Consider the following 72,089-nt stretch of genomic DNA (forward strand, 5'->3'; position numbering starts at 1 on the left):
ACACCTGGAGCGACCTAAAGAACAGGTCAGCCAAAGCAGAGACCCGCGCTCGCGTCTGGAGAATAAGGGCCGATCTTCCGAACGCAGACGAAAAAGCGTCACCAGGGCGGGAATGGCGGATGCCCCGTGAGACCGACTTATGCTTGATGCGTGGTCAAACTTTTGGCATTGATCCCCGAGAAGTCGAAGCCCTCCGGTGCGGCAGAGCCCTTCACCACGTGCCACTCCGTCTTCTCGAAGCATCAGCCCGCAGCATCAACCTCCATCTTCGAGACCTCGGAATGAGCATGCCTTTGCGAAACGCAAAAGTGCAGTCGCCTTTCAAGCTGGCCGAGATGGACGCCATGATCTTCCCCTAACAGGTCACGATTACACAATCGTCACCCTGCTAGTCACCATCGAGTCCCATGGACTCCGGGTTGATGATATCATCAAACAAAACGCCATCAAAGAAAGACTTGGGCGTAATCGCACCAAAAGATCAACAAGCCGCGACACGCCGGCACGCCTCTGCACTAATGCACGCCATACCTGCACGCGCATGTCCCCGCTGCCCCTAGGCTAGAGCGATGGATGCGACCGCGTCCTCCTGGCCCATGTTGAGCTATGCCTCTCATCTGCTTGGATCCTCATCTACGTGTTGATCACACAATCATGTGGAGAGAGACGGAAAAGCGAGAGAGAGCACTTTCAATTGTGAGAACGTTCTCTATAATCACAAAGGCTTCGCGACGGCGAAGCCCTGGGAGATTAATTTTCCTCAAACACCCGGCGGAAACAACTAAAAGTTCACCGCCCGGGGCCTCCCGAGCGATAAACTTGGGGGGCTAATGTTGTCGGTCGTTTTCGGAAAATCCGAGACGCCAAGAAGACACGCCGTTCAAAGGGCCGATGATCAGTCCGGAGGTCTTGAAAAGCGGCAAGCCTTCTGTCACGAGTTGACTGGCGAGTCCTCGTACCAAACTCTCACACTCCTCGAGTCGAGCCTTGAGTCGTTCTCCTCGAGTCGAGCCTCGAGTCATTCTCCTCGAGTCGAGCCTCGAGTCGTTCCTCGAGTCGAGCCTCGAGTCGAGCCTCGAGTCGTTCTCCTCGAGTCGAGCCTCGAGTCATTCCTCAAGTCGAGCCTCGAGTCGTTCTTCGAGACGAGCCTCGAGTCGTTCTCCTCGAGTCGTTCCTCGTGTCGAGCCTCGAGTCGCTCCTCGAGTCGAGCCTCAAGTCGTCCTCCTCGAGCCAAGCCTCCAGTCGTCCTCCTCGAGCTGAGCCTCGAGTCATCCTCCTCGAGTCAAGCCTCGAGTCGTCCTCCGCAAGTCGAGCCTCGAGTTGCTCCTCAAATCGAGTCACTCTCGTCAAATAGAAACTTTCATATTTCGCGTGACAAGCGTGGTATCCAAAGACCCCTAAAGGCCCACAAGAGTCCGACGAGACGAGGCATGCGTCGCGCGCGCAGCACGCCGCGCCGGCCGGCCACACAGCAAGCCGCGCGCCGCGCGAAGACACGCCCGCGCCACGCGCCCATGTGCCGCGCATCCCGCGCCGCGCATCCCGCACCGCGCATCCCGCGCTGCACATCTCGCGCCGCGCCAGATGACCCGCGCGCCGCGCCCCCTGCGCCGCGCGCCGTGCGCCTCCACTTGACGGTGCGCGCGCCCCTAGTCCCATATGGATGAAAAAGGGACCTTCTAAGGCCCTCAAACACCTATAAATACCCCTCTCATTGAGAGGAAAGCCATCCCATTCATTCTCAAGGAACTTGAGACTTCTCTCTGCTTCTCTGGATGCCATCCTTGGCCTGAAGCGAATTCTCCTCGATTTCTCGTTATCAGAGATTCTGAAGCGCTTTCCGGGGATTCCCGAGTGCCGCCTCTCTTGATCGAACGATTAATCTTGAGCCAACGAGCGCTCTAACGGTTTTCGACTGAAAATCGCCTACGCGTCTAGCACCCTAGACGCGTCCACCATTTCTGACAAGAAATCGCCTACGTGTCCGGAATCTCCGCCACAACAAGAAACTCTTGACTTAGAGTCTTCCACGTCTCCAAAAGAGAGAAAACACACATTCTCTCTCGCATACGCGATCTCCGAAGTTCTGAGACGTCGCCGAGGACTCATACGCGCCTCGTCTCCTTCGTTGAGCACGTCTCTCCACCAAGGCTCCGTGCCTCACACTGCGTTACATACGCTTGAACTACGTTATGACCTGATCCCACACATGGGTACGTAGGCAGCCGACACCCAAGGCACGGTCACTCCTCCTCCTCACCCCCTACCTCTCCCGAGAGGCGGGTTAATCGGAGAAAACCTAGCTCGAGACTATCGAGTTCACACTCTTGGCCCGGGTGCGATCTCTTGGTCCGGCCTTCGATCGAACCGCCCGAGATATATAATAGTTGTTCATTTTTGTGCGACAACACATTCTGATGTATGTGGTCCGCTCAGTACACAGGCACAGGAAGGATATGAATACTTCGTTACCTTTACCGATGATTACTCAAGATACAGTTTTGTCTACTTGCCCAAACACAAATCCAAGATCTTTGACGTATTTAAGGTTTTTCGGGCTTTAGTGGAAAAGCAAAATGGCAAACAGATCAAAACCCTTCGATCCGATCGAGGTGGTGAGTATATGTCTAGAGAGTTCGATGACTTTCTTAAAGAAGAAGGTATCGCTTCTCAGCTTACAACACTGGCACACCTCAACAAAACGGAGTGGCAGAGAGAAGGAACCGAACTCTGATGGAGATGGTTAGATCAATGATGAGTTACTCATCACTCCCTCTTTCCTTTTGGGGATATGCCCTCGAAACAACAGCTTACATTATGAAACAAGTTCCGTCTAAAACGGATCCTGGTACTCCTTATGAATGATGGACTGGCCGTAAAGTGAATCTAGGCCACATCCGAATTTGGGGTTGCCCTGCACATAAGCTAAGGCAAAAGACTAGCAAGTTGGCTAGGAGGTTAGAATTGTGTCTGTTTGTTAGATATCTGAAGGAAACAAAAGGTTTCACATTCTATAGTCCCAAGGTCGATACGACTTTCATTAGCACGAACGCTCGTTTCCTTGAGGAGGACTTTATGAAAGATGTGAAACCTAGAAGCAAAATTGTGCTTGGAAAAAGTTGGGTGAGGATGCTTCTACCTCATCTGTAAGAACTGTTCTTAACCCACCTGAAACACAAGCTAACTCATCAGAACCTCGTCAAGTAGTACTTCGACGTAGTGTGAGGGTTTCTCAAAAACCTGACAGGTACATGTCTTACGGAGATACTCTTGTAGCCGTCTCTAACATGGATGACCCTGTTTCATATAGTCATGCAATGGCTGGTTCTGAATCAAACCTTTGGCTTGACGCCATGAAAGTTGAAATGCACTCGATGTATGTCAACATAGTCTGGAAAGTTGTAGACCTTCCCGAAAGGATTAAACCCATAGGGTTTAAATGGATATACAAGAAGAAAAGGGATCCGGATGGGAATGTTGAGACGCTCAAAGCATGACTAGTGGCTAAGGGTTATACCCAAAAGGAAGGTATTGACTATGAGGATACCTTCTGGCTAGTCGCAATGCTTAAATCCATCCGCATACTTCTATCCATAGCAATGTTTGAATTGATCTAGGGTTTAAGAAAATGTTTAACGCTTCGTTAAGCGGCGGAATTTTAAAAATTTTCTTTTTCAAGTAAAACAGTTTTTACTAACCTAGACAAAGTGCAAGCACATGTAAATAAAACTAATATGAGCATAATAAAATTTACTAACCTCTTTAGAAGCTTGAACGTTGATGAGCCTTCGGAAGGTTGAAAACGTTCGTCTCCCTCGCAGCACGTCTCTCTTTCTTTCCTCGGCAACTCGAGCAACCACGAAAGTTTCTATCCCTAAATCACTCGAAATAAAAGGAATTAGTGAGTGGGCACTTTTAAACACTACGACTTAAGAATGAGTCTTGAAGTCGTAGAGCTAAACTCTAGGTCAAATGAGGACCTAGGTGCCAAAACAATAAAACAAAATTGAATAGAGAGAGAGAGAGAGAGGATCGGCCAAGCTAGAGAGAGAAGCTCTCAAATCTCTAGAACTTGGGATGAATGAAATGTGTGGAATGAGGCTCCTATTTATAGGAGAGGTCCCACCTTCAATTAAGGTAGTTTCCTCTTCTATAGAATATCACATATTCATGAGCCAATTTCCCTTTTCCTTCATTGAGTCACACGGCCAACATAGGCTTCAATAATCCTTGGATTTGTTTCCTATTTTGTTCCTATCTTGGCCAAATATCCTCATGCATGCATGGGAAATTTGTTTCCTCTTTTTCTTTTGGAAAGTATCTTGATACATTTATGCACAAAATATTCTCTCTATCTCTTGGGTAGTAGGCGCCCATTTCAATTCTAGAAGGAGCTTCTAGAAGCTTCTTCATTTGTTCATGACAACATGAAAAAGGCCCATTAAGAATTTTCAATAAAATTCTTATGAAATGAAATTAATCCACAAGGCCCAATGATCAAGTCATGGCCGAGTATTACTAAGTCATCAAATGACCTTGTCAAAAAATTTATTGACATTCATTTCATGCTATGTCTCAAAAGACAAAAAATACCCTTTTGACAATTTTCGTTTTTGTTTTGACTTAGCCTCCAGTTTAACTATTCCTAATCGATGCGATTCGTGACAGTGACCTCATGGATCCAAATGAACAAAGCTTGAGCTAAAATACTTGGACTCAAAAGTTCACAAACCTTTTCCAAGTTTAGCTTAATGTCAACTGACTCCACTATAGAGTTGACACTGAAATCTCTCGGTTCAAATGAATTTATTTTCTACTCAAGAATTCAACCTAATTGTAATGAGTGGATCCACAGAACATTATCATGTTTACCCTTCATGAATATCATCAGCTATTCGGGATTTACAAAATTACCATTTTACCCTTCTAGCTGTTATTTCCTCAACTCCTTTGTCGCTTGTGAATAAGTTAGAAACAATGTATTGAGGAGGAGCTAACAAGTCACATTGTTTCATCCAAAAGAGTCAGGACTCAATTTGGACACTGGCCAGTTCATTTATTCACACTACAAGGAACAAAGCATGAGGTGATATACATTGTGTTTCAGCAATCTTGTACATGAATTCCATATCTATGAGATCTTCACAAAGTTACTCATGACATTCTCACAACTTAGTACTTCACCAATAGGCCTTGTTCGGAATCACATAGTGAGTCCGAACTCTGACTTTCTCAAATGAGAATACTAAGGTGTGAAATGACATGTCTCATTTCAGGATTAAGGTAAGCACGATGCAATTCATACGTAGTGACTTCGAGACATAAGAGGTTAAAAGGTTTGTTCTTATCTTGTCTCTAGAAGTGCACTGGTCAATTCAGTACCTTCGGAAGATACCTAGAAGAACTATAGAGTCTCCAACTCTCAATGCCACATAACCAGACATCATAGATTCTCCTAACAATCATACTGAGGTCAATAGTCCTTTGACCCTTAGATTGCGAATGTATCGTTTTAAGCAAACTACGAAGAGTTTGTTCATGCAAATCTACATTTGTCTCTTCGTAAGTTGTTTAGTTTGTTTATGGACTAAAGACTAATGTTTTATCATAAAGCTTCAAACAGACACGGAAGAATGAATGAACGTTTCAACTTTTTATTAATGAATAAGCAATTACAAGCAAGAGTCTTCATGAGACTTTATTACATCAAATGTACAATATAAAGATTACAACTCTTCTTGTGGGCACCATTGACAACAAGCTACAGCTCTCGACTATGAGATCTTGCAAATGGATGTTAAGACTGCCGTCCTGAATGGCAATCTTGACGAGCGCATTTATATGGCTCAACCAGACGGTTTCGTGGAAGAAGGCCAAGAGACCAAGGTTTGTGAGTTGCTCAAGTCCATTTATGGATTAAAGCAAGCATCTAGGTCATGGAATATTAGATTCGATGAAACTGTCAAGAGCTTCAGTTTTGAGCAGTCAAAAGATGAGCCGTGTGTTTACAAGTTGAAACACGAAGGAAAAGTTGTGTTTCTGGTACTGTATGTCGATGATATATTACTCATAGGTAATGATGTGGGTAAATTATATGAGGTTAAGATCTGGCTAGCAAAGCAATTCGATATGAAGGATCTAGGAGAAGCTGCATACATTCTGGGGATCCAAATCTTTCGAGATCGGAAGAACCGGCCTTTGTCGCTCTCTAAAGCATCTTATATTGATAAGGTGATGGATCGCTTCTCGATGCAAGACTCCAAGAAGTGCCAAACACTCTTTAGGCATGGAGTCTCACTCTCTAAGGACCAGTCTCCCAAGACTGCACAAGAAATTTAGAACATGAGAAAGATTCCTTACGCCTCAGCCGTATGAAGTCTCATGTATGCTATGCTTTGTACTAGACAAGATATCTGCTTTGCAGTTCGCGTAGTAAGCCGTTTTCAGTCAAACCCTGGACCCGAGCACTGGATTGCTGCTAAGCACGGGATATACCGACTCTGATTTTCAGGCGGATAAGGATTCCATGAAATCCACTTCAGGATCTGTGTTCATCCAAAATGGTGGATCTGTTGTTTGGAGGAGTATCAAGCAATCTTGCATTGTTGACTCCATAATGGAATCAAAATATGTGGCTGCTTGTGAAGCATCCAAAGAGGCTGTATGGCATAGAAAATTCCTCAAGTATTTCGAAGTCGTTCTAAAAGCGAACGAGCCGATGCCATTTTATTGTGATAACCGTGGGGCTGTCGCTAACTCAAAGGAACCTCGAAGCCATAAACGCTCTAAGCATATTGAGAGGAAATACCATTTGATTCGAGAGATCGTGTAGCGCGGAGATGAGGAGGTGAAGAAGATCTCAACGGTGGACAACCTGGCAGATCCATTCACCATGGCTCTAACCATCAAAGTCTTCGACCAACATCGAGAGGGATTGAGTAGTAGTGGGAGCTTGTTGGCTTTGATTCCCACAAGAAGAGTAGTAGTGTTGCTTATATGCATTTGATGTAATAAAGTCTCACAAAGACTATTGTCTCACGAAGAATCTTGCTTGTAACTGCTGAATAATTAATAAAGAGTTGAAACTTTCATTCATTCTTCCTTGTTTGTTTGATGCTTTATGATAAACCTTAGTCTTTAATCTTTAAACAAACCTAACAACAAATGAAGAATCAAATACAGATTTTCATGAACAAACTCTTCATGGTTTGCTTAAAACAGTATATTCACAATCTAAGGATCAAATGTCTATTGATCTCAATATGATTGTTAGGAGAACCTATGATGTCTGGTTATCAAACCTAGAGAGTTAGAGACTCTATAGTTCTTCATGGATTTAACCTCTTCTGTCTCAAAGTCACTATATATGAATTGCATTATGCTTACCTCAATCCTGAAATGAGACATGTCACTTCATAGCTTACATACTCTCATTTGAGAAAGTCATAGTTCTAGATTCACTATGTGATACAGACAAGACCTATTGATGAAGAACTAAGTTATGAATATGTCATGAACAACTTTGTGAAGATCTCATAGATATGGAATTCATGTACAAGATTGTGGAAATGCAATGTATATCACCTCATGCTTTGTTTCATGGAATGTGGATAAATGAACTGGCTAGTGTCCAAATTGAGTCATGACTCTTTTGGATGAATCAATGTGACTTGTTAGCACCTTGTCAATACATTGTTTCTAACTTATTCAGAAGTGACAAATGAGTTGAGGAAATAACAACGAGAAGAGTAAAATGGTAATTTTATAAATCTCATCTAGTTGATGATATTCATGAAGGGTAAACATGGATAATATTCAATGGATCCACTCATCACAATTAAGTAGAATTTTGAGTAGAAAACATATTCATTTGAACCGATAGATTTTCATTGTCAACTCTTTAATGGAGTCAATTGACATTAAGCTAGAACTTGAAAAAGGTTTGTGAACTTTTGTGTCCAAGTATGCTAGCTCAAGCTTTGTTCATTTGAATCCATGAGGTCACTACCACAAGTCATTAGAGTAGGATTTGTCAAACTAGTAGCTAAGTCAAAACAAGTTCAAGTGTTGAACTAGACGAATTTTACGAAGATTGTCTAAAGGGTACTTTTGTCGATTAGGACATAAGATTGTATAAATGTCAAAATAAGATTTTGAACATTATCATATGATGATAATGTGAATTAATTCACACGGCCAAGATTGGATTTGGGCTTTGAGGATTGAATTTCATTTTATGAAATTTTATGTGAAAATTCTACATGGGCTTTTCTTGTATTGTCATGAACAAATAAAGAAACATCTAGAAGCATATTCTAGATGACAATTTTTGTGGCCTCCATCAAAAGAAAGAGAAAAATTATTTTGTGCATTGATGTATGACGATACTTGCCAAAAAAGGAAAAGAGGAAACAAATTTATAGCACATGCTAGTACACGGCCAAGGGAAGAAAAAGGGAAACGAATTTCCAGCCTTGGTATTATTATGATAGGAATGGGAAACAAATATTGCGCTCATGAATATGTGATATTTAGCCATAATCAAAAAGAGAAAATTTCATCTTTTGCATTGTTTCAAGGCAACTCCTTCTCCTCTAAATACTACACCTCATTCACAATGTTGAAACAAGTTTTGGTGAACCTTTCTCTCTCTTGTTTGACCATGTACCCTCTCTCTCCCTCTCTTCTTCTTGCTCTTTTGTTTAGGCACCTAGGTCCTCATTAGACCTAGCGTTTTGTTTTAGCTCTTTGGCTCTAAGACTAGTTCTCAGGTCATTGTGCTTAATAGTGCCCACACACTAAATCCTTTCCAAACTCGAAGACTCTAGTGGTAGAAACTATCGTGGTTACTCGGATTCAAGAAGACATGAAGGGGACAAGCTAAGTGGGGAGACAAGCGATTCAACCAATCACAAGCTTCTCAACATTCAAGATTCAACCGAGGTTGGTACCGAGTGGAAACTCATTATAGTTTTATTTTAGATTACATGTTCATGCACTTTGTCTAGGAAGTAAAACTATTTTACATGTTTTAAAGAACTTTTTATATTCCGCCGCTTACAAGAAGCGATAAATTATTCTTAATCCTAGATCTATTCCAAGAATTAGTCGCTAGAAAAATATCATCCACATATAAAACATGGAAGAATATCTTACCACTACTACAAATGTTGGATTATACAACCCACTTTCTACAACGCTTAACATAAGCGTTGTAGAAACTAGGGATTCTACAACGCTTAACATAAGCGTTGTAGAAACATAGTGTTTCTACAACGCTTATGGCTAAGCGTTGTAGAATCTCAGTGTTTCTACAACGCTTATGGATAAGCGTTGTAGGATATGATAGTTTCTACAACGCTTAAAGCTAAGCGTTGTAGAAGTACATAAATTTCAGATTTTCCACAACGTTTAAACTATCCATTGTAGAATCCTCGCCGCGACACAACGTGATTTATGCCTCGGCGAGAACTTTCTACAACGCTTTGTAAAAGCGTTGTAGAAGGACGGGTCTCGCCGCGGCACAATTTAAACATCGCCGCGGCGACTCATTCTACAACGCTTGTTACAAGCGTTGTAGATTCATGTCGCCGCAGCGATAACTATTTCTCGCCGCGGCGAGATAATTTCGCCGCGGCTAGAAATATCCTCTGCCGCGGCGAGGTGGATACCGTGGCCAAGCAGTTTTTTAAGAAACTGTCTCGCCGCGGCGAGGGAGGAATCTCGCCGCGGCGACCCGTTCCTACAACGGATATTATAACCATTGTAGGAACGTCTCGCCGCGGCGAGAATTTTTAGGTTTTCACTATAAAAGGCCGTTTTTAGTTTTTTTTCTCATTTTTTCCAATACCCACACACGAGACAACCATTTTCGGCCGCTTCTCTCCAGTTTTTTTCTTTCAAAATCTCTCGCCACGTCCTCGCCGCCCCAAAATATCGCCGTCGCCTTGTCCTCGCCCCCAACTCTCTCTCGCCTTGTCCTCGCCGTCACTTTTCTCTCGCCGAGTCCTCGTCGTGCTTCCTCTCGCGCCTCTCTCTCTCTCTCTCTCTCTTGCCGCGTCATTGTAAGGTATGATTTTAAAAGTTTTTTAAGGTGTATATTGATTTAATTTGGTGTTGTTGATATGGATTTCTTGTTGTTTACCCAAATTGCATATAGTTTGATTTTTTGAATTCACAAATTTAGGGTTTTGTTTGATTTTCTCTTATTAGAACAAGAAATTAGGGTTTGGGTTAGTGGAATTTGAATGAGTGAATTTAGGTTAGTGGAATTTGAATGAGTGAATTTGAATGAGAATTTGAGTTAAATTGAAATGTCCGGATTGTGTTTGACATATTGTTACATAGGTTAGTGGTTAAAATGGTTATGTATATTAATGTTGAGATTGAATTGTTTATGAATTGGTGATTGATCGAATTGTTCATGAATTTGTGATTGGTCGAATTGTTTATGAATTATTTGTGATTGTTGGAATTGTTTATGATTATGTTTTGTAGGAGCTTGAAAATGCCTCGAACTAAAAACACGGCCTCCAAGGCTCCGAGCTCTTCTAGAGGTCAGAGTAAAGTAAAAAGCAAGCGACCTCGTCAACAGTCTCCCGAAGAGGAATACAACTCGAGTATCTTTACTAGCAAGGTGGCAGAGGAACGCTACGACAAAATCTTGCCGCGTAACATTATCCATGAGAGAGGATTCAATGTAAGCAATACGTCGGATATAGGAAAGCAAATCCGCAACAGCATAGTTGGTCATGATTGGGGGAGGTATTGTGCTGTACCCGAGTTCGATTCGAACGTCAACTTCGTGTATGAATTCTACGCAAACTTGCCGGACTCCCAAGGTGATGTTGTGACGGTCCGTGGGAAACGGGTCGATATGAGTATCGAAGCTATCAACGATCTTCTTGGGACCCCAGATGTGCCTTTCGAGAATGAGGGCTATCGAGAATGGCTAAGAAGTTGCAGCCATGAGGAGATGTCACGGGTGTTGTGCATTCCGGGAGAGGATTGGGTCACTGAAAAAGGAAAAAGGGTACTCAAGCGTGACCAACTCACCAGGATCGCTAAAGCGTGGATTTACTTTGTTTGCGCTCATCTCTATCCAATCAAGCACTTCACCACTCTCGACGAGGATCGTATCCAGGTGTTGTTCTGCATTGTTAAAGGCCTTTCCATTAACGTCGGTCGACTCATCTATAATTGGATGAAGAAACTCGACTATACTAATGAACGACACGGTTTGCCATATCTGGCGATCATTACCGGCCTTTGTATAAATGCGGGGGTACCACGCTCGAAAAGGGATACGATACACAGTTCAATGGGGCCTATTACGGATTCCATTATCGAGCGGTACAAGATTAGGGAGGATCCACAAGCGGAGGAAGAGGAAGAAGCGGAGGAAGAGGGTGAAGAGGGGGAAGCGGAGCCCCTATTGCGCTTACCAGCGCCTCCGGTAATCGACCCCACCACCATCGACTACATTGCTCATTGCTCCAACTATCTCGTCGGCGGGTTCCAACACACGCAACAGTACATGCACCAACAAGCGGAGTATGGCGCCTCTCACATCAATCAGTTGAACGATCTCTACTCTCGGTGGGTAAGAGAATCAGGTGTTATTTCCTCCATATCCTCAGTACTTCGACTATCCGTACGCACCACCACAGTGGCCACCGCATATGGCACCTCCTCAATATCCGGCGAACCCACCACCACCACCACCGAATGACGAGTAAATTTCAAGAACCAACAACACCAACTCTTCCATATAAATTTCAAACTCTTTTTAAATTTAAGTTTCAGTTTAAGACTCGCTTGGTGTGTTTTATTTGTGTGTTTGAGACTCGTTTGGTTTGTTTTATTTGTGTGTTTGAGACTCGTTTGGTTTGTTTTATTTATTGTAGAAATTTTAATTGAATGATCATTTTTAGTTGGAGAATTGGTTAAACATTGTAAAAAAGTGAATGAGTACCTGGTAGAGTGCTTCTTCGCCGCGGCTAGGTACCTTTCTCGCCGCGGCGTGACTATTCTCGCCGCGGCACAGTATATTTTCCGCCGCGGCGAGTGATCTACGCCGCGGCTAAAATATCACCTCGCCGCGGCGAGAGTTTGATTTTTTTTATACCGAGAGTCTGTATTTTTTAAGAACTTGTCTCGCCGCGGCGAGTTGATATTCCCGCCGCGGCGTAATGACCTCGCCGCGGCATGGAATATACGTTGCCGTGGCGAGGTTTCTACAACGCTTTATTTAAGCGTTGTAGAAGTGTCCTCGCCGCGGCAGGATTTGTATTTCGCCGCGGCGAGAAATTGATTTTTTTATACCGAGAGTCTTTGTTTTTTAAGAACTTGTCTCGCCGCGGCGAGTTGATATTCCCGCCGCGGCGTAATGACCTCGCCGCGGCATGGAATATACGTTGCCGCGGCGAGGTTTCTACAACAGTTTAGTTCGGCCAGGCGAGGCGAGCTGATGAGCTCGGCCGGGCGAGGCGAGCTGATGAGCTCGGCCGGGCGAGGCGAGCTGATGAGCTCGGCCAGGCGAGGCGAGCTGGTGAGCTCGGCCGGGCGAGGCGAGCTGACGAGCTCGGCCAGGCGAGGCGAGCTGGTGAGCTCGGCCGGGCGAGGCGAACTGACGAGCTCGACAGGGCGAGGCGAGCTGACGAGCTCGGCCAGGCGAGGCGAGTCAAGACATTGTCTCGCCGCGGCGAGGTAATATTCCCGCCGCGGCGGGATACCCTCGCCGCGGCATGTAATATACGTTGCCGCGGCGAGGGTTCTACAACGCCTGTTTAAGCGTTGTAGAAGGGTCCTCGCCGCGGCAGGATTTATATGTCGCCGCGGCGAGATTTTCATTTTTTTATACCGAGAGTTTGTGTTTTTTAAGATCTAGTCTCGCCGCGGCGAGGTAATATTCCCGCCGCGGCGTGATATCCTCGCCGCGGCATGGAATATACGTTGCCGTGGCGAGGTTTCTACAACGCTTGTTTAAGCGTTGTAGAAGGGTCCTCGCCGCGGCAGGATTTGTATTTCGCCGCGGCGAGATGATCCTGCCACGGCGAGAGTTGTACTCAGCCGCGGCGATGTCGGAGAAATGTAATGTTAATGTAAATGACATTGTATAGAGAAATTTTGAATGGAAAATAACGTTGTCTACAGGAGAATAACATCAAATCCAAAATGAAAATACATTATCTAAATGTTCAATATTAAACAAAAATAGGATCTATATCCTTACGAAGTAGATGTGAAACATCGTCATTATCAAGATCATCCAACTCTTGATCAATTGGCGGTAATCCTGATGTGAACGGAGGAATGCTAGACATGTCTTCGTCTTCTTCTTCGTTACCGTTTCTCGCTTTCATATGAACCACTAACGATAACTCAGGATTTGCTGGATCCGAAACATAAAACACTTGACTTGCTTGCGAAGCCAAAATAAATGAATCATTCTCGTAGTCAATCCGTCTAAAGTCGACAATTGTAACTCCGTCATTATCAACTTTAACGTGATTATTGTCTGCCCATTTGCACTGGAATAATGCGACTCGCAACCCGCAATAATCAAGTTCCCAAATATCTTCAATGTATCCGTAATACTTCATAAAAGCATGTTTTGGATTCTTATCTTTTGCCGACGAAACATGTAAAGCTTCCGCAAACAATGTAACACCACTATTTTGTACGGGATGCTTATTGTCTCGTTCCTTTGTGTAAAATGTAAAACCATTAACAGACCAAGCAGTGTACCTTGTAACCATTGAGGAAGGCCCGCCAGATAGTTTACTCAACGTAGATGAATGTCCTGCCTCTTTAAATATGCGTTTTCCAAGCCAGTTTTGAAACAAACGGTTGTGCTCTTCTTGCAACCATTTTTCATTTCTACCCTTCTTTGGATTATTCACTCTCAACTCATTCAAATGAATATCAACAAATGGCTTGACCTCGGAAACGTTGTGTAGCACATGGAGACTTGCTTGCTCCCATTCTTTTCGGTTGACGATCGAATAAGTACCTATAATGATACAAATACTTAAAAATAATGTTCATATATAATTTAAATAAACAAATAAAGTGTTAAAAAAATACCTTTAGATAGAGGTTTTGAATCAAAATTGGTATTCTTGGGTAACCCAATTTCGTCTGTTTTAGCTAAATACTCAGAACAAAACTCAACCGACTCTTCTGCTATGTAATTTTCAACTATGCTTCCTTCCGGCCTATTGTAGTTCTTCACGTAGCTTTTCAACACTTTCATATAACGTTCGATTGGATACATCCACCGTAAAAATACGGGCCCTCCTAATTTCACTTCACGTACCAAGTGGACGGTTAAGTGGATCATTATGTCGAAAAACGAAGGTGGAAAGATCTTTTCGAGCAAGCACAGAGTTTTCACCAATTCTGACTGCATTAAATCCAATCGAGTTGGATCGATGACCTTCGAGCAAATCGAGTTAAAGAATACACATATCTTTGATATTGCAAACCTCACATCTTTTGGCACAATTCCTCGCAAAGCAAGAGGCAACATTTGTTGTAGCAGCACATGACAGTCGTGCGTCTTCATTCCAGTAAGCCTCAAATCTTTCAAAGACACGAACCTCTTATAGTTTGACGAATGACCTTCGGGGACTTTAATAGAAGCAAACCAGTTACACAATTTCTTCTTCTCCTTTCGATCTAGAGTGTACTTTGCCGGTGGTAATTTTGTTTTTTTCCCACCCCCCTCCTCGGGATGCAAAATGCTTCTTATATTCATCTCTTTGATATCCAATCGAGATTGTATTCCGTCTTTCGATTTATTTGGATCATCAAGAAGTGTACCAATAAGCGATTCGCAAACATTTTTCTCGATGTGCATAACATCCAGACAATGCCGGACGTAGTGTGTCTTCCAATAAGGAAGGTCGTAGAAAATCGATTTCTTCTTCCAAGGATTCTCTTTGAACGATTCTTTAGTACTAGCACTCCGCTTTCTTTTCCCAAGCACTTCATTGACGTTTTTAACCATCTCATAGACATCTTCACCAGACAAAATTCTAGGAGGGGGTCGTTCTTCTGAATTTCCATCAAACGCTTGTTTCAATCTTCTATACGAGTGATCTCTTGGTAAGAATCTTCTATGACCCAGAAAAACAGTTTTCTTACCATGCTTCAAACGGATGGAAGATGTGTCTTTCATGCAAATCGGACAACCAATCGAGCATTTCACAGAGTATCCTGACAAGTTTCCATAGGCCAGAAAATCGTTAATAGTCCACATTAACATTGCCCTTAAGTTGAACGAATCTCCACGGTAAGCGTCTTTAACTTCCATCCCTTTCTCCCATAACATCTTCAAATCATCGACCAACGGTGCCAAATAGACATCAATATCATTTCCTGGTTGATTCGGTCCTGAAATCAAAAGCATTAACATCAAGAACTTTCTCTTCATACATAGCTTTGGAGGGAGATTGTAGTTCACAAGTATAACCGGCCAAACACTGTATTTAGTGCTCATCATGCTGAACGGGTTCATTCCATCAGAAGCTAAACCAAGGCGCAAATTTCGAGTATCAACACTGAAATCCTTATACTCTAAATCGAATGATTTCCACTGTGCAGCATCAGCAGGATGTCTCAACATACCATCATCGATATGTTGTCAATGGTGCCCACAAGAAGAGTAGTAGTGTCTATTTATGTACATTTGATGTCATATAGTCTTACGAAGACTCTTGCTTGTAATTGCTTATTCATTAATAAAAAGTTGAAACGTTCATTCAATCTTCCTTGTCTGAAGCTTTATGATAAAACCCTGGTCTTTTAGTCCATAAACAAACCTAACAACTTACGAAGAGACAAATGTAGATTTGCATGAACAAACTCTTCGTAGTTTGCTTAAAACGATATATTCGCAATCTTAGGGTCAAAGGACTATTGACCTCAGTATGATTGTTAGAAGAATCTATGATGTCTGGTTATGAGGCATTGAGAGTTGGGGACTCTATAGTTCTTCTAGGTATCTTCCGAAGGTACTGAATTGACCAGTGCACTTCTAGAGACAATATAAGAACAAACCATTTAACCTCTTATGTCTCGAAGTCACTATGTATGAATTGCATCATGCTTACCTTAATCCTGAAATGAGACATGCCATTTCACACCTTAGTATTCTCATTTGAGAAAGTCAGAGTTCGGACTCACTATGTCATTCCGAACAGGGCCTATTGGTGAAATACTAAGTTGTGAGTATGTCATGAGTAACTTTGTGAAGTTCTCATAGATATGGAATTCATGTACAAGATTGCTGAAATGCAATGTATGTCACCTCATGCTTTGTTCCTTGGAGTGTGAATAAATGAACTGGCCAGTGTCCAAATTGAGTCCTGACTCTTTTGGATGAAACAATGTGACTTGTTAGCTCCTCGTCAATACATTGTTTCTAACTTATTCACAAGCGACAAAGGAGTTGAGGAAATAACAGCTAGAAGGGTAAAATGGTAATTTAGTAAATCCCGACTAGCTGATGACATTCATGAAGGGTAGCATAGATAATATTCAGTGGATCCGCTCATCATAATTAGGTCGAATTCTTGAGTAGAAAATAAATTCATTTGAACCGAGAGATTTTCAGTGTCAGCTCTTTAGTGGAGTCAGTTGGCATTAAGCTAAACTTGGAAAAGGTTTGTGAACTTTTGAGTCCAAGTGTTTAGCTCAAGCTTTGTTCATTTGGGTCCATGAGGTCACTGTCACGAATCACATCGATAGGGATAGTTAAACTGGAAGCTAAGTCAAAACAAGAACGAAAATAGTTAAAAGGGTATTTTTGTCTTTTGAGACAAAGGATGAAATGAATGTCAATAAATTTTTTGACAAGTTCATTTGATGACTTAATGTCACTCGGCCATGACTTGATCATTGGGCCTTGTGAATTAATTTCATTTAATAAGAATTTTATTGAAAATTCTTAATGGGCCTTTTTCATGTTGTCATGAACAAATGGAAAAGCTTCTAGAAGGCCTTTCTAAAGCATAATAGGCGCCCACTACCCAAAGAGAAAGAGAGTTCCTTTTGTGCATTAATGTATGAAGATACTTGCCAAAAGAAAAAGAGGAAACAAATTTCCTATTCAAGGCAATGGGAATTTCGACCAAGACAAGTCAAGGGAGAAGAAAAATAAAAGAGGAAACAAATCCAAGGTGTCATGAAGGCTTATGTGGCCGTGTGACTTGGATAGGAATGGGAAATAAAGGGTTGCTCATAAAGGCTTGGAAAATAAGAGGAAACTACTTCTTTCCAAGGCCAACCCTTCTCCTATAAATAGGACCCTCATTCCCCTCATTTTATTCATTCCACATAAGTTAGAGATTGAGAGCTTCTCTCTCTAGACCTTGTGGTGGCCGAAAATCCTCTCTCTCTCTCTCTCTAGTTTATATTTTCGATTTTTCTTGTCTTGGCACGTAGGTCCTCACTCGACCTAGTGTTTAGCTCTACGACTTCGAGACTTGTTCTTAAGTCGTAGTGTTTAAAAGTGCCCACTCACTGATTCCTTCTTTTCGAGTGATTTAGTGATAGAAACTTTCGTGGTTGCTCGAGGTGCCGAGGAAAGAAAGAGAGACGTGCTGCGAGGGGAGACGAGCGTTGCAAACTTTCCACAAGCTTCTTCAAAGTTCAAGCTTCAAGAAAGGTTAGTAAACTTCTAGCTCATATTAGTTTTTATTTACATGTACATGCTCTTGTCTAGGTTAGTAAAAACTAGTTTTACTTAAAAAGAAAATTTTTAAAATTCCGCCGCTTAACGAAGCGTTAAACTTTTTCTTAAACCCTAGATCGATTCCAACAAATGGTATCAGAGCTATGGTCAAAGGAATGCATGTGCATGTTTTTAAATTATGAGCTTGAAAATCGTTTTCGAAAGTTTACTAATTTTGTGACAAGTTAGAATTGTAATCTTAGATTTTTTTTTAATTTATTGCTCTTGTCTCTAAATTAAAAACCATGTTGATTTTCTATGAGTTTGGGATGATGTTAAAACACATTAGAATCAGTTCTAAAAGTTTTTAATTTTTTATATTGAAAAACGTGTTTTAAAGGTTTGAGAAATTTCGGTAAATTTTGTGACTAGTTACTTTGTCTTTCTAGTTTCTTTTATTTACCGTATTCGTTTTATGCTTGTTGTTATTTCTTTTATTCTATGTTATTACCCTGCTAATAAAACACAAATAAAAGCTTTAAACAACATCTTAAAACGTTCCGTTACACTTGATTCTTTTTCGCACCTAAAAAGGACCAAAGTTTTAATTTATTTCTTTTTCTTCGAGCTGGAGTAAACCCGCATTAAAAGTAGCATAACTCTCTGCTCAGAAATCGAAATTTAATGATTCTTGAATCAAATAAAAGCTCTGTCTGTCCTCTGTCCAATGCCACCGGTTTCGGCTCAAAAGGACATCGGAGCCGCCAGTTATGGCGATTTTACTCCGAGGTGCGCGGCTGTCTGAAACTCCAGTTTTTTAGAAATCCGGATTTTCAAACCCCACTACCATGAGTTATAGAACTCTAATGAGAAAACTTTCTTGAGCAAAAATGTTTTTCATATGATTATAAACATGATGTGTAAGATTAAAATGTTTTGATTTTTGAAAGTTTAATTGAAATTGAATTTTTACAAAACTAGTTTGAATTTTGAAAAACCGTTTTCACTTTCAAACTTGAAAATATTTTGTCATCCAAATCAAATAAATTTTCAAAATGTTTTCAAAACTATATCTATATCACATATGTTCAAAATCTATATGCTCTTGAAAATTTGAGTGGGAGGTCTCCTTGTAGACAAGCCGAAAAATAAAAAGATGTGTAATCTCAAACTTTCAAGTGTTCGAGTGAGTTGAAGTTCACACTTCCCTCATGCACTTTCCCGAAATAGAAAATAAGAAAAGATCGAGTATGTACCTTGTGCCTTTATGCACTAATACTGCTCTGAACATGTCGATCTAGGATTCTCTTCTAGTTTACCGCTCTGTCGCTGTCTAACTAGGAAATTTGTTTCCGAACTTATAAGAGTCGATGAACCAACTCCAAAAACTAAGTGGGAGGGTTATATTCGTTGTTTGTAACCCACGATCCCCAACACTAATGAAAGATGCAATAACGTGGGACTAAGAGCCGCTCTTGCGACCCTCACTTAAATGTGAGTACTCCAAGGCGTTATTGCTTCGATCATTGCTCAATAAGCTACGTCCGAGAGTGATGCAATGATGGCAAGGCCTCCCCTTGGGGGATTGTTTTTCAAAGCTGATCTTTTGGACTAAGTGGTTGGTTGCACACTTAGGCTCAATCCCTAGTATCCTCCCTTGAGGCTCTGCGAAAGGATGTGAGTGATCAAACCAATTTAAAAGGTGGCTAGTCAAAATAGATGTATTGACATCTTGGCTTAGCATTAATGATGTGTCATTTACTTATAAATGGAGATTTTTTGCGGCCTTCTCTTGAGGGAGTAAATTATCGTTTGGTTTATAACACCTTTGGATTTTACAAAAGTCTTAATAAAACTTAAATCCTAAACCAAAGACTAATCATAAACTTGTTTCAACTTTTATAGGCAATATGTCTCTCAACCCTCTCTCTACAATTCTTTCCTCGAATAAACTCGAAGGCGACAATTACGTCGACTGGAAACGTAACCTCGACATAGTCCTTACTGTCGACAAGCACAAATGGGTTCTCACCACCCCCTGTCCTCAAACGAATGATGATTCGACGCAAGAGGAGAAAGACGTCCTGGCGGCCTGGCTTCGATCCGATGAGATTGGGAGATGCTATATTTTGGCATCGATGAACAATGTGTTGCAACAACAACATCGTGATTACGAAACTGCCACCGATATGCTCTACAATCTCCATGAGATGTTTGGAGGGCAAGGACGTCAAGCTAGGCAACAAGCGGTCCGACAATTCATGAACTGTCGTATGAAGGCTGGAACTCCCGTTAGAGATCATATGATGCTGATCATTAGCTATCTCAACGAGATGGAGATTCTTGGATCTGAGATTGATGGGGAGACTAAAATAGATATGATCTTGGAAACTCTCCCCGAAACCTTTGATACCTTCAAGTTGAATTATTCTATGAACAAGTTAGAGTACACTGTTACCGAGCTCATGAAGGAACTTCAAACCGCTGAGGCACTCACTAAGAAAAAGAGGGCTCAAGGAGAAGTACATGCTACTGCCTCCACCTCTGGATCTAAGAAGAGACCTCGCAATGCCGAGAAGAAGAACCAACCTAAGGTTCAAACAAAGAAGAAGGCGCCAAAGGCTCCGAAGGTGGACAAGTCTAAAGACAAGTGCCACCACTGCAACGAGCCTGGTCACTGGCGTAGGAACTGTCCCGCCTACCTCAAAACCAAAGCAAAAGGTATTGTACTTGTTACTGAAGCCTGTTTAGTAGCTGATAATGTATCATCGTGGATTATTGACTCCGCTGCTACTAACCATATTTGCTGCTCCTTGACTGGTTTTAGGAAAAGCAAAAGCTTAGAGGATGGCGACTTCTGCTTCAAGTGGGGTGATGAGAGCGTGGTGTCTGCGAAGGCTGTGGGATCCGTGACGCTATCTTTTGAAGATCGAACTTTAAATTTGAATAATGTGTATTATGTTCCTTCCTTTGGGAAAAACCTAGTATCTGTTGCTCAACTTTTCGAGCAAGATTATTATTTAAAGTTCATTAAGAATGGAATTCGTATTTCGTTTCCTGATAATTCTTTTGTCACTGATGCATGTATGAAGAATGCTCTTTTCTACATCTATCCCACTCAACCTTCTCTTTTAGACACCGAAATAGACAACGATCTAAGTAGGGAGCCAAAGAGGATCAAACTTTCTGAATCCTCCGATCTAACAAAATCAACATACCTCTGGCACTTAAGACTTGGTCATATCAGTCTAGATAGGATTAAGAGACTTGTGAGGGATGGTCCACTCCAAGCCTCTGCAATAGGCTCACTACCTACTTGTGAATCCTGCATAGAAGGAAAAATGACTAAGCGACCTTTCTCCGATAAGGGTCGAAGAGCCACTGAGTTGCTGGAACTAATACATTCTGATGTATGTGGTCCGCTCAACCAACAGGCACGTGGAGGATACGAATACTTCGTTACCTTCACTGATGATTACTCAAGATATGGGTTTGTCTATTTGCTTAAACACAAATCCGAGACCTTTAACGTATTTAAGGTCTTTAGGGCTTTAGTGGAAAAGCAAACTGGCAAAGTAATCAAAACCCTTCGATCTGATCGAGGTGGTGAGTATATGTCTGGAGAGTTCGATGACTTTCTTAAAGAAGAAGGTATCGCTTCTCAGCTTACCGCACCTGGCACACCTCAACAAAACGGAGTGTCAGAGAGAAGAAACCGAACTCTTATGGAGATGGTTAGATCAATGATGAGTTACTCATCACTCCCGCTTTCCTTTTGGGGATATGCCCTCAAAACAGCCGCTTACATTCTGAACCAAGTTCCGTCTAAAAACGGTTCCTGGTACTCCTTATGAAAGATGGACTGGCCGTAAAGTAAGTTTGGACCACATCCGAATTTGGGGTTGCCCTGCACATGTGCTAAGGCAAAAGACTAGCAAGTTGGCTAGTAGGTCAGAATTGTGCCTGTTTGCGGGATATCCAAAGGAAACCAAAGGTTTCATTTTCTATAGTCCCGAGGACGATAAGACTTTCGTTAGCACGAATGCTCGTTTCCTTGAGGAGGACTTCATGAAGGATGCGAAACCTAGAAGTAAAATTGTGCTTGAAGAAAAGTTGGGTGAGGAAGCTTCTACCTCATCTGTAAGAACTGTTCTTACCCCAACTGAAACACAGCCTAACTCATCAGAATCTCGTCAAGTAGTACTTAGACGTAGTGGGAGGGCTACTCAAAAGCCTGACAGGTACGTGTCTTATGGAGACTCTCTTGTAGCCGTCTCCGACATGGATGACCCTGTTTCCTATAGCCAAGCGATGGCTTGTTCTGAATCAAACCTTTGGCTTGACGCCATGAAAGTTGAAATGCACTCGATGTATGTCAACAATGTCTGGAAACTTGTAGACGTTCCTGAAGGGATTAAACCCGTAGGGTGTAAGTGGATATACAAGAAGAAAAGGGGTCCTGATGGGAACGTCGAGACGTTCAAAGCACGACTTGTGGCAAAGGGTTATACCCAACAAGAAGGGATTGATTATGAAGAAACCTTCTCGCCAGTCGCAATGCTTAAATCCATCCGCATACTCCTATCCATAGCTGCAGCTCTCGACTATGAGATCTGGCAAATGGATGTCAAGACAGCCTTTCTGAATGGCAATCTTGACGAGCGCATTTACATGGCTCAACCAGACGGTTTCGTGGATAAAGGTCAAGAGACCAAGGTTTGTGAGTTGCTTAAATCCATTTATGGACTAAAGCAGGCATCTAGATCGTGGAATATTAGATTCGATGAAACTGTAAAGAGCTTCGGCTTTGAACAGTCAATAGATGAGCCTTGTGTTTACAAGTTAATACACGAAGGCAAAGTTGTGTTTCTGGTACTATATGTCGATGATATACTACTCATTGGTAATGACGTGGGTAAGTTATCTGAGGTTAAGGTCTGGCTAGCAAAGCAATTCGATATGAAGGATCTAGGAGAAGCCGCGTACATTCTGGGAATCCAAATCTTTCGAGATAGGAAAAACCGGACCCTGTCGCTCTCTCAAGCATCTTATATTGATAAGGTGATGGATCGCTTCTCGATGCAAGACTGCAAGAGGGGTCAAACACCCTTTAGGCATGGAGTTTCACTCTCTAAGGACCAGTCTCCCAAGACTGCACAAGAGATTGAAGACATGAGGAAAATTCCTTACGCCTCTGCCGTAAGAAGCCTCATGTATACCATGCTTTGCACTAGACCTGACATCTGTTTCGCCGTTGGCGCAGTTAGCCGTTTCCAATCCAACCCTGGACCCGAGCACTGGATTGCTGTTAAGCATGTTCTTAAGTATCTTCGAAGAACTAGGAACTTGATGCTTACATACTCAGGTACTGACCTGACTATGACGGGATATACCGACTCCGATTTTCAAGCGGATAAGGATTCCAGGAAATCCACTTCGGGATCTGTGTTCATCCTTAATGCTGGAGCTGTTGTGTGGAGAAGTATTAAGCAATCTTGCATTGCTGACTCCACAATGGAAGCAGAATATGTGGCTGCTTGTGAAGCATCCAAAGAGGCTGTATGGCTTAGAAAATTCCTTAAGTATTTGGAAGTTGTTCCAAACGTCGACAAGCCCATGACCCTTTATTGTGATAATAGTGGGGCTGTCGCTAACTCAAAGGAACCTAGAAGCCATAAGCGCTCTAAACATATTGAGAGGAAATACCATTTGATTCGAGAGATCGCGCAACGCGGAGACGTGGAGGTGAAGTAGATCTCTGGCAGATCCATTCACCAAGGCCCTAGCGAACATGGTCTTCGACCAACTTCTAGAGGGATTAGGCATGTAGGACTACTCACATCTTCTTTGAGTCAAGTGGGAGTTTGTTGTCAATGGTGCCCACAAGAAGAGTAGTAGTGTCTATTTATGTACATTTGATGTCATATAGTCTTACGAAGACTCTTGCTTGTAATTGCTTATTCATTAATAAAAAGTTGAAACGTTCATTCAATCTTCCTTGTCTGAAGCTTTATGATAAAACCCTGGTCTTTTAGTCCATAAACAAACCTAACAACTTACGAAGAGACAAATGTAGATTTGCATGAACAAACTCTTCGTAGTTTGCTTAAAACGATATATTCGCAATCTTAGGGTCAAAGGACTATTGACCTCAGTATGATTGTTAGAAGAATCTATGATGTCTGGTTATGAGGCATTGAGAGTTGGGGACTCTATAGTTCTTCTAGGTATCTTCCGAAGGTACTGAATTGACCAGTGCACTTCTAGAGACAATATAAGAACAAACCATTTAACCTCTTATGTCTCGAAGTCACTATGTATGAATTGCATCATGCTTACCTTAATCCTGAAATGAGACATGCCATTTCACACCTTAGTATTCTCATTTGAGAAAGTCAGAGTTCGGACTCACTATGTCATTCCGAACAGGGCCTATTGGTGAAATACTAAGTTGTGAGTATGTCATGAGTAACTTTGTGAAGTTCTCATAGATATGGAATTCATGTACAAGATTGCTGAAATGCAATGTATGTCACCTCATGCTTTGTTCCTTGGAGTGTGAATAAATGAACTGGCCAGTGTCCAAATTGAGTCCTGACTCTTTTGGATGAAACAATGTGACTTGTTAGCTCCTCGTCAATACATTGTTTCTAACTTATTCACAAGCGACAAAGGAGTTGAGGAAATAACAGCTAGAAGGGTAAAATGGTAATTTAGTAAATCCCGACTAGCTGATGACATTCATGAAGGGTAGCATAGATAATATTCAGTGGATCCGCTCATCATAATTAGGTCGAATTCTTGAGTAGAAAATAAATTCATTTGAACCGAGAGATTTTCAGTGTCAGCTCTTTAGTGGAGTCAGTTGGCATTAAGCTAAACTTGGAAAAGGTTTGTGAACTTTTGAGTCCAAGTGTTTAGCTCAAGCTTTGTTCATTTGGGTCCATGAGGTCACTGTCACGAATCACATCGATAGGGATAGTTAAACTGGAAGCTAAGTCAAAACAAGAACGAAAATAGTTAAAAGGGTATTTTTGTCTTTTGAGACAAAGGATGAAATGAATGTCAATAAATTTTTTGACAAGTTCATTTGATGACTTAATGTCACTCGGCCATGACTTGATCATTGGGCCTTGTGAATTAATTTCATTTAATAAGAATTTTATTGAAAATTCTTAATGGGCCTTTTTCATGTTGTCATGAACAAATGGAAAAGCTTCTAGAAGGCCTTTCTAAAGCATAATAGGCGCCCACTACCCAAAGAGAAAGAGAGTTCCTTTTGTGCATTAATGTATGAAGATACTTGCCAAAAGAAAAAGAGGAAACAAATTTCCTATTCAAGGCAATGGGAATTTCGACCAAGACAAGTCAAGGGAGAAGAAAAATAAAAGAGGAAACAAATCCAAGGTGTCATGAAGGCTTATGTGGCCGTGTGACTTGGATAGGAATGGGAAATAAAGGGTTGCTCATAAAGGCTTGGAAAATAAGAGGAAACTACTTCTTTCCAAGGCCAACCCTTCTCCTATAAATAGGACCCTCATTCCCCTCATTTTATTCATTCCACATAAGTTAGAGATTGAGAGCTTCTCTCTCTAGACCTTGTGGTGGCCGAAAATCCTCTCTCTCTCTCTCTCTAGTTTATATTTTCGATTTTTCTTGTCTTGGCACGTAGGTCCTCACTCGACCTAGTGTTTAGCTCTACGACTTCGAGACTTGTTCTTAAGTCGTAGTGTTTAAAAGTGCCCACTCACTGATTCCTTCTTTTCGAGTGATTTAGTGATAGAAACTTTCGTGGTTGCTCGAGGTGCCGAGGAAAGAAAGAGAGACGTGCTGCGAGGGGAGACGAGCGTTGCAAACTTTCCACAAGCTTCTTCAAAGTTCAAGCTTCAAGAAAGGTTAGTAAACTTCTAGCTCATATTAGTTTTTATTTACATGTACATGCTCTTGTCTAGGTTAGTAAAAACTAGTTTTACTTAAAAAGAAAATTTTTAAAATTCCGCCGCTTAACGAAGCGTTAAACTTTTTCTTAAACCCTAGATCGATTCCAACACGATACGCTTTTCGGAGTGCCAAACCATGTTCTTCGCGTGTTTGACACTATTAAACATTCGACGAAAGCGCGGCATTGGAGGAATGTACCATAACGACTGAAATATATTTAATGAAAATCAGTAATAAATAATGAATATGAGCTACATGTATTTCCTAATCAAGTGATGAAAATGTACGTACCTTAACTGGAACTCCTTTAACCCCGTTACATGGAATTTTACCCTTCTTCCACCGTGACTCTTTGCACGTCGGACATTCATCTAGATCTTCATACTCGTGTCTATATAAAACACAATCATTTGGGCACGCATGGAATTTCTCGTACTTCATGCCGAATGTACCCAAAGTCTTCTTTGCTTCATACATACTTAAAGGTACTTTATTGTCTTTCGGAAATGCATCTTTCAGTGTTTCCAACAATAGAGTAAAACTAGTGTTTGTCCAACCCCCCGACGCCTTCAAATGAAATAATGTAACTAAAAATGACAACTTCGAATAGCTTGTACACCCTTCATATAATGGTGTCTCCGCATCATTCATCATGGACTCAAACAATTCCGGTCGCTCAACAAAATCGTCCTCCAAATCATTCATCATTCCGCACATATCATCAATATCATCTTCAACATCATCCTCATTTGCCGTAGAATGAAAAACGTCACCATGGTAGAACCATCTTTGATACGAGGTCATTATTCCATATGCAAACAAATGGGTCCGAACGACATCAATCGAAAAATGTCTATGATTTCCACATTTAATACAAGGACAACGAATAGATTTCAAATCTACCATGTTCTCTCTAGCAAAATCACAAAACTCATCTACACATTTCCGATATATCTCATTCAATCTATTCTCCCACATCCACTTCCTCATATTCATAGAAAAACCCTAATTATACAAAAAAATTACCAATTCTAATTAGTATAAACTATCAAGAGAACAACAATTAGAAGAAGTTAAAGAAGAACTTACAAGATTTGAATGTGTAGATGAGACTAGTAAACGAGGACGCTCTAGAATGAGTAGAAAAGGTACTGGAAATATTTTTTCGAGTGAGGTTATGAGAGAGTTCAAAGTGAAAAAGACCAGAAATGAGAATTTATATCACCAGTCTCGTGTCACTCGCCGCGGCGAACTTTCTACTTCGCCGCGGCGAGACATTCTACAAAGCTTACCATAAGCATTGTAGAATGTCCTCGCCGCGGCAAAAATATGCGTTCGCCGCGGCGACATATCACGCCGCGGCGAGGTACAAATCCCGCCGCGGCAGGAGTCCTGCGCCGCGGCGGGAACAAGTCGTCGCCGCGGCGAAAAACTTACCGAGAGCACCATGTTCCAGACATATACTCTCGCCGCGGCATCATACAATTCCCGCCGCGGCGAATGTATTCCTCGCCGCGGCGGGAATTAGCCTTCGCCGCGGCGAGGCTTCTACAACGCTTACTTAAGCGTTGTAGAAAGGTCTCGCCGCGGCGGAAATTGTATATTGCCGCGGCGAGGACATCTAGGGTTACCTCGCCGCGGCGATGCCACATTTTCGCCGCGACGAGACGTTTCTGGGTAACTCTCGCCGCAGCGAGAATTTGGTTTCGCCGCGGCGAGGATCCTACAACGCTTATTCTAAGCGTTGTAGAATCATCTCGCCACGGCGAGAAATACACTTCGCCGCGGCGAGATCCTACAACGCTTAGAATAAGCGTTGTAGGAGCGTTAAAAAATCTGAAATTTTCAAATTTTTTTAACTACCCGCGCCCATTCATATCTATACTTAGGGTTTTTTTTTCCCTCTCATTTCTCATTCTCATTTCTTCTCATCTCTATCTCTCTCGTCCTTCTCTCTCTCCGCCCGTCCCTCTCTCTCTCCGCCACTCTCTTGCCGCCCGTCCCTCTCTCTCTCCGCCATTCTCTCTCTTGGCCCCTCTCTCTCTCTCCGTCCCTCACTTCGCTGAACTACCGCGCCCTCCCGCGCGTTCTCTCCGACCCTCAACTCCCTCTCCTCGCCGTGCGCCGCGCCCACGCCGCCCTCTCTCACCTCGCCGTGCGCCCACGCCGCCCTCCCTCGCCGCGCGCCCTCACCTTGCTCGTGCCCACCCTCGCCGCGCGCCCTCACCTCGCCTCACCACCTTCTCTTCGCCGCCCTTGTGCTCGCCCAACTCCGGGTAATGTTTTTGAACATTTTTACATGAACTTATTTAGTGTGAATTCGATATTGATTTGAAATTAGGAGATATTGTATTGGATTTGAGTTTATTGAATTGAAGTTTGATATTGATTTGATTTGAGAAATATATTTGATAGTAGATTGAATTGGGATTGAAATTGTGTTTTTGTTTAGAATCGGATTGGATTTGAGTTTATATTGTGATTGGAGTTGAGTTTATATTTGATTTTTGTTACATTTGAGTTGAAATTTTGATAACATTTGAGTTGAAAATTGAAATTATGATTTGAATTTTGTTTATTAGATTCAATGTCGTCCACTACTACTACTTCTAGCGGTAGTGGTAAAAGAAAAATTAGAAGACAACTAGCGCTTAACTCCGATGAACAAGGAAAACGAAGAAACACTCTTATGGGTCGGGTTAATAAGGCTAAAACACTTGGTAAAAAAATCCCGGTACAATTTGATGATAAAGGGCAACCAATCGGTAAAGAGGGTGATGAGTTGTCGAGTTACTTTGGCGTGTTAGCAAGAGAACACGTTCCACTTTCAATGCGTGATTGGAGATGTAAAGACAACGCCCAAATTAAAGAACGGATTTGGAACGAAATGCAAGAAGGATTTACGATTCCTATCGAACAAAAACACGATTGCCTTATGAGAGTCGGAGAAGCCGCAAGGTTATTTCGTCATGAGATATACAACGATCTACTCAAAGACATAATCAACGAACCAATCGCCTTAAAGAGACCGGCTTGTATTTTGAAATACTATACAAGTATCACCGAAGAAGATTGGATAGCATTTGTTGAATATAGGCGAACCGAAATGTTCAAACAAACATCGGAACATGGGAAATCAAATATCGGAAAAAGTGTGTACAAATCTCGAACGGGCCGAAATGGATATCGAAAGCTTGATCAAGAAAAGGTTAGATTCATTTTTTTCTTTTAGTTATTTCAAATGTTGCAATTATTTTTTAATTTATTATATAATTACTTCTTACTAGCATGACGAAACGGGGGAATGGCCTACGAAAGAGGAACTTTGGATTGACTCGCGAATGAAAGACGTAGATAACTACAAGGATGAGAAAGACAAATTGATGGGAGAAAAAATCGTAAGTTCTTTACCTTTGTTATAACAATTAACCTTGTAATTTTATTTTCAAATAATTTTATGTGTAGAAAACGTTATCCCAACAAGCATCGCAAGGGACATGGTTGCCGGAATCGGGAAAGAGTGTTTTGCAAGAAGCTTTGGGAACGTCGCGAGTTTGCGGTCAATCCAAACACACGTCGCGTTTTAAGTATTTTGTTCCTCCAACGCCCAACGAAGAAGTAATGAAGATGCGTCGGGAAATGAGCGAGTTAAAGTCTTTGGTGATGAAGGCCTTCGGTGGAAATGGTAGCATTAATGTCGAGTCGCCTAGTGTCGAGCAAGTGGAAGGAAATCTCAACGCGAAGGTTGTTGATGATAAAGAGATGGCAAATGTTGAAGAACACGTCAATGAAGCGGTCTCTTTAGGTATGTTTAATTTTTTTTATCTATTTATTAAAGATAAATGTTTTGGTATTAAGTTATTGATAAAATTCTTGATTCGCTTAGAACACGACGATGTTGATGATCGTCCGAAGATCGATCCTATCATTGTTGATGATCGTCCGAAGATCGATCCTATTGTTGTGGAAAAACCCAATAGTGTTCGTGCTAGTTGCTCTTTGAATCCAACCACGCCGGTGACACCGAGTTCGGATGAAAGCGTCGAGTGTCTTCTTTTCATTGATGACACCGAGTTTGGAGGCACAATTCATGTTGCAAATGGGCGAGCGTACATGAATGGAGGCGTAGTTCATTTCTCACCTTTGGAGGAAGGAAATTTACGCGTGGCCGTTTTGGGGGTTTTGATTAAAAAAGCAAAATTGCCAATTCCCACCGAAGAAGCTCAAACCGTTGAAGATGCTATAGGCGGGTTTGTCTCGTGGCCAAAGAGACTCATGGAAATGGACTCGGGAATAGAGAGTCGCGGTCCGGTTGTCAAACAACTCTCAAAGCTCGGTTTTGAGAGTGAAGCTAGCATCGATGATGCTAAGAAGATTCCGTACAAGGTGATTAATCCCAAGTATCGATTGCTCGCTCAACATGCCAACAAAGTAATGTTACCGGAAGGGGATGTGATTATGGTCGATGTTAGTCCAAGTCTCGCGGCTATCCCGATTCCTGTGTCATTTGAAGACATTTCCGATTTTTTGCAATACTTGGAAATTGGCGCGGGGAGCATAACGGTTTATATGGAGTAAGAGTTTTCTTTATATGCGTTTTTTAATATCAATATTCAATATTTAGTGTTTTGATCAACTAAATATTTGTTTGTCATAGCTATCTACGCTCGAGGCTAGAAAAGGCGAAGAAGACTCGAAATTATTGTTTTATAAATCCGAGCTTAAGTTCGTATATCGAAAATGACGACGAGGAGGCTTATTTGTCAAAACGAGTCAAGGACGTTGGAAACGTGGTACGAGATTGCAAATTTGGTGAATTAGTTTTGATGCCGTATAACAAAGGTGCGCATTGGATGCTCGTTGTCCTCGACCTTTGGAGAAATAGCGCTATGTTCTTTGACCCGTTGAGAAATAAAATCCCAATCGATTTAAATCGATTGATAAAAAGGTAATATTTTGATTTCTTAAATAATTTTCATTATAAATCGTTCTAGATGTTCTTTCTCTTATAATCTCCGTGTTATATAGGGTTCTTGTTGATTTCAAGCTCGAGCATCAAAACGCCCATAGTAACGGGCAATCAACGTACATCAAGGCTTGGGACGCTCCGAGACAAACGGGAAACATGGAATGCGGGTATTTTGTCATTTCTTATATGCGTGACATAGTCGTAGGAGGTGTAGGAAAATTAGAAAATAAGAAATCCTATACAAAGGAGGATTTAGAGAGAGTTAGGGAAGAATGGGTAAGTTATGTACAAACATTTATTAACTGTGATGATTAGCTAGTTTTTTTTAAGATGTATATATTAGATTTTGAATGTTTTGAAGATGAGGATATTTGAAGATGAATGTATATATTAGATATTTTTTGTATTGAAGATTATTTTCAGGTGCTAGTATCGTGTAAAAAACAGATTCTGGATTGAAAATAAATGATTCTCGCCGCGGCGAACTTTTTTTCTCGCCACGGCGGGAAATATTATTCGCCGCGGCGAGACAAGATACCGAGAGCAGGCAAATTAGAAATCTTAGTCTCGCCGCGGCGAGATTTTTTCTTCGCCGCGGCGAGTTTTTAAAAAAAAATTCATCCCCTTCCTACAACGCATTATAATCCGTTGTAGAATAATCTCGCCGCGGCTAAGATTTGACTTCGCCGCGGCGAATTTCTCGCCGCAGCGAAGTGTATTATTCGCCGCGGCGAGTTGATTCTACAACGGATTATTATCCGTTGTAGAATGTTCTCGCCGCGGCGTGGAACGTACCTCGCCGCGGCAAATAACTCGCCGCGGCGACGTATATTCCGCGCCGCGGCGACGTGCTTCTACAACGGATTGAAGATCCGTTGTAGAATATGTCGTCGCGGCGCGAATTATACGTCGCCGCGGCGAGATGTTTGAAAATGTTTAAAAATTACACAATGGATTCAACCCGTTGTAGAAGCTTCTACAACGCTTAAGAATCCGTTGTAGAAGCTTAGTTTCTACAACGGATAATTAAGCGTTGTAGAAAGCTGTTGGATTCTACAACGGATTTTTAAGCGTTGTAGAAGCTTCTACAACGCAGGATTCTACAACGCTTAAGAAGCGTTGTAGAATCATTCTACAACTGTTTTTAAGCTTTGTAGAATCCTATTTTTGTAGTAGTGTACTCACACTAACCTTTTGGTATATACATTGATCGGTGACGCTCTCTTCAAAACTGAATGAGGTGATAACATCATGGAACGTTATATACCATTGGTAGGAGGCTTGTTTCAAATCGTAAATGGATTTATAAAGCTTGCAAACTAAATGCTCACCATCACTAGAGGAGAATCCGACAGGTTGTTTCATGTAAACCTCTTCCTCTAGATCTCCATTAAAGAATTCTTTTCACATCCATTTGATGTAACTCAAAATCAAAGTGAGCTACTAATGCCATGATCGTGTGAAGATAATCTTTCTTTGATACATGGGAAAATGTAATCGTGTAATCGATTCCTTCTCTTTGAGTAAACCCTTTGGCTACAAATCTTGCCTTATGTCTCTCGATGTTGCCTTGTGAGTAATTCTTTGTTTTAAAGACCCATTCGCATCTAATGGCTTTTACACCATCAGGCGACTCGACGAGATCCCAGACTTGATTAGTTCCGATAGAGTTCATCTCCTCAAATCATGGCTTTGTGCCATAAGTTAGATTCTTTAGAACTCACAACTTGTGAAAATGTTTGGTGATCATTCTCAGCTCCAATGTTGCAGTCCATTTCTTGAAGATATACTTCATCATTCTCTTGAGGATCTTGTTGTTCAATCGGTTGTCCGGTTGAATGCTCAACATTATCTTCATCAGCAACTTGATCTGAAGGATAAGCATTATTCGCTTGTGAAATTTCGACAGCTCGTTGTCTTACACACGATTCAGCTTGAGTAGTGTGGATGATAATCAATCTATCACTTGAACAAGAAGGTTGAGCTTCACTGTGATCTAATGCAGAGATTGGGTTACAGCAGTTGGCAACTCCTACTAATCAAGTCATTCTCAAGAAATTTAGCATTTCTTGATTTCCCAATCCTAGTATTGTGATATGGACAATAGAATCTATAACATTTAGACTTTTTGGCATATCCAATAAAATACCCACTAATAGTCCTAGGTTCTACTTTCTTTTCTTGTGTATTATATATTCTTACTTTGGACGGGCATCCCCAAACGAGTATATGTCACAAACTGGGTTTTCAACCTTTGAATAACTCGAAAGGTGTCTTTAAAACAACCTTGGTTGGAACTCGGTTTAATATACACACAGTCGTCGTTAGTGCTTCAGTCCACAAGAATTGAGGAAGTTTTGTGTTACTCCTCATACTTCTCACCATGTCCATTAAAGTTTGATTTCTTCTATCTGATACACCATTCTGGTCCGGAGTACTAGGCATAGTGTGTTGGGCAATAATCCCATGTTCTTGAAGAAACTTCGCAAATGGCTCAGGTGCTTGTCCATTCTCAGTGTATCTACTATAATCCTCTCCACCTCTATTTGATCTCACTATCTTGATTTGTTTACTACATTGTTTCTCTACTTCAGCCTTGAAAACTTTAAAGGCGTGTAAATCTTCTTTTTTAGAACGAAGTAAATATAGATGCATAAATCGTGAGAAATTATTTACGAATATGATCAAATATTTTGAACTACTTGCATCCATGTCATGATAACAAATATCTGTATGTATGATTTTTAACACCTCAGTACTCCTCTTTGGCACCCTTTTTAGACCAACAGCACTAAGTACTCCTTCATCCACCAACCTTTTAATTCTCGAAATGGAGATATTTCCCAATCTCCAGTGCCACAATAGAGAAGAATTTTCATTCATAATACAACGCTTCAGCCAAGTAGTAACATTCAAGGAGTTATCAGCAACGTCACTTTGCAATGTAATTGAATAAAGACCATCAGAAAACATACCATAACTAACAATTTTCGATTTATTTAATAATGTAAAATCAGTATCTGAAAATTTAAAGTCAAACCAAAGGGCACAAGTCTTGAAAATGAAATTAAATTTTTAGAAAAACTAGGAACATAAACGTTCTTTTCAAATGAAAAATAAATCCACTATTCAACACCAAATTGCAAGAACCAATAGCCTCCACATGTGAGCTCATCCTGCTCCCTGAATGGATGTATTGCTCACTTACCATTGGCTTCCGTAGGTTTTGCATACCCTGCAAGGTATTTGAGACATGGATTGTAGAACCAGAATCAATCCACCAAGTATTATGACAAACATTTGTTAGATTTGATTCATAGCATACAAACAAAATTCAAATACCTTTGTTATCAAGCCAATTTTTGAACTTAGAGCATTCTTTCTTCATGTGTCCTTTATTCTTGCAAAAGAAACACATTGACTCTTTCTGAATGTCCATTTTGACAGGGATCTTGCCTGTGTCTTTGGCACGATCTTTCTTCTTCCTTTCAGAGAAGATCAGATTCACTTGGTCACCCTCTTCCATAGCCAACCGATGCTCTTCTTGAATATACATGGTCAGAAGTTCATTAATTGACCATTTATCCTTATGTGTGTTATAAGAAATCTTAAAATGGCCATATTGCAGGGGCAGAGCACACTGAACAAAGTGAACCAGAAAGGTTTCTAACATATAAACTTCCAAAGTCTTTAATTGAGTCGTAATATCCCTCATGCGCATGACATGGTCACACACATGATAAGGGTAATACCGTTATCATGGATGAGAATTGCATGATAAGGGTACTTGCCAAAGCCTTACTGAAGTGAAAAATTGTTCGTCTATTTATTTCATTAAGAGATGAACATTGTCATATTGCTCAGTAGATTCCCTAATCCCAGTAGATTTTTTGGTTTTTATGAACATTATTATATTGTTTTTGAAGAAAATAGCTATATCATGTTTTACCAATGTAAAATCATGTTTTTACTCAATGAATCTGGAGATATAAAATTTGAATGTGGACTAAAGTTTTAATTCCATAGATTCACGCAATCATGATAAATGTATCAAACTATATTTTTTTTTCCTAATATCCGTGGGCTAAATAAGAAATATAATTTGATATTTTATCCTAATTAATCATACAAATATTACAAAGTTCCTGTGGATAGAGTCCATAATATAAAATATGATTAACCGCAACTATTGTTTATGTGATCGTAATTCTAAATATACAATTTAAATAATGTAAAAATGTCGTGGCTATTCTAATCAATTAAAATCATATAAATCACTTTGCAACTAAACTATATATAGATTGATTTACAGCGATTTGCTCAATCAAAAATAAAAACATTGACTTCCGTAGAACAGAGCATTTATTGCTCGAAAATTGAGACCGAAAATGGAAAGAAATCAACAACATAAAGCCGTCAACCAAAATTTCAAACTGCCTGATAACTCTAGATACACAACGAAATGCAACGATTCAAATATTTAGCAAAGCTAACTTCCGTAGCTTTCCAACGAGATACTATAAGCCAAAATTGAGTCAAAATAACTATCTCAAACACAGCTCGTAACATAGTCACCCAGATTCGGAATTCCAGTTTTTACTGCTCTGAAACACAATTTTCGAAAAACCATAACTTACTCGATCCTTAACGGATTGGCATGTTCTAGGAAGTTTTAGAAAGCCCATTCCATATAAAATCCAAGAAAAATATTAAAAAAATAATCACAAAGCACATTGGAGTGTCCACGTCTATTTTTACAAGTTGTCAAAATCAGTTTATAAAACCAAAACAAAATTTCAAGAAATCATTACAACTCATCATCAATCCAAGTTACAACAAGCAAGAATCTGAGTTCATTCACATGAAAAACACAAGAAAACAACTCAGAGAAGGAAAGGTCTAATTCAAAAATCAAACCCCTAATTTATTAGATCCAAAATTGAGGAAAATCAATTCCTCACCCGATTTCCTGAAATTAAGCTTCTCATGTGCTCTTTATTCCTTTTCTAGGTGATTCACCTCAGTCCGATGTCCTTAGCTTGCTCGCAGTGGCCTCTCTTCTCGACTGAAGCATGCGCGAGGTCTGTGGAGATTGGCGAAGTGAAGAATTGGGTGGTGTGGGTTTGTGGAAACTCGGTCGAGCAAGGAGACGACGAAGATGCAAGTGACGGTCGCGCGGGATGAAGGAATAAGAAGAAGAAGATCAAAAAAGAAGGAGGAGGTGATAGAGAAGATATTTCGGTTTTTATACAAACCACAATCTTATATTAACTCATTTAAGGCCATCGACTTTAACCGAAGCCTCAATTCTGGCCCAAACTTTAAATTTTGTTTCAATTGGGTCCTGAAAAATTGTTACAACTAAATCCTCAATCATAGAATTACTTAATTAAATCCATAACCAAACGGATTATAATTATATGATTAGAACCGAAGATTTTTTTCGTTTTTTTCGATTAATTCAAATATATTTAAGGTTTCTTGGAAATAATTCTCGTGCATATGAATTTATATATTAAATTAATTTTTGGAATGTCTACTCGGAAAATAATTCATTATTCGTGACGAACTCGATAAATCCTTTACTTATTCCGAGATTTTTAATTACCTTAACATATTTTAAATTAATTCGATAAACTTGTTGGACCATAATTCACTCAAGAATTTAGTTGTAACAACGGAAGCTCGTTTATTAAACTTGAATTTACAAGTCGAGTAATTCAAAAGTTTAAACTTTACATCAAGAATGCCAACCATGACATCTGCACAAGGGGGATCAATGGGATCCAAGAGAGACTCCAAATTCTCAGAGTCTTGGGAATCTCTTCTGATTCACTAACCTAGGTTCAGGATTCAGATCAACGTTCTCATCATCAACCATATCTTCTACATTCATCTCTACAACAGCATCCGCTCTAGAAGCATTAGGATCAGAAATACCTAGAGCCAAGACATGAGGAGTTTTGATATGAGACACAGATGGCGAATCCTTTGAGGGACTAGTGGAAGCAACCTCTTCAAAGAAAAGAAGAGAGGACACATTCTCTTCTTCTGAAAACTCGCTAGCAAAGACTTCACCGGTGATATCGGCAATTCCTAGAGCCTTTTTCTCGGGGGAGAAGCTCTTCCGACAAACTTATGAGCAAGAATTTGTCGCTTAATGAGATCAGAGATGCTGGCGAGAGCACCTCTAGCTTGACCATTGGCACTTTCTCGGGCATCACTCCCTTGACATAAACTCCATGTTTGTTCATCTCGGAATCCGTGACTTTCTTATCAAAAAAATTCTTCATTGAAACTTTCTTTGCATGAGCAAATGTTCTGACGCCACTGCTTGTTCCCACTATTGTCAAAATGAAGAGAGAATTAAACATGCGATTCTTAGAAACACACATACACGATGCAAGACACACGATTTTCTATGAAAATAGACACTGTTGAGCAGTGCGAATTCAAAAGAGAAACTGAAATCATCTTTCTTTACCATAAATGTAGCGACTAATCAAATAGAGAATATTGGGTATTTAAACCCTACAGTAGGCGACCAACATAGGTATACTGGGCCTAGGAATTTTTTAATTTGACAGTGTCCGTGAGGCCCAACTTAAAATTCAATTCATTAAATACTTGTTCCAACAATAAAGTTTTAATTCTACAATAAATATTTAATTCAGCAAATAGAAAAATTTCTGAATGAATGCTGCTAAGACAATTTACCGTTATGAGATCGTAAACAATAAATCTTATTATTACTTGAGAGTTCTTATTCATTTTTATCAGATTCGACTGGGGGACTATGGATATACTAACAGAAGCTCCTACAAATCTGATTAAAATAGACGAAAAAGTCCTTTCTCTTATTTAATCGATTCGTCAATCTTGGTGATACTCCACAAAATGAGCCAAGACTGCACTCTTCTTATTACTAGAATTATATTTTACTCGTCATAAGAGTGTCCATTGATATAGTCAATTCATGAGCTTAATCCTCCAGGTTCAACTCGTACCGAGAAAGGTCAATTATTCTGTTATACCTTTCTTGATACATATGAGCCCTAAGCATCGTTGCTTCCCCAATGAAAGATTCTTTTGTATGTACTTACTACAAAAGCGTGCATAATCAATCAGTTCTGGAATCAACCCTTAGGTGAGTGAACATTGAACTTCATTCAGGAAGGCTGGATTCCGTATCTGTGACGCACTTTCCGCTCAGATCATATCCCGAATTCCCAACATAAGTGTTCTGGTAGCTTCAAGTAGCCATTAACGAATGAGTCCAAGAACCCGGTAATACAACCTAGAATTCCATGACCACCTCAGGATTTAGACAGTCTCTGTGACCATCATAGCGACCTAGTTAGTGTGTCTTAATGGTACTTAAAAGACACATCAACAATCAAAGTCTGTCCAGGTCGTACACTTACCAAAAGTTTAGAATGCTCCCACCAAGTGATCAACCTTCACTTGCATTCCACATATAGGATTTTAGATACAGCTACCAAGTTTTAGTTCACCGCCCAAAATTAGATGCCCAACATGTAATTCAATTTAGTATGGAGACTAAGGATGATAGTTGTTATTGATTCTAACTAGAAAAAAACTCACTAATTAATAATTATAATAAAGTAAAATTCTTATAAAATTTAGTAATCATTCATGTTAATTTTATTATTTTCAGTGAGCCGTATTCCTAACACCCAAGATGTGCTCTTCCTATCCTGGGTACTTCCAGCCCTGTCATCATCACAATATCTAAGTAGAGTAGATGTCGTATCAAAAGAGTAGAGTAAGCCATAGTCAATAGTACTAGCAATCCACTCAATTAAATGTTTGACTTGAGTAAGATGGCCAACCTTCGGATTTGCTTGGTATCAAGCACAAACTCCAACAAAGTAGGTGAAATCAAGACAACTTGCAGCAAGGTAGAATAAGCTTCCAATCCTAATTTTGTATAGGCTTTGATCTATGCTCATTCCCTGATCATTTTTAGTGACTTTAACATGGGTAACAACATGAGTATGCTTGTGAGCGGCATTCTCAAGCCCAAACTTCTTTACAATGTCTCAGGCATATTTACCCTGGGAAGTAAAGATCCCATCCTCCATTTGTTTAATATGAAAACCAAGGAAGAAATTTAGCTCACCAACCATGCTCATTTCAAACTCAGCTTGCATTTGTCGGACAAAATGTTGCATCATTTTTGGTAGACATCCCTCCAAATACAATATCATTGACATATATTTGAGCTATCATGAGAGTTTCTTCTCTCTTCTAGACAAACAATCTAATCAACTCCTCCACAAACATAGCCATGCTAAATAAGAAATTTGAGTCTACTGTACCAAGCACAAGTGGCTTTCTTGAGACCATAAAGAGCTTTTCTAAGCTCGTACACATGATTAGAGAAATCAGGATCTACAAACCCCTTTGGTTACTCAACATACACTTCTTCATTTAAGTACACATTAAGAAAGGAACTTTTCACATCCATCTGGTAGAGTTTGAAGTGAAGATGACAGTAATTTCCAAGTAACAATATGATAGCTTTCAACCTAGCAACCGGAGAAAAATTTTCATCAAAGCCAACTCCTTCAACATGAATGCACCTACAAGTCTAGCTTTATTTTGTGTAATATGGACAAAGTCATCAGACTTATTTTTAAATATCCACTTTGTGCCGATGATGTTCACATATTCTGGTCTTCGCACAAGATTCCAAACTTCATTTCTTTCAAATTGAAAAAGCTCATCTTGCATAACACTCATCTAGAATTCATCATCCATAGCTTCTTGAATATTCTTTGGCTCAGTCTTGGACGTGAAGCAGATATTAACAATCATTTCACCGTAATTAACACGATCTTTTCTCCGAGTCCGAATACCTTCTTCAAGATTGCCAATGACATTATCAACATAATGATTTTTTTGAACCCCGATGAAGGGACCTTTGCTTTCAATGATACTTTCATCTCCTTGGTCAGAATCATAACTAGAAATAGAAGCATCTTCTTTAGTAATATTGTCACCTAGATTGTCTGCAACATCATTCCTGACATATGTATTACTAAGAAGACTGTCATCCTCATCAATAGATCTCTCAGCAACATCAGAATTATCATTGATGATTACATTAATAGACTCAATCACAGATTTAGTATGCTTATTATTGACACGATAAGAACTACTATTTCTAGAGTAACCAAGAAAAATACATTCATCCCTTTTGGGGTCCAACTTTTTATGCTACTCCCTACTAACAATAATATAGTGTTTAGAGCCAAACACGTGAAAGTATCGGACATTGGGCTTTCTCCCCCTCTAGATCTCATAGTGAGTGGTAGTAGTCCCTGGACAAAGTGTCACTCGACTGTGACTATGGAAACTTGAGGTAAGAGCTTTAGCCCAAAAATGCAAGGGAAGATTCTTAGCCAAAATCATCACTCTGGCCATCTCTCGAGGAGTACGATTCTTTCTCTTAACAATGCCATTATGTTGGGGGAGTAATGGGAGCATAAAATTCATGAGATATGCCTTAAGAATTACAAAAAGAAGAGATACTAGAGTTTTCGAATTCCATCCCATGATCACTTCGGATTTTGACAATTTTTCTAATGATTTCACTTTTCTCTTGTTAAACTCGATTACAAAGAGCTACAAACAGAGAAAACGTGTCAGATTTCTCATGAACAAAATCAATCCCAGTGTACCTGGAATAGTCATCCACACAGACAAAAACATATCTTCTTCCGCCAAGACTTTCCACCTGCATTGGACCCATAGGATCCATATGGAGAAGTTCTAGAACACGTAAGGTAGTAAGTTGTTGCACCATCTTGTGACACGTCACCACAAACTCTTCCTTCTTCAATCTTGAGTTCAAAAATACCAACAATGATCTTTTTAGATATGATCTTCTTCATATTCCTCAAGTTGATATGGCCAAGTTTCTAGTGCCACAATTTAGCTTCATCAATCTCAGAGATGAGACAAGATTGAACTTGGGAACCTGTACTGGGGGGACCAAATGCAGTAGCTATCTGGGGAGCAGATTCGCTTCATAAGATTGACATGTTTCTAGTTAGACACAACACACTCCTCGCGAGTAAAGTTAACAACCAAGTCTTGATCACATACTTGACAAATACTTATGAGATTAGCAGTAAGACCATAAACTAATAAGGCATCTTTCAAGTAGGGAAGACAAAGATATAATTAAATTGACCTTTACTAATGATTTTAGTTTTAACACCGTCACCGAATGTGACATGACAATTTGAGCAGAGCTTGATGTTCGTCAGATAGCTTTTGACTCTAGTCATATGGCGAGAGCAGCCACTATCAAAATACTAGTCTATATGTATAGAAGCACGCAGATAAGTGTAAGCAATATTGGCATTATAATCAGCTTTAACTCTCCAGACTTTGTGAGAGTTTGAGGGTTGAACATCCTAACGTCTATGGGAGAATTAAAGGTGATGAAGATTTCTCCGATAGAGATGATAAGAAAAGAGACATATATGATCACATCGACCACAATAGTGACGGATCCAATAAGGTCTATTGACAGGAGACTTCGTTGATCTAACAACAAACTTATGCTGGAAATGATGTTGATGCAGATAGAATCCCTTTAGATTAGTTGGGATTATAAGATTTGAATTTATCACCATCGCGACCTGTTCATTGTAAATTTCCACCTTTTTGAAACTGTTGCTGAGGGCCAATTGTCTTTGACAACAGGTGAGTCATTTCGCCTTGACTTTTTGTCTAGCCTTCACATAACCCTACCAAAATTCTTGGCCAACATATCAATAGCATCTTTTACATCATTAGTCTCAGAAGATACATGCTCTCTCTGTTCTGTAATAGAGGGCTCGAGTGCCAATCCCTTGTTCTTCCTTTCAACTTTGGGAAGAGACATTTCATAGGTGAAGAGAGACCCAATTAGCTCAACAATTTTCATCTGTGAAAGTTCATGGGCTTCTTGTATGGTAGTAACTTTCATGTTGAATCTTTCAGGAAGTGATCTCAAAATCTTCTGAACAAGCTAATCATCACTCATAGGCACACCTAGAGATAAAGACTCATTAGCAATGTCACGGATGTGTAAATTGAATTCAGAAATGGTGTTTTCTTCATGCCTATTCATTCCTTCAAAATTGGTAGTGAGAAGCTGAAGACGTTTGCCACAGACTTTAGATGTCCCTTCATGAGCAACTTCAAGAAGTCTCATGCCTCATTGGCACTCTTACAAGTGTTTATGAGCCTGAAAATATTCTTATCAACATCGTTGTATATATCATTTAGAGCACGAGAATTACCAAGAGCAGATTCATCTTCAGTAGGATTCCAATCGTTTTCAGGCTTGGTAACAACAACACTTTTGGCATCTTTCATAGTGGGAGCAATCCAGCTACTAATCACGGCTTTCCAAGTCTTTCTATCAATAAGTTTGAGGAAGGCACACCATCGAGCTTTTTAGTAGCCATAATTCGTCCCATCGAGCACCGATGGATGACTGACTGAACCTATTTCCCTAGTATTATCCATCTCAAACGGAAAAAGGTAAACGAGACAAGGAAAGCACTCAAGAGTTTGAGTGCCCCTGCCCGCTCTTATACCAAATTTTTGAGAGCCGTCATCATTGTCTACCCTACAATCAATATGTATCCCCACCCTTGGATTGTTATGATCGTCATTAAATACAAATGTTATAAACCAAATCGTCGTATTTCTTTGTCTCTTGGTGTCGTATAACGGTCATGGCCCTGGTCCATCGTACATTCTGTTGAGCTTTCGATTTTTGTTTTAAACACAATCTCTAAAAGAGAAGGGGATTATTCCTAAACTATGACCTAGTCGGTATTTTTGGACCAGAATCCAATAAGTCAAAATTAATAAAAAAAAAGTATGAATTTCTTATATATTTTGGTAAAAAAAAAAAAAAAACCTCAATGAAGTATCCTTTTATTTTTCTTTTGTATTTAATTTTTTTTATTTACTTCACATATTGCATTTGTATATTTCCCTCATGACTTATTTGAACGTACCGGAAGAGCTCTCTCTCTCTCTCTCTCTCTCTCTCTCTCTCTCTCTTGTGTGGCTGAGATCTTCAAACGATTTCCAAGATTTTTCAAACAATTTTTTTTCCATATTTAAAAAAAAAAATCGTAATGCCTATAATGTCAATGAATAAGATAGATTATTGACGACCATATAAATAAAATAGATAGATTATTTACAACAATATCAATAAATCAGATAGATTAATATCAACAATGCCAAAGTCAAATAATACCAAAATTTGAAATAAGGAAATCTCAACTTAATACATACAATCTAATACAACGAAACTTTTGAAGTTTTCTATAGCTACCGACGAGTACCTCGACACGCTCGTGTCGGTCTCGTGCCGTGACGATCTCGACAACATTGGTAAAAGAGTAGTTGTCCAAATTGACAAGTCATAGTTTTGTATTAACTTTGACATATTGGATTTTGGTCCAAAGTAAGTCATAACTCAGGAACAATCCCAAAGAGAAGATGATAAAGAGGACATACGATACCATTATTAAAAAAAAAAGACGGAGAGTGAAAGAGAGATGGAATAAAAATAAATATAATTAATTACGTCTATAATTTTAGTTATTGGAGAATGTTAAAGATTTTCAAGTGAACTATCAAAAAGAAAAAAAAGTATGCTTCCCATATTTTACATATAATACTTCATGACAATTGTTTGTATTACATGTCTATTCTCAATAAGCATATCTGCTATGTTTGTTGTAGCGTAAAAATATTGTTAAATTTATATTAAATATGTAATTAGGCTCTAATTAATCATTTTCATACAATATAATACATTTTTTTAAAATCTAGGGAAAAAGTGTATTATTTATAATTTTTTTAAATAAAGAAACATTGATTTTCTTACGCATAACATTTTCATAATTTATTATTCTATAAAAATAAGTATCTTCTTTATTTTGTACATACTTTAAAAAGAAATGTATATCTTTATTATAATGTAACAAGCATTCTCTCGTTGCAACGCGGGTATCCCGCTTGTAAATTATAAATTGAATTCCTATATCCAATCACATCTATTGCTATGAGGTTGATTTTGAGATGTCTCATAAACATGGTTCGCCCATGTTTGCTGGTGAAGCGACCACGTCCCAGGGCCTGCTAATGTTACATTAAATCAATGACTGCAGACAATATATTGGATACAGATATCAAATATTAATAGCGGACTCGTATGTTTTTAAACTTTTTCAATCGTGGTCCTGACCTTTATAGAATATGTGGTAGGTTGATTCTCACATCATGATTTAAGCTAGTAACTTTTTAATTTTGAAACTTATTTGACTCTCGTGGCCATTTTGCTTAATTTTAATCAATTATTTAAAAAAAATTTAAAATGTGACACGTGATATAAATCTTAATTGTCGGTTCAGGTGTAAAAATCCACACCAATTACTCAATACTTTTATTAACTGATGTTATTAAAAAAAAAAATAATAAAAAAAAAGTTACGGATATGACGAATGTATTACACGTGAATTTACTATGTTCTCGCACGCAATTTGCATATTTGAAAGTTTGTCCGAATCTTGATATATTTTTAAAAAATTGGTACAAGATGCAAAATTTATAAAAATCAGAGACTGTTGGTGAGAACGGAAATTAAAATTAAATTTGCTATACCCCATTAAATTCTGATAGCAGAAAACAAAAATAAAATAAAATAAATATATAACTTCAAAAATATTCCAGCAAACCCACATGAGGGACTTTTGTTGTGGGTGTAATGAGGAGAATGAAGTATATCGGATGATACTCACTAACTTTTTTATGATAATGGTCATGATGTCTTACGGTGTATAAAATGACACATCTAGATGGACACATGGGTCTAATTGTACCCATGTATCGTTTTGTCGAATAATGTATACTGATTACGAGTCACATAACCAAGGGTTAGACAGCTTGAAATAAATTTATTGGTCATGTGTCTTATATTTTGTGAGGAATGAAGTCCATCCCTCTTACATTTAGGAGGAAATTAAGTTCTTGGAATAATAAAAAAAAAACGGTAGTAGAAAATTTCAAAACCGTAAATATCGGTAGTGCAAAAGTCTTATAACTATTTTCCACGAGATCAGAAAAATACAACTTAAAATAAAATATACTAAAATCGTACTATATGAAATTAAAGGGGATCTCATATTGCTAATTTCATAATATACTTGATTCATTCCTCCCTATTATTAATTTACCAAATAAATTGATTCTAATCTCATCACATTTATACGAATCAATTTTTTAAAATTTATAATTCATCACTTATCATTTTCTTTTTCTTCCATCATACTTAATCCATCCTCCAATTATTTTCTCTTTTTTACCAAATAAATCCTACGAATAACATAACCAAGGAGAAAGAGAATATATATGTTGGTGTTAGACTTTGTCCTTCATTAGCGTTGAACTATTGGGCCTAAACACAGTACTAAGTCCATAAATCTTGAAGCCCGGACAACTCGGCTAACGACATAATATGTCAAGCCCGACCGTGTGTGGTCTAGCCTGCTATGAATAAAAGAAGACGAGTCGAGCTCACTTAGTTCTCCCTGTCATTTAGAATTTACCGAGCAGAGGTAGTTATAGTTTAGCTTAACCAGATGAAGACTCGTTCTAACGGCTTCTCGTAGACAAGGATCTTGAAGACTAGTAAACCATGATCTCCTCATCCATCCCCCAAGATTGGCCGGGTCAAGCATTGTATGTGGCACAAGACGATAAGGTGAAGACCGATACAAATCCGACGTGTCACTGATGAAATGGAACTCATAAATTCACATGTAGGTCTATAAATATATAGAGAATCAAAAAATAGATTTCAACACTTTTTTTCTTACGCACGCAATCCAATATTATATCTTCCGAGCTCCATGATTCTCCAGTCCAATCTTCGTAGTTATTTGTCTATTGTGTTTTGATTACCTTTAATTTTTGCCATTTTATTTCCTGATTGAATTTAACAAAAAGCTACATGTCGATATTCGATTTCTATTTCAGAATACTGATTCATTTATTTAATATTGTTCGAAGTTAAAAAAATAGCCCACCAAACAGACGATTATTTAATTAATTCCAGAGTAAATTAAATCTACTCTGTAGCCAATTAATTTACTGCGAGTCTAGTGGACTATTTTTTTAATAAAATAAAATTTTGGTTAGAATCTTAAAAGGATATAGGAAAATGGCTAGTTGCAATAAATTCTTGTAAAAAGAATATAAAAGCACCATTTAATATCAAATGTAATTGAAGTTTAAAGTAATTTTTGTGAAAGTTTAAAAACAAGTTTTACTTGCGAAACAAATTGAAGTGTGACCAATCGCTAATTTTACTATAAAAATGAAAATTATCAATGGTTATTGATTTATAATGTACCCTAGGACAACTAAACTAGTTTTTTAGGATATATAAAATTGTGGTGAAATTTTAAGTTGATCTTATAATGGAAGTTTGAGGCTCATTGACACATCTAAACATTTCTTTCGTTCGGAAGATCAATTCTCGTCAATTTATATCAAAGATTTAAATGCCGTTTTTGATGCCGTTTCGAGCCTCCTAATTTACGGAAAATCAACACGCCGACAGAAAATCAAACGGAAAAGATGTGGAAAAAGACAAATAAAATGCCGTTTTCGATGAAAAACCGACGTGGCGATGAAAAATCGAACGGAAATAATATTGCATAATATATTTAAAACATATACATATACCACTACAAAATACCTATTAGAAGTCGCTATATTTGCGTCGGGTACATTTTTGAGCGACACATAACATTATTTTTTGGAGCTCGTTTGACGTGAAAAAGATTAAAATTAAAGCATTTTATCTTGATTGGGCCACGTGGTCTGGCGTCGCTCAAAAAGCAAGCGACGTGGGGCGTCGTTCGCTTTTTGAGCGACTCCAGGCCACGTGGCACCTGGCGTCAATCGATTTTTGAGCGACATCAAGTCTCTAAGCGACGCCAGAGACACGTGGCATGACGTAATTCAAAAAGCAAGCGACGCCAGGTCCTTTTTTTAAAAAGAAAATGCATAAGTCTCGAAATTTCTCACAACAGTTTTCACTTCATCTTCTTCTTCGACATTTTCTCTCCAAAAACCCCAAAATCCTCCATTGAAATCCACCACCATTAAACATCTCCACGGACCGGCTTCCACATATCTCTAGCACTTGACTCCGGCCGGCGTCGTGGTTTTGGTGAATGTTTTCGGTCGTGACTCACGGGTAATAGATTAGTTTTAGGGTTTTTTTAGGTGTTTTTTATTTTTTTTTATTTTTTTTATTTCATGATGTTATGAGTAAAGATTCTTAGGTTTTTCTTATTGATTTCGGTGTGAAGGATGTACATTTGTTGTTATTTACCGCCGTCCCCGCGCCCGTAGTCGCCGCTGGTCCCTCCGCCCCTCTTCCGTCCGGTCGCCGTCGTCGGGCTTAGGTAGAGTTTTTTTTTTTTTTAATAAACATTTTATTAAATTTGTTATTACATATTTTCAGCCTCTCATTAGCTTGTGGACGCCTTTAATCCGGTTTTCACTCCCCGTCGCCGCCACCGCCTGTGTTAGCATCCAAGTAAGTTTTTTTATTTTATTTTATAAAATGTCAAATTTTTTTGTACATATTATATTGAGTGTCGCTTGAAAATTGTGTGTCACTAGATAATATAAAATGATTATTTTTTGTGTTTTTGATATATGTATCAATATGTTATGTTTACTAGTAGTTTATAGACTTTAGACGTCGCTTTTTCTTTGTTGGACATGAATTGTGTGTGAATTATGTGTGAATTTTGTTGTTTTGTAATGATTAAATAAGTTATGTTTAGCTAGTAGTTTAGACTTTAGATGTCGCTTTTTTTTTGTTGCACGTGAATTGTGTGTGATTTTGTTGTGTTGAGATGATCAAATATGTTATGTTTACTAGTAGTTTAGATGTCTTTTTTTTTTAAATTGGGTTTAATTTTTTTGTATAGCTTTAATATGGATAAGTTATGGATGTCGGCTCGTAGATTCAAACCAATATGTGGATGGTGTCAGAAAGTTCTTGGACCATTGTCTTAGTGTATGTGAAAACATAGAGAGAATTCCATGTCCGTGTGTCAAATGTGGAAATTTAAGCTTTGGTAACATTACTACCCTAAAAGAACATTTGATATGTAAGGGTATCGATCAAAGCTATAAGATATGGATACACCATGGGGAAAATTATGTGGCAGAACATAATGTTGTCGTTCAAGATAATTCCGATGAAGAAGACGTTGATGCCCCTTACATCGCTGAGATGGTTAATGATTTGCAAGATGAACTTCAAGACAATCCCAACGAGCTTTATTTTCTTTTAAGTGACGCCGAATCTCCTCTATATTCTGGTTGTGTCAAGTTCACCAAACTTTCAACATTAATAAGGTCATTCAACTTAAAATCCAAATACGGATCAAGTGATGTTATGTTCTCAGAACTTCTTGGCTTGCTAAGATAAATATTGCCAGAAAATAATCAGATACCCTCGTCTGTATATGTGGCAAAAAAACTCTAGCGGCTATTGGTTTGGGATATAAGAAAATTCATGCATGTCCAAATGATTGCATCCTTTACCGTAATGAGTATGAAACTCTTGAGCAGTGTCCCATGTGTGAAACTTCTAGGTGGAAGCAGAAAAAGGATACAGAAAAGCAATCTAAAATCCCTGTAAAACTATTGTGGCACCTACCAATCATTCCGCGTTTTCGTCGATTATTACGAAATCCTAAGCACGCTCAAAGTTTGACTTGGCATGCTAACCAAAGGATCGATGATGGAAAGCTTCGACACCCCGCAGATTCGCCTGCCTGGAAACATGTTGACTCAAAGTGGCCGATGTTCCGCAAAGAGTCTAGAAATCTTCGTCTCGCTCTCTCATCCGATGGTATTAATCCACATAGTCTACAAAGCAGTAGATACAGTTGTTGGCCCGTGGTTCTTGTGACGTATAATCTCCCACCTTGGTTGTGCATGAAACGCAAATTCATGATGTTATCTCTACTTATCTCTGGTCCCAAACAACCAGGTAATGACATTGATGTGTATTTGGCTCCATGGATAGACGAACTGAAGTTATCGTGGAAAACTGGTGTCCAAGCTTTTGATGAACGTCTTAAAGAGGAATTCACATTTCGGGATGTGCTGTTATGGACCATAAATGATTTCACGGCTTATGGAAATTTATCTGGTTATTCTGTCAAAGGCTTTAAGGGATGTCTGATTTGTGCAGACGATACTAAAGGTGAATACCTGAAATATGGGCAAAAAGTTGTGTATATGAATCATAGACGCTTTTTACCATTAAATCATCATTTTCGCAAATGTCAAAGCGGCGTTTAATGGCAAAAAAGAGTTTCGTACAGTTAAAAAGCCATTGTCAGGAGTTGAAACCTTTAATATGTTGTCGAAGATGAAACTTAGGCCTCTGGGAAAAATTGTGAAAAAGCCGAAGAGTGATACGTCTGTAAAGAGGAAAAGAGGGGAGAAAGTAGTGTACGACGAAGGAAGTTGGAAGAAGAAATCGATATTCTTCGAGTTAGAGTGATGGAAGCATCTACTTGTGCGTCATAATCTTGATGTCATGCATATTGAAAAGAATGTGTGCGATAGTGTCATTTCTACACTTCTTAACATTCCGGAAAAAACAAAAGATGGTATATCGTCTCGGCGAGACTTTGTTCATATGGGAATTAGAACTGAATTAGCTCCGAAGGAGAATGGAAATCGTACATATCTACTACCATGTTCTTTTACTCTAACGAGAGAGGAGAAAACGAAGTTCTGTCAAACATTGTTTGATATTAAGGTAACCGAGGGATATGCAGCTAAGATCCGAAGTTATGTTTCTTTGGAGGAGTTGAAAGTATTTGGACTCAAGTCTCATGATTATCATGTTTTGATGCAACATCTTTTGCCCGTGGCCATTGAGTCGATGCTCCCAGACGGATTGAGAGATGCCGTTATACGACTATGTGCATTTTTTAACATTCTTTGTTCCAAGGTTGTTGATACATCGATACTTGACGAGCTTCAATCTGACATTGTGACCACGTTGTGTAAATTGGAGCAATATTTTCCGCCATCATTCTTCGACATAATGATTCATCTTACAGTGCATTTGGTGAGAGAATTGCAATTGTGCGGACCTGTGTATCTTCGATGGATGTATCCTTTTGAGAGATTCATGCAAGTGTTAAAAGGATATGTAAGAAATCGAAATCGACCTGAAGGATGTATCGTTGAAGGGTACTTGGCTGAAGAATCTGTGAAATGATATTTTGAATACTTGCACGATTTGGAAGCTGTTGGACTTCGCACTGATGTTGTTCGAGATAATGTTACAAGTAAATGCATAAACAATGGGGTCGTTTGTTCGGTTTCCTATACACAGCTTTTGCAAACGCATCATACGATCTTAGAGAACTCCGATTTAGTTCAGCCATTTATTGAGTAAGTTATCAAACTTTATATTTTCCTATATTTTTAGTCTTCTATATATATATATATTAACTTCTAATCTTAAAAAATGCAGAGAACACATGAATTTATTGCAATATACGTCGACAAATAAAACTCCAAAATGGATACAAAACGAGCCCGTGCGCAGATTTTCAAAATGGTTAGAAGAGAGAGTTTTGACAAAGAATGATGCTATTTGTACACTTTGTTGTTTATCAAAAATACCGAGTACAAAAGTTATCAAGCATTCAGGTTACATCATTAATGGCGGTTCAGCACAGAGGAACGTGATCGTAAGAAAGTCACGCAACGGGGTGAGTTTGGTTGCGAAGACTATTCAGATATCGAGTGCAAAAGACACAAATCCCATATATTCAGACATGATATACTACGGAATTATCAAAGAGTTATGGGAAATCGATTACGTGTCCTTTCGTCAGCCGGTTTTTTTGTGTGATTGGGTTAAGAGTAATAATCGAGTTAAAGTGAACAAGAATGAATTTACAGTGATAGATCTAAATAGAATCGGTCATCGTAAAGAACCGTTCATGATGGCGACAAACGTACAACAAGTGTTCTATGTTCGTAGTCAGAGCAGGTCAAGATGGTCATACGTATTCGCTACGCAGAGTAAAGATTACGCAAATGAACTTCAGGATGAAGTGCATGATAATGATATTTTAGCTAAAACGTTAACTCCTATCAAAGGTCTATTTATTTACGTGAGAATGGAGAGGGCACTTATGTAGATTAAAAATATGATGAAGTAAGTTAATTCGTTTAAGAGATTCGTGAACAGTATGATGTTATTATAGAATTATTATCGATTAATAATTATTGATGGTTTGTGCAGGTTTAAAATGTCCGACAATGAAGCTTCCGATGATGCTGCGCCAAGTGAGAGAGCAAAAAGTGGTCCAACGAAACTCCCGGCAATAGTACATGCGAGGAGTCAAGGAACTAGACTCGGAGTTGACGTGGATGAGTATGGAGCGCCTATCGGTGATAAGGCAAGAAGCTTTGCAAGCTTTTTGGGTGTTCAAGCTAGAAGAGTTTCCATTCTTTACGATGATTGGCGCGAAGTTCCTCTCCACCTTAAGAATATAATGTGGAACGATATTCATGTAAGTTTTTCTTTTAGTATAAAACTATTTGTATGATGTTTACATAATTGTTTAGTATCTAACACTCATTTTTCAGACAACCTTTGAAATCAACGTTATTTGATTTTGTGTCCTAATTGTAGTTCAACCTGAGAATTGAAATGTTTAAAGGATGTTAAGGTTTGGTCTTTGGTTTTGAGAAGGTACAACTAGGTATATCTCGAGTAGCTATCAGTAAAATTGACATAGTATTTGTAGCCATTTGTGAAAAGTGTTGGCGAGGGACCCTAAACATCGGTCTATATGAACTCTAGAGGTTTTGAATGCACTCTTTGAGAGTGAAGAAAATGAAATGTATGTAGTTTTCCCAAACAACTAGAAGAGCAAACACAATCTGTCTTTTTATTGAAAGGCTTGTCATTACATAGTTGGACAATAGATTTTGTAATATTATCATAAGTATGTCCTAATCTACAATGCCATGTATGAAAAGAAGGCTTGGTAGATGCTATATTACAACTGATATTATCCTTAGACATTGTATTAACGGGTGAGAGCCTTGTTTGTGGCTTTATTTTATGAGACTTTGGGTTTGAGGATGATTTGACTTTGTTTGAGCACATAGAGTCCTCATTTAAGCTGTCCCTTTAGAAGAACTTCCTGGTTGGTAATGGCCTTAACAAAGCAGGAGTCATGTCTAAATTCAAAAAAGCCAGTTTTATCACGAGCAAACTTAGATACACTAAGGAGATTCTTTGTAATTTCAGGAACAGGAATGAGTTATTTTAGGGTTTATTTGGTACATAATGAGATTGAAAAGTTGATTGACCTACATATTGGATGAGTAAACCCTTACCATCTCCCATGTGGACCAACTCTCCTCCATGATAGTTATTCCTGATGTTGAGACTAGCCACGTCGGACGCTAGAAACCAAATAGAGTCTTGAACATTGTAAGCAGACATTGTTGGTGATTATACACCTATATAGCCATGCGGAAAAAATAATTAATTACGCTATCTTAAACTAATCAAGTTAAGGTTATATAGCAAGATCTAGTTTTGTTTAATCAATTTAACCATGAGAGCATATAAGTCAAGAAACAAATATAAAGAGACGAGTTATTAGAAAACTTACAGATTTCTCCTTAAACTTTTTGAATAAAGATCTCCTCGAGCTCCCCATCTTCTTCTCATCTCGTCTCAGTCTCCTAGCATTGTCTTCTACGATCAGACCTCCGGGATGTCTCTGAAACTCTCGGCATCTCTTTCTTTCGCCTCGATGATACTTTAGTCTTTCGAAACGTAATCTCTGGATGAACAAGAATATAGTGTGGGCACACTCTATTAATCTCACAAGATCTAATTATGGAGTTTCATATCTACTCTTATTTTTCTAAGAATGGAATAACAAAATTCTGAGGGAGAGAGAGAGAAGCAAGAATCATCCAACCTAGAGAGGGTTGGTCAAATTTTTGCTCTTTACTTCAAGTGATTTTTGCTTTCTCTTAGACCCCTATTTATAGTGGTAAAAAAGAGATATTCTAGGAATCCCCTAGATATATTTTATTCTTCTATATTCTTTCATATTTTGTACTTAAGCATGAGCCCATAAGGCAAAACTTAAAATTCAGTTAATTATTTACTTGATTCAACAATAAATAATTAATTCTACAATAAATATTTAATTCGACAAATAGACAAATTTAAGAATGAATGCTTCTAAACAATTTACAGCCGTGAGATTTTCATAATTATATCCATTATCACTAGTTAGTTTTTATTTGTCTTTATCAGAGCCGAATCGGGGACTATGGATCTAGTTATAGAAGCTTAACAAATCCGATGAAAAACACGAAATAGTCCTTTCACTTTTTTTCATCGATTCGTTTAATCTTGGTCAAATACTCTAGTATGTAAGACAAGACTAAACCCTTCTTTATACTAGATTTATATTTATTTATCGTGACAAGTGTCCATTGATCTAGTCAGTTTGTGATCAAGATCCTCCAGGTTCGACCCGCATCGAGAAATGTCAATTATTTGGTTACACCTTTCTTGATACATATATATCCTAAGCACAGTTGTTTCCCCAGCGTAAGATTTTTCCAAACATTACTTACTTCGAAAGTGCTAGCAATCTATCAGTACTAGAATTAACCCTTAGGTGAGTGTGTTGGCATTGGTGCCCACAAGAAGAGTAGTAGTCATTATTTATATACATTTGACGTAACAAAGTCTCATGAACGCTCTTGCTTGTAACTGCTGAATAATTAATAAAAATTGAAACTTTCATTCATTCTTCCTTGTCTGTTTGAAGCTTTATGCTAAACCATAGACTTTAGTCCTTAAACAAACCTAACAATACATGACGAGTCAAATATAGATTTGCATTAACAAACTCTTAATGGTCTGCTTAAAACAACATATTCACAATCTAAGGATCAAAGGGCTAGTGATCTTAGTATGATTTTTAGGAGAATCTATGATGTCTGGTTATGAGACATAGAGAGTTGGAGACTATATAGTTCTTTCTAGGTATCTTCTGATGATACTGAATTGGACAGTGCACTTCTAGAGACATTGTAAGAACAACTCATTTAACCTCTTCTGTCACAGAGTCACTATGTATGAATTGCATCATGCATACCTCAATCCTGAAATGAGACATGTCATTTCATTACTTACGTATTCTCATTTGAGAAAGTCAGAGTTCTAGATTCACTATGTGATATAGACAAGACTTATTGGTGAAGTTCTAAGTTATGAAGATGTCATGAACTACTTTGTGAAGATCTCATAGATATGGAATTCATGCACAAGATTACTGAAATGCAATGTATATCACCTCATGCTTTATTCTTTGGACTGTGAATAAATGAACTGACCAGTGTCCAAATTGAGTCATGACTCTTTTGAGTGAATCAATGTGACTTGTTAGCTTCTCGTCAATACATTGTTTCTAACTTATTCACAAGTGACAAAAGAGTTGAGGAAATAACAACTAGAAGGGAAAATGGTAATTTTATAAATCCCATCTGGTTGATGATATTCATGAAGGGTAAACATAGATAATATTCAATGGATCCACTCATCACAATTAAGTAGAATTCTTGAGTAGAAAATATATTCATTTGAACCGAGAGATTTTCAGTGTCAACTCTTTAGTGGAGTCAGTTGACATTAAGCTAGAACTTGAAAAAGGTTTGTAAACTTTTGAGTCCAGGTATGCTAGCTCAAGCTTTGTTCATTTGGATCCATGAGGTCACTACCACAAGTCATTAGAGTAGGATTAGTTAAACTAGAAGCTAAATCAAAACAAGTTCAAATGTTGAACTAGACAAGTTTTACGAAAATTGTCTAAAGGGTAATTAGGACATAAGATAGTATGAACGTCAATAGATAAGTTTTTTGGCATTGTCATACGATGACAATGAATTTAGTCACACGGCCAACATCATTATATTGGGCCTTGAGGATTGAATTTCATTTCATGGAATTTTATGTGAAAATTCTACATGGGCTTTTCTTATATTGTCATGAATAAATAAAGAAACATCTAGAAGCATGTTCTAGAAGCCTCAAAACCATCCACCTAGCATGGAAGAGAAAGAGAATTTATTTTGTTCATTGATGTATGAAGATACTTGCCAAAAGAAAAAAGAGGAAACAAATTGCTCCATGAAGCACTATGTTGGACGGCCAAGCTATAAGGAAAAGAGGAAACTACTTCCAACCTTGGTATTTGGATAGGAATGGGAAATAAAGATTATGCTCATGAATATTTGATATTCAATAGAAAAGAGAAAACTACCTCTTCAAGGCAATCCCTCCTCCTATAAATACCCCACCTCATTCACAATGTTTAACACACAAGTTTTTGAGAATGAGAGCTTCTCTCTCTCTCTTTCTCTCTCTCTCTCTCACTCTCTCTCTCTTTTTGTTCTTTTGTTTTGGCACCTAGGTCCTCATTAGACCTAGTGTTTTGTTTTAGCTCTTTGGCTCAAAGACAAGTTCTTGAGTCATAGTGTTTAAAAGTGCCCACACACTAAATCCTAAACAAACTCGAAAGACTCTGTGGTAGAAACGTGCGTGGTTACTCACAGGTTCAAGAAGATTCGAGGGAGGCAAGCTTAGTGGGGAGACGAGCGATTCAACTTTTCCAAATGCTTTTCAACGCTCAAGCTTCAATCAAGGTTGGTACCGAGTGAAAACTCATAGTAGTTTTAAAATTTTAAATTATACGCTCATGTACTTTGTCTAGGTACTAAAATCGTTTTACGTGTTTTGTAAAGAAATTTTTATATTCCGCCGCTTGCTAGAAGCGATAATCTTTTCTTAATCCTAGATCTATTTCAACAGAGTGAACATTAACCTTCTTTAAGGAAGGCTGGATTCCATATCTATCAACCACTTTCTTCTCAGATCATATTCTGAATTCCCAAGACATAAGTTTAATCAGCGTCTCAGTAGCCTTTAACGAAATGAGTCAAAGAACCAGACGATATGAACTAGAAATCCATGATCACTTTAGGATTTAGATCAAGTCTCATTGTGACCATCATAAGAGACCCCGGCTAGTGCGTCGTAACGGTACTTACCAAAAGTGCATAATGCTCCCACGAAGTTATCAACCTTCACTCGTGTTCCACATGTATGATTTTAGATACAACTTTCCAGGCTTGTATTAATCATCGACCATGTTTTAGCTCACCACCCTAACTCAAGTGCCTAGCACGTGATTCAGTTTAATACGGAGGCTATGGAAGAAAATTGTTATTGATTCTGATTTCATAACTCAACCCAATAATCATATGATGCTAATAAAATAAACTTTTTATCTAATTCAGTAATCATTCATGTTTATTATCTTAAAATGGGAAGTATTCCTAACAATCTCCCAATTTGAACAGAGAAGATAAGTTTCTTTGAGCCATTTAATTCTTAGCCATCCTTAATAGACATATTAGACGTTTGACCCAGGATTTGAGATACCCATCATATGGATTCCCACTTTTATCTATAGTCTATCAGTTATGTCAATCAACGTATTTCTTATTTAACATTCTTTCAGTCCATGCTTCTTTGCAAGTGATCTTTGACTTACCATTTAAGGTCAAGTAAAATTGTTCGTAGTAAAATAATTTACTTTAGAACATATTAACACTTCGTGCATCTTTGAGATTATACACAAGACTTTATATCTTTAAGATGATAAGTCTCCCCATTCTTGGTGGCACCTTTGCATGTATTGATCTCATCACCACTAACCATAGTGTGATTTGAAAGTGTTTCAATGAGAACTCTATTGACCTATTTCCATTACTTGATTATTTATAGTTTGTCCTTGTCTGTCATGCTCATATTCAATATACACAGGACTTTAAGGATCTACTATATTTAAATAACTAAGTGTCTCACTATTTCCAAAAATTTAGTGTTTTCAACACTTTGTCATCATATTCAATATACACAGGACAATGTCTTTATCATCAACGTTGTGCTCATACCTTATAACAATAAGTATATTTGAGACAACATGGATCGAGCTTGTCGTTTCTAAAATTCGAATTTCAGAAACTATTAGCGCAGTCAATTTACTTGTATCATTATTTGGTTCCAATACTCATACGGTAATGACTTTATTATTGACACGTATTTAGGAGCTACACTTATCGATTATTATCAAAATATCGATTCTTTAACAAAAAGTCATGAACAATCATAGTTTGTTTGTTTCATTACTTGGATCATCCTTTCATATTTCAAAATGTTTTAGTAGTTCAGCTACTATGATCCATGTCATAAGTTTTTTCAGAACTTCATCCACAAATGACAGTTCATCTTCTATTTAGGAGATCCCAATTAATTGGTTCGTGGTATCAAAAAGAGGAGGACCATTGTTGCCAATGCCTATTCTCTAGGGCTCAATCCCTTAGGTATCAAATAGCTCATTAAAGCTCAAAACTCATTCATTAATCTGTTTATAGATCTCTCTATTCTTGTAAGCTAATGGCTTAATAGGTAGATCTACAAATCATGGGTTTATTGCTTAATAAGTTAGTTTGATCTTGAGCGATACTTCAAGATCATGTCTTTTCATTTAAGGAAAGATATAGTTGATGATAGTGACAAGGATCCTTGTAAGGATGCTCCCACTCGCTTATCGATTTTAATGGCAAGGTAATTCTCAATTATCCTTCCTTTCAATTCATTGATTTATGTGGCAAGGTAATCATTAATTACCCTTCCACTCAAATAATAGCAGATATGTTCTAGTTACGGATACTATCATTAATGATGGATTCAATCATGTGAAGGATGCTGCTATTTATTGAACAACAAGTGGCTAGATTTCATCAAAGGATGCTCCCACTTAATTATTGAACAATAGTGACTAGAATCCAATTAAGGATGCTCCCACTCAATAATTTTGATTATTTAGTGGCTAAGTTCCATTTAAGGATGCTCCATGCTCCCACTCAATTATCAATTAATGAACTAGAGTAGCTAGGTTCCAATTCAGGATGCTCCCACTCAATCAATGTAAGTTTTAGTAGCTAGGTTCCAATTAAGGAGGCTCCCACTAATTCAATTCATCAACACTAACTATTTCGTTGCGTCTCCTTATTACCTCTTATTCACATAATTCATTGTCGAAATAAGGTAACAATTATTTAGACTCTATCAAAGCTCTAAATAATTCTTAAACATATTCAATATAAGAATTTAATAAAACAATAAAAGCTAATTAGAATTCTAAGAGAGATAATAACTTAGAAAATATATACTTGTGCATCTATATAGCATATGAACGGAAAAACGTGTCCTTCATATTCTATATATTCTATCTCAAGGGCTTAAGCATTCATGCATAATCAAATATCATAAAGGAAATCAAGGAATTCAATAAAGAGGGAAATATTTAATGACACAACCATGTGTTCATAAATAATGTATTAAACCATAAAAAGAAAAGATTCACCCCATCTGAAATAGCCATTAAAAGCTACAATCCAGAAAACCTCGAATCATAAATGACACATCTCATGTTTCAAAATAAATTCAACATACGAAATTAATAAAACTAGTGGGAAATTAGATCTTCAAATGGAGCATGAGCTTCTCTAAAATTCGGGCTTGAATCCGACATTGTTCAGCAAGCTTGTCAACACTTGCATGCTCCATCAGATTTGCTCTGCAACAAGAAAAGAAGTATGCTCCTGAATAATTATCCTAAAAAAAAATTTAGGATATCTTTAATCATGAATTTTAAGGTACCATACCAGTATTCTTCTTGTTTTTCTCAAGCTCAGCCATGTACAAATCACAATGCCTCTTCCAATGGCCATCAGTGTCGCAGTGGCGGCATTTACCAATGCTGTCACGCTTCTTTTCTTTTCCTTTTCCACTTCTCATGAATTTCCTCCTTTTCTTCTTAACGGGACCTTTCCCCTTTGAAGTGGTCAGGCGTGCCTTAGATGACTCGGCACCAGAAGTCCACTTCTTCTTGGCTTTTGGCGAAGAACTCTTGTCTGTTGTCAATGGTGCCCACAAGAAGAGTAGTAGTCTTTCTTTATTTATGTACATTTGATGTAATAAAGTCTCACAAAGACTCTTGCTTGTAACTGCTGAATCATTAATAAAAGTTGAAACGTTCACTCATTCTTCCTTGTCTGTTTGAAGCTTTATGATAAATTATAGTATTTAGTCCTTAAACAAACCTAACAACAAATGAAGATTCAGATATAGATTTTCATGAACAAACTCTTCATGGTTTGCTTAAAACAGTATGTTCGCAATATGAGGGTCAAAGGGCTATTGATCCCAGTATGATTGTTAGGAGAATCTATGATGTCTTGTTATCGGACATTGAGAGTTGGAGACTCTATAGTTCTTCTAGGTATCTTCTGAAGGTATTGAATTGACAAGTGCACTTCTAGAGACAGGATAAGAACAAACCATTTAACCTCTTATGTCTTGAAGTCACTACATATGAATTGCATCATACTTACCTCAATCTTGAAATGAGACATGTCATTTCATAGCTTATGTATTCTCATTTGAGAAAGTCATAGTTCTAGATTCACTATGTGATATAGACAGGACCTATTCGTGAAGTACTAAGTTATGAAGATGTCATGAGTAACTTTGTCAAGATCTCATATATATGGAATTCCTATACAAGATTGTTGAAATGCAATGTATATCACCTCATGCTTTGTTCCTTGGAATGTGAATAAATGAACTGACCAATGTCCAAATTGAGTCATGACTCTTTTGGATGAATCAATGTGACTTGTTAGCTCCTCGTCAATACATTGTTTCTAACTTATTCACAAGCGACAAAGGAGTTGAGGAAATAACAACTAGAAGGGTAAAATGGTAATTTTGTAAATCCTATCTAGTTGATGATATTCATGAAGGGTAAACATAGATGATATTCAAGGGATCCACTCATCACAATTAAGTTGATTTCTTGAGTAGAAAATAAATTAATTTGAACTGAGAGATTCTCAGTGTCAACTCTTTAGTGGAGTGAGTTGACAGTAAGCTAAACTTAGAAAAGGTTTGTGAACTTTTGAGTCCAAGTATGTTAGCTCAAGCTTTGTTCATTTGGATCCATGAGGTCATTGTCACAACTCTTTTCGAGTAGGATTAGTTAAACAAGAAGCTAAGTCAAAACAAGAACTAGACAAGTTTTACCAAAATTGTCTAAGGGTAATTTTGTCTTTGTCGGACATGTGATGAAATGAATGTCAATAAATAAGTTTTTTGACATTGTCATATGATGACAATGATATGTATCACATGGCCATATTAGAGTAATTGGGCCTTGAGGATTAATTTCATTTCATGGAATTTTACTTGAAAATTCGTAATGAGCTTTTCTTATGTTGTTGTGAACAAATGAAGAAACATCTAGAAGCTCCTTCTAGAAGCCTTTGCACGTCCAAAATAGCTAGGCAAAAATTTTTGAGCTCTCTCTCTCTCTCTCTCTCTCTATATTGCCGAAATTCCTCTCCCTTTCTCTCTAGTTTTTCATTTTTGTTTTTGTCACCTAGGTCCACATTTGACCTTGTTTTAGCTCTTTGGCTCTAAGACTTGTTCTTGGGTCGTCGTGTTTAAAAGTGCCCACACACTAAATCCTTCTTCTCTCGAGTGATTCATGTGATAGAAACTTTCGTGGTTACTCAAATTCCAGAAGAACGAAGAAAGGCGAGCTACGTGGGGAGACGAGCGATTCAACCTCCACAAGCTTCTCAACGATCAAGCTACGTAAAGGTTAGAAAATGAGTAATTGCTCTTCAATAGTTTTAATTTAATATAACATGTACTTGCTCTTTGTCTAGGTTAGTAAAAATCCTTTTACTTGTTTAAAGAAATTTTTATATTCCGCCGTTTGAAGAAGCGTTAAACTTTTCTTAATCCTAGATCTATTCCAACCTTGTCAGCATAGAGAGCTGACCCTTTGTTCTTCCCATGTCGAGTGATAGACTCGAAAGTCTGTAGCTCATTCAATAGCAGCCCATACGTCAACTTATTCATGATATAGTTGGACATAAACTGTATGAAGTCATCGAAAGGGAATTCAGGATGATTCCCACCTAAGTAACCTCATCCATCTGTGTCCTATGGAGTTCATCTTCGGTGAAGTAGTTGGTCATCTTCATGACATGATCCCTCACCGAAGTTCCCACAATCATCCTAGTGCTAGTGCACTTATGGGTGAATTAAATGCGGGCATGCTCGCTCTGCATCCCAAACATTTCTTGAAGCGAGTCAAGGATCTCCACAGCGGTCTTCTTTCCTTCCATCTTGGTCCGCAACACATCAGATATGCTTGCGAGCATGTAGGCCATGACTTTTTTATTTTCCATGGTCCACTTGTCATAGTCCTCCCTCAAGTTCTTGGAGGCAGCATAACCAGGATAAGGAGGTCTCTCTTCAGTGAGGATAAAGCAAATGCTTTCGCTCACCAGCATAATGTTCCAAGGTCGACTTCCACTTAGGGAAGTTTTTAGTAGTGAGAACGTCTTTCAACAACAAGGCCATAATAGGGTTCAACATGATTACTAAAATATAAAATCACATTTGTTAGCAATATGAAATGTAGCAACTATCAATATAATTGAGGAAATAAAAACTATAATGCAAACAAGCACTTGATAAAATACTAAGCAAAATGACCCAGTTTTTATATTTCACGATAATTCGACTAATAGCCACACTATGGTGACATAACGGAGTGCATCTAGTGAAAATGAGAACCATCTCAGATTAGTGAGCAATCGTGGTTCACGTACATTCATAACTATCGAAAAATAAGTTAATTAAGTAAGGGCTCATTCATATGTCTTATTGAAAAATAAATTGATATCATAATCATTTATTTTCTAATGTTTTAAATAAAATTATTAGGGCACAGCCCATACTATTAATTAAATAAAACATAAAAAAAATTTGGTAATTTTTTTTATTAAGTGGGCCCGTGGTGGGCCCACTAGGGTTTCCGAGCTAAGGCCCGGAAGAATCCACTTCACTTTCCCTAGGGCAATAAGTCTTTTGGCAACACCGGACCATCGCCGCCACGAGGGCGTGGCCTGGCACGATAGCACGGCCACTGCCGTGTATCCATCTGAGGGCAAGGGGTGGTCAATTATGACCGCCTCTTGAGTGTAGCCGTGGACGCTCTCTTTGGTTCGTCATTGTCCTTCGTTGTGGGTCCGTCTCTCATCGATCGTCGTGATCAAGAACGTCGCGTTCATCGGATTACAACAATAATAATATAAATTACATAAAACCTATACCCTTTGAATTTTGTGTTTAACATAACATCTAGAAAAACAATAATGAAATATTCTACAATCAAACCACGAATCACAATTCACATAATCATATATTGAATTTCATGAAACTCATATCCATATATAATTTCATTCAAATCATATTTATTTTAATTACGAGAAGAAATTGATTAATTAAACAAAACATCTAGCTCTGATACTACTTGTTGGTGATTATGCACCCATATAACCATACGAAAAAAATAATTAATCACGCTATCTTAAGCTAATCGATTTAAGGTTATATAAGAGGATCTAGTTTTGTATAATCAATTTAACCATGAGAGCATATAAGTCAAGCAACCAATATAAAGAGATGAGTTATGAGAAAACTTACGGGTTTCTACTTAAGCTTTCTTAATCGGGATCTCCTCGAGCTCCTCCTCTTCTTCTATTCTCGCCTCAGCCTCCTAGCGTTGTCTTCTACGATCATACCTCCAGGATGTCTCTGAAACTCTCAGGATCTCCGTTTCGCCTCGATGATACCTTAGTCTTCCGAAACGTCACCTCCGAACGAACAAGAATACAGTGTGAGCACACTCTATTAATCTCACAGGATCTGATTATGGAGTTTCAAATCTACTCTTATTTTTCTAAGAATGGAATAACAAAATTTCGAGGGAGAGAGAGAGAGAGAGAGAGAGAGAGAGAGAGAGAGAGAGAGAGAGAGAGGAGCAAGGATCGTCCAACCTAGAGAGGGTTGGTCAAATTTTTGCTCTTTACTTCAAGTGATTTTTGCTTTCTCTTAGACCCTTTATTTATAGTGGTAAAAAGGAGATATTCTAAGAATCTCCTAGATATATTTTATTCTTTCCTATTTCGTAGTTAAGCATGAGCCATTGGATCTTGACTACAAATCCTGCTTTTTCTCTCATCCACCGGATCATAATCTAGGATATTTATTTCTTTATTTTTCTCTTATATCTAAGGAATCTAGATATTTGAGAATAATGAGGACAATATCTTATTTCCTTATTTAATGGAGAGAATTTCTCTACCATTATTATTCTCTTAGATATTAGGAAATTAATTATGAGAGAGAATAAATGACAATATCTTATTTCCTTATTTAATGGCGAGATAATATCGCAACCATTATTATTCTATCTCTTATTTAATTAGTTACCACAAATCTAGCAACTAATTAAAGAGAGAATATTGGGTAATTTGTACCCATAGTAGGCGCCCACTTAGACTGATATTGGGCCTAGGAATTTCGATTTTACAGTGTCCATAAGGCCAAACTTAAAATTCAACTAATTATTTACTTGATCCAACAATAAATAATTAATTCTACAATAAATATTTACTTCGACAAATAGACAAATTTCAGTATGAATGCTTCTAAACAATTTATGGCCGTGAGATTTTCATAATTATATTCATTAATACCAGTTAGTTAGTTCTTATTTGTCTTTATTAGAGCTGAATCGGAGATTATGGATCTACTAATAGAAGCTTAACAAATCCGATGAAAAATATGAAATAGTCCTTTCTCTTTTTCATTGATTCGCTTAATCTTGGTCAAATACTCCACTATGTAAGCCAACACTGAACCCTCCTTTATTTTAGAATTATATTTACACATCGTGACGAGTGTCCACTGATCTAGTCAGTTCGTTATCAAGATCCTCCAGGGTCAACCCATATCGAGAAAGATCAATTATTACGTTATACCTTTCTTGATACATATATACCCTAAGCACCTTGCTTCACCGGCGAAAAATACTTTCGAACGTTACTTACTTCGAAAGTGCTAGCAATCTATCGGTTCTGGAATTAACCCTTAGGTGAGTGAACATTAACCTTCTTTCAGGAAGGCTGGATTCTGTATCTGTCAACCACTTTCTTCTCTAATCGTACTCCGAATTCCCAAGACATAAGTTTAATCAGCGTCTTAGTAGCCTTTGACACAATGAGTCAAAGAACCGGGAGATATGAACTAGAAGTCCATGATTAATTCAGGATTTAGATCAAGTCTCACTTTAACCATCATAAGCGATCCCGACTAGTGCGTCGTAACGGTACTTAAACGACACATCTACAACCAAAGTCTGTCCGTACAGTACACTTATCAAAAGTGTAGAATAGTCCCACGAAGTGATCAACATTCACTCATGTTCCACACATATGATTTTAGATGCAGCTTTCCAGGTGTGTATCAATCATCGACCATATTCACTACCCGAACTCAGATGTCCATCACGTGACTCAGTTTAATAAAAAGGCTATGGAAGATAGTTGTTATTGATTCTTATTTTAGAACTCAAGCCACTAATCCTCCTTGTTGATCTATTTGGAGATATTGATCAGGATAGGTGTGAGCCGTATTTCCTTGTATTGACTGATATTGGAGTAGCTGTGCTGGTTCTGTGAATGATTGGTCATATCCATAGTAACACTGCATAACAAGGTGTCCGACTATGCGATGCAATTGGCATTGAATTCGATTTCTTTTCCAAGTATTTTGACCGCCTCTTCATCTGCTTCGAGTGGCTCGAGATTGGCTCTGATTTGCATTTCCTCGAGCGTTGGTGAAATTGTTGCTGTTGAAGTTGTTCTTTGGCGGCCTTGGTTACTGAGAGCTATTTTTGTTGTAAGGTATTCGTTCTTGTGAATTGGATATGGAGATGTTTGACATCGCCACGTTTGTTGAGACCTCATTTTCAAGATTCTGTTTTTCAATCAACGCCTCATGTGTGAAAAGTAGTGACACAAGTTCGTTGACTAAGGTGCTCTCGCTTTTCTTGTTGAAGGAGGTAATGAATACCTCGAATTCTGAGGCCAAGCCCTCAAGACATGCATCAATGATCTCTTTTTCCTCGAATTTGTGGCCAACAAGTCCTAGGACATCGAAGAAGTAGTGGATCTTCAACAAAAACTCATTGATCGAGAGAGCATTCTTCTTCGTGTTGCAAAAAGTGTTCTTTTACTGTTGTATCTTTGCTTGAACTTTCGAAGTGAAGTATTGTGCAAGAGCGATCCACAATTGAGACGTGGTTTTGCTATTCATCATCGTTGAGAAAATAACATCCGTCATCGAAGTGAACATCCAAGAAAGGACCAAATTGTCCTGTTGATTCCAATCTATGAATTTTGGATTGATCTGACCTACGATTTCATTCTATCGAGCGAGAAATTTTTCCGGGGGAGTGAAATTTGGATCGATGTGGTCTTGAAGACAATGACCTACAATCGAAAGAGGAACTTGCTCTCGTTAGGTGATGAAGTTCGTTTGATCAAAAGCTTGGACGCGAACAGGCGATTGAACGCCACTGGAAAAATGATTAAGATGACCCAGATTCTGACCTTCATGTTCCATGGAGGAATGAGATCAGACCCGCAAAGAACTATTAGAGTAGTTGAGAGTTTGAGAATGAAGAATTAAGAAAGGACTTCTTCACTAAGCAATAGAGAGTAAAGTATTGGCTTATGTACCATCACTGATTCATCTAACCCAAGCTTACAAAATATTTCTAGAGTTAGGCTAAGTAACTACTACTACTCATAAAGAGAGGAAGCTGATGTGGAGGCTTCTCTAACACAAAATAATTAAAGTGTGTTGAAGTTTGGAGTTACAAATGTTAAAAAAAAAAAGGTTCAGCCTATTAGTGCATGGTAACCACCATTATGTACATTAACAACCCAAATAAATTGAATTAATGAAGGAAAAAATTCGTCCAAAAAATTAGACCACATCACTTTCATAATTTTTTGATGTTTTTCAACACACTTTGAGCATCAATTTCTCAATTATCTTAGCTCCAATTTGGCAAATAAATAACCTATCTTATATCGCACGCAACGATGAATAATAATCAGTCAAAACATTTTAATATAAAAACCGTTTTTATTAATATTATTTATTGCTTGATTATAATATCAAAGTGATTTTTAGTTAATTATTTTGTTATAAAATTTTCGACAAAAAAGATAAAAAAAAATGATTATATATTCTGTATAATACACATTAATTAAAATTTTTGAATGGTTAGTACCATTTATTTAACAAATTTGATTGATTTTGAATAGTTATTTGTGTTGTTATAAAATTTTAATAAAAAATATTTTCAAACATGATTAATATAAATAAATGAATATAAAATCGTTTCAAAAATTATTATTAAAAATGATATTATTAATTTTAAGTTAATTGCATAAGGAAACGTTAAATCATGTTTAGTTTGAGGTTTTCATGTGTATTTCCGTTAGATTTAATGGATTTATTTAATTGTGGAATTGAAACCTAACATTAGATATTTTTTTCGTGAAAAAAAAAGAATGAGTATTTAAGTGTATGTTTCCGAAAACATTAAGTATTCATGCCGATATTTCCTCTTTGATTCCTTGCTCTTTCATGTTTATACTTCACCTACGCTTTAGCTTCTTGTATGGATGTCTCTCCTTGTATTTCTGCAATCGCGTATAAAAAAAATAAAGTAATTATAATTATATGATTGATGATTGGATTTTAATCGATTACTCTGAAAAATTAGAATTAGAAAACGCATTGTGGAAACAAAAAATAATTAATTCATATCTTTTAATATTGTGAAATTTGTTGTAACTAGCCAAGTTTGTCATTCTTATTGGGGGAATAGCCCAAGTTTCATTTTATTAAGCAAATAGCCCATATTTTCGGCTCAGACCATAACGCCCTTGGTAAATTCGCGAATAGGTTAATTTAATTAACCTACTGGAGTGGGTTAGGTTAATTAATTAACTTATTGGTTGAATATTAGTTTAGGTTTTGATTTTTTTGTGAGTAAAGTTAATTTACTAAATGATTGAATTCGGAATTAGGTTAATTAATTGAATGCTTTGAATATCAATTGACTTAAGTTATGATTTTTGTAATTTTTTTGTGAATTTCAAATCATTCACGAATCAGTTAATTAATTAACGTAACACACTCCAGTAGGTTAATTAAATTAACCGATTCGCGAATTGTTTCTTCTTCTCCACCTCCAACGAACCCGATGTTAGGGTTAGATTTAGGGCTTTGCTTCGCCGTCGACTTCTGAGACCTCAGGTTCGATTGTGAAAGCAAGGTAGTGGAGGAGCCAAACCCTCCGCGCCATCTCCGAGAACGATCGGAAGAGCTCGGACGACTCGAGGCCGTCGCCGGAGAAATCTCCTGCGAGGACGAGCGTACCTGCGAGGACGAGCGTACGGACATCGAAACGGTACAGCGACGCCATAGCCATCCTCGACTCCCCCGATCGCGGCCTCTCCGTGCGCGCGCTCCGCCGCCTGAGCGACGGCGACGCTGTGGCGGTGATCCCGAAGCACCCTGACCGTGAAAACCAGCGGCGCAAGAGACCTCGTCTCCGCCGCGGCGCTCGACGGCTACCTCGGGCTCTCGGCGGCGATCATGTTCGAGCGGAGCCTCGGCGACGCAGAAGAATATGCTGAAGAGAGAGAGAGAGAGAGAGAGAGAGAGAGAGAGAGAGAGAGAGAGAGAGAGAGAGAGAGAGAGAGTTGTGTGAAAGGATAATTTAGGTAGTTTAGATTAGTTGGGCTATTCCCTTAATTAATTGAAACTTTGGCTATTCTTTTAATATTAATAGGTTGATTAATATTTAGGGGTTATAGTCTCCTGCGACATGAAGTTTACTTTACGTCACAACTGGGCATGAATCGCTATCGCGTGGTAATTACAACACAAAGTGAGATATTATTTATTTATTTAGTTTTAAATTACAGGGCTCGTTTTGTTATTAAGCCACACAACCACCGTACAGTTATCCTTCAAAACTACTGTTGATACCCTTTACAGATTTCTGTTGATAGCTATGGTTCGTTGTTTTCACCGTTGAAATTATTGTATCACCACGTGATTGCTCGGTTATGTAAATATTAGCTGTGTCGATGTAATTTTTCCAAATCATAGCAAATAGAGTATCTTGGAGTTACCTTGATCTTCGACACAGCTATGATTTGAAGATCAAAGTAACTCCAAGATACTCTATTTGCTATTTGCTATTCCGACTCTTGCCATTCTAAAATTCTAAATTCTGAATTTTTTTGAATTTTGAATTGTTTTATATTTCCGGAAGTTTTTTTTTTTTTAACGAATTTGAGCGTGTGAACAGATATGAAAGAATTTCAGGAAGTTCCTTATTTGTAGCAACTATTTAAACGTGGCTCACTATTTGTTTATTGGTTTCCTTATATATTTTTTCTTTATTTCTTTTTATTTCACTGTTCTAATTGTTGTCGCACGAAAATGAACAACTACTGAAAACCTCGGGCGGTTCGATCCAAGGCCGGACCAAGTGATCGCACCCGGGCCAAGAGTGTGAACTCGAAAGTCTTGAGCTAGGTTTTCTCCGATCAACCCGCCTCTCGGGAGAGGTAGGGGGTGAGGAGGAGGAGTCACCGTGCCTTGGGTGTCGGCTGCCTACGTACCCGTGTGTGGGATCAGGTCAGAACGTAGTTCAAGCGTATGTAACGCAGTGTGAGGCGCGGAGCCTTGGTGGAGAAGCGTACTCGACAAAGGAGACGAGGCGCGGAGGAGTCCTCGGCGGCGTCTCAGAACTTCGGAGATCGCGTGCGCGTCTAGCGTGTTAGACGCGCAGGGGGACTCTAGTCGAGAACCCTAGGGGTGTGCTTGAGCACCGGGGGGCGTTCGGTTAGAGGGACCAACGTCCGGGAAGTCCTCGTGAGTGCTTGGGAACCTCTGAGAACGAGAAATCGAGGAGAATCCGCTTCAGGCCAAGGATGGCATCTAGAGAGGCAGAGAGAAGTCTCAAGTTCCTTGAGAATGAATGGGATCGCTTTCCCCTCAATGAGAGGGGTATTTATAGGTGTTTGAGGGCCTTAGAAGGTCCCTTTTTCGTCCATGTGGGACTAGGGGCGCGCGCACCATCAAGTGGAGGCGCACGACGCGCGCGGCGCGCGGCGCAGAGGGCGCGACGCGTGGGTCATCTGGCGCGGCGCGGGTCATATTTGACGAGAGTGACTCGATTCGAGGAGCAACTCGAGGCTCGACTCGAGGAGGACGACTCGAGGCTCGTCTCGAGGAGGACGACTCGAGGAACGACTCGAGGCTCGACTCAAGGAGAACGACTCGAGGCTCGGCTCGAGGAACGACTCGAGGCTCGACTCGAGGAACGACTCGAGGCTCGACTCGAGGAGAACGACTCAAGGCTCGACTCGAGGACCGACTCGAGGCTCGACTTCGAGGAACGACTCGAGGCTCGACTCGAGGGGCGTGAGGATTTGGCACGAGGACTTGCCAGTCGACTCGTGACAGAAGGCTTGCCGCTCTTCAGGACCTCCGGCCTGACCATCGGCCCTTCGATCGGCGTGTCTTCTTAGCGTCTCGGGTTTTTCGAAAACGACCGATAACATTAGCCCCCCAAGTTTATCGCTCGGGAGGGCCCTGGCGGTGAACTTTTAGTTGTTTCTGCTGGGTGTTTGAGGAAAATTTATTTCCCAGGGGCTTCGCCGTCGCGAAGCCTTCGTGGTTACAAATTATTTCTCACAATTGCAAGTATGCTCTCTTGCTTTTCCGCCTCTCTCAACACGATCGTGTAATCAACACGTGGAGGAGGGTCCAAGCGGATACGAGGCGTAGCTCAACGTGGGCGAGGTGGACGCGATTGCATCCATCGCTCTAGCCCCGGAGCAACGGGGACATGCGCATGCATGTAGGGCACGCACTTGTGCAGAGGCGTACCGGCGTGTCGCGGCTTGTTGATCTTTTGGCGAAGTCACGTCCAAGTCTTTCTTCGATGGCGTTTTGTTTGATGATATCTTCGACCCGGAGTCCATGCAACTCGATGGTGATTAGCATGGCAATTATTTTCTAATTGCGACATGTTAGGGGAAGATCATGGCATCCGTCTCGGCCAGCTTGGAAGGCGACTGCACTTTTGCGTTTCGCAAAGGCGTGCTCATTCCGAGATCTCGAAGACGGAGGTTGATGCTGCGGGTCGATGCTTCAAGAAGACGGAGTGGCACCTGGTGGAAGGCTCTGCCGCACCGGAGGGCTTCGACTGCTCGGGGATCAACGCTAAAAGTTTGACCACGCATCAAGCATAAGTCGGTCTCACGGGCATCCGCCATTCCCACCCTGGTGACGCTTCTTCGTCTGCGTTCGGAAGATCGGCCCTTATTCCCCAGACGCGAGCGCGGGTCTCTACTTTGGCTGACCTGTTCTTTAGGTCGCTCCAGGTGTTTGCTCGAGGAGCGGAACTCGACTCGAGGAGAATGGCTCGACTCGAGGAGCAAGGCTCGACTTGAGGAGAATGACTCGACTCGAGGAACGAGGCTCGACTTGAGGAGAACGACTCGACTCAAGGAGCGAAGCTCGACTCGAGGAGAATGACTCGACTCGAGGAGCAAAGCTCGACTTGAGGAGAATGACTTGTCTCAAGGAGCGCAGATTGACTCGAGGAGAATGGCTCGACTCGAGGAGCAAAGCTCGACTTGAGGAGAATGACTCGACTCGAGGAGCGGGGCTCGACTCGAGGACAGTGATTTGGCTCGAGGAGCGAAGCTCGACTTTAGGAGAATGACTCGACTCGAGGAGCGAGGCTCGACTTCGAGGAGAATGACTCGACTCAAGGAGCGAAGCTCGACTCGAGGAGAATTACTCGACTCAAGGAGCGAAGCTCGACTCGAGGAGAATGACTCGACTCAAGGAGCAAAGCTCGACTTGAGGAGAATGACTCGACTTGAGGAGCGAGGCTCGACTTCGAGGAGAATGACTCGACTCAAGGCGCGAAGCTCGACTCGTGGAGAATGACACGACTCGAGGAGCAAAGCTCGAGTTGAGGAGAATGACTCGACTCAAGGAGCGAAGCTCGACTCGAGGAGAATGACTCGACACGAGGAGCAAAGCTCGACTTGAAGAGAATGACTCGACTCGAGGAGCGAGGCTCGACTTCGAGGAGAATGACTCGACTCAAGGAGCGGATCTCGACTCGAGGAGAATGACTCAACTCGAGGAGCAAAGCTCGACTTGAGGAGAATGACTCGACTCAAGGAGCGAAGCTCGACTCGAGGAGAATGACTCGACTCAAGGAGCAAAGCTTGACTTGAGGAGAATGACTCGACTCGAGGAGCGAGGCTCGACTTCGAGGAGAATGACTCGACTCAAGGCGCGAAGCTCGACTCGTGGAGAATGACACGACTCGAGGAGCAAAGCTCGAGTTGAGGAGAATGACTCGACTCAAGGAGCGAAGCTTGACTCGAGGAGAATAACTCGACTCGAGGAGCAAAGCTCGACTTGAAGAGAATGACTCGACTCGAGGAGCGAGGCTCGACTTCGAGGAGAATGACTTGACTCAAGGAGCGGATCTCGACTCGAGGAGAATGACTCAACTCGAGGAGTAAAGCTCGACTTGAGGAGAATGACTCGACTCAAGGAGCGAAGCTCGACTCGAGGAGAATGACTCGACTCAAGGAGCAAAGCTCGACTTGAGGAGAATGACTCGACTCGAGGAGCGAGGCTCGACTTCGAGGAGAATGACTCGACTCAAGGCGCGAAGCTCGACTCGTGGAGAATGACACGACTCGAGGAGCAAAGCTCGACTTGAGGAGAATGACTCGACTCAAGGAGCGAAGCTCGACACGAGGAGAATGACTCGACTCGAGGAGCAAAGCTTGACTTGAAGAGAATGACTCGACTCGAGGAGCGAGGCTCGACTTCGAGGAGAATGACTCGACTCAAGGAGCGAAGCTCGACACGAGGAGAATGACTCGACTCGAGGACCTAAGCTCGACTCGAGGAGGATGACTCATGTCGAGGAGCAAGGCTCGACTCGAGGAGAGTGACTCGACCCGAGGAGCGAGGCTTGACCCGAGGAGAATGATTCGACTCGAGGAGCAAGGCTTGGCTCGAGAAGATTTTTCATGACCTCACCCGTCACCTGGGACTTGAGGAGCTTGCTCGACTCGAGGAGCTTGCCCGACTCGAGGAGCTTGCTCGAGCGAAGTCTCATCTAGCTCAGGCCGAGCGAAGTTCTTGCTAAGAGG

General features: G+C 39.3%; 1 protein-coding gene across 1 annotated transcript; it reads left to right on the plus strand.

Annotated features, from left to right (window-relative positions):
• The first annotated feature begins 29,379 nt into the window (after nucleotides 1-29,379).
• Nucleotides 29,380-32,245, plus strand: LOC149390335 (uncharacterized). The gene is made up of 4 exons (XM_089619745.1): nucleotides 29,380-29,426; nucleotides 29,508-30,195; nucleotides 30,279-30,414; nucleotides 32,186-32,245. Exons 1-4 carry the CDS (start codon nucleotides 29,384-29,386, stop codon nucleotides 32,243-32,245), a joined length of 927 nt encoding a protein of 308 aa, XP_089475871.1. The 5' UTR covers nucleotides 29,380-29,383.
• Nucleotides 32,246-72,089: the final 39,844 nt, after the last annotated feature.

Source organism: Urtica dioica, chromosome 7, assembly GCF_054948205.1.
Source record: "Urtica dioica subsp. dioica isolate 48M chromosome 7, U.dioica_male_clone48M_v1_H2, whole genome shotgun sequence".
Lineage (NCBI taxonomy): Eukaryota > Viridiplantae > Streptophyta > Magnoliopsida > Rosales > Urticaceae > Urtica > Urtica dioica.

Coding starts and splice junctions, on each gene's coding strand:
- LOC149390335 (XM_089619745.1), top strand. CDS start 29,384: ATGGCAAATGTTGAAGAACACGTCAATGAAGCGGTCTCTTTAG. Junction 29,427..29,507: donor CAATGAAGCGGTCTCTTTAG/GTATGTTTAATT, acceptor TGATTCGCTTAG/AACACGACGATGTTGATGAT. Junction 30,415..32,185: donor TCAAGGACGTTGGAAACGTG/GTACGAGATTGC, acceptor TTTGTTTTAAAG/ACCCATTCGCATCTAATGGC.